Source organism: Marmota flaviventris, chromosome 5 (genome assembly GCF_047511675.1).
Source record: "Marmota flaviventris isolate mMarFla1 chromosome 5, mMarFla1.hap1, whole genome shotgun sequence".
Classification (NCBI taxonomy): Eukaryota; Metazoa; Chordata; class Mammalia; order Rodentia; family Sciuridae; genus Marmota; species Marmota flaviventris.
The window spans coordinates 1801848-1860034 of record NC_092502.1 but is presented as its reverse complement, the minus strand read 5'-3'; the positions used below and the strand labels follow the sequence as shown (position 1 = coordinate 1860034).

General features: G+C 56.7%; 1 protein-coding gene across 1 annotated transcript; it reads left to right on the top strand.

Moving 5' to 3' along the window:
• Nucleotides 1-26353: 26353 nt before the first annotated feature.
• Nucleotides 26354-52408, top strand: Wnt9a (Wnt family member 9A). The gene is made up of 4 exons (XM_027922457.2): nt 26354-26510; nt 46345-46601; nt 47323-47585; nt 49613-52408. The coding sequence occupies exons 1-4, from the start codon at nt 26416-26418 to the stop codon at nt 50093-50095; spliced, it is 1098 nt and encodes a 365-aa protein (XP_027778258.1). The 5' UTR covers nt 26354-26415; the 3' UTR covers nt 50096-52408.
• Nucleotides 52409-58187: the final 5779 nt, after the last annotated feature.

Below are 58187 nucleotides of genomic sequence, written 5' to 3'. Positions count from 1 at the left end.
TGACGCTTCCACTTTCTCACACAGAGCAGACTCTGGGATAGAGTGGGGTGAGGTACAGCCTGTTGCTCCCTCCTCCTGCCTGCTCAGAGCTGTAACCTCTCCAGCAGAGGGACTTCTTGACAATTTAGGTAGTTTTGCTGATGGAAAGGGAACGTGAAGTGCCCTAGGTCACACACAGACCCGACTGCTCCTCAGTGCCAAGTTTGTTTGCTGGCTCAGAGTAGCCCAGGAAGGGCCTGGGGAGTTTGGTGATTTGGGAAGGGGTAAATCCAAGTCTTGATGTGTCCTCAGCTTCCCATGGGGCACCTGAAAGCATGACGGTTAAGCGAGGCCTCTCTACCAGCACTGGTCCTCATCATAGCAACGTTGTGACTCAACTTGGCAGAATTCTTATCAGCATTTTGAACTGAGAGAGAGAAGCTCAAGGGTTTGCCATCAAGGGCAGAACCGCAGCCAGAGAGGACAGTTTCTGGCTCCTTAGTGCTGTGGTTGCTCCCCAGAACCCTGGGCCTTGAGCCTTTCCTCACTGTGTTGTTTGCAGAATGTTGTATGGGGGTCCCCAGAAGGTCGTGGCCTGGCACATGACTGGTTCTCAGGGCAGCAGTGGGCTTGGTAGTCCCTCTAGATTTAGCACAGGATGGAGAACCAAGGCAGGTCCCACCTAACAGGGTGCCACTCCCCCCCATTCTCTATCTTGGTTTCCTACCTGCATGGGAGCCAGTGGGTTTGAAAATGCCATGGTCCTACGGATTTTGGCCCCAGGGGTCACTTGGTGACCATCAAGAGCCCCTTCCTGAATTCAAAGTGAGAGCTATCTCTTAACAAAAGTTCCTTTTCCTCCATACCACTGTTGAGATCCAGTTCAGTCTAAGCATGCCCGGCCCATCCACCCCCCTCCTCTGAGTCACTGCATGCCCCCCACCCTCACAGGGAAGAATTCCAGAATGAGGCAGGGAGGGGAGCTGGCTCTCCGTACTCTGGACTTTCCCTCTCTCTTAGCGAAAATCCCACCCAATTATCGCATTACTGGGGGAACCTGGCTGTGGGGTGGGGTGGAGGCCTGAGCCCAGGCAGGAAGACTCCCACTGCCTCTGCCTCCCCAGTGCTGGGGCCTGGGGATTAGAGCCCTGGTGGGGCACCACAGCTGCTGTGGCTCTTCACACACAAAGGAGAGTGGCCATGCCCACCAGCAGGAGGCATAGCAGTGACCCTGTGTGCAGGCAGGTGGCACTGCCTTCTCAGGCCTCCCCCCACCCTGCCCCTGGCCTTCCAAAGCCCTCTGTGCACCTTCTCGTAGCTTCCATCTCCTCCCCAGCTGCCAGCTCTGTGCCTGTGGGTAGAGGCACCAAGAGCTGGTAGCCGCCTCCTCAGCACTGGCCAGTAAGAGGGGTTGCTGAGAGCCAGGTAAGATCTCGTCCTCCTCAGCCAGGCTCCCTGCTTCTGAGTGTTTGCTGCAGGCTTGGATCATCTTGGGATGAACGAGCCAGGACAGGTGGAGGAGGTGCTGGGTGGGGGGTTCCAGCCTGCTCCTTTCTTTCTTGCACAGGGCACCATGCTAGGAAGGGCTTTTCGTTCCCCTCATTTTCTGTGAGCACTGGCCCCTGGGCAGCCTGACTTTAGGTACCCTCCAACCTGAGCAGTCTTACTACGCAGCACCACGGTGCGGCTGTGGGGGGCGGGTATCCTCCCTGGGAGCGCCCTCTGCTGTTCCTTGCCTGTCAGGCAGGGTCAGAATCCTCAGGGACCATGCACTTAGGGGTGGCATGGCACCTGTGCCCGGGTCACAAGGCAGCTGCTGGTGAGTTTGGGGTAGATGCTGAAAGACAAGCAGGACCTGGCTGCCCTGTCAGCCACCTGCAAATGGAGGGACCACTTCTGACTACAGGGAGGGGCGAGACCCAGAAGCCAGCAGGGAGGGGGTGGTGGTAACTGGAGAGAGGGCATTTGAGAAGCCCTCTTAAAGGGGTGGCTTTGGAACTGAACCTCAGGAGACCTGCCAAGGCTCTGTGAAACAGGAGACCCCACCATTGAGGCTGGATGCTGGGACTCCCGGGGGAAAGGAGGCGCTTCTTCCCACCCCCAGAGCTCTGGGGGCTGGGCAGAGACACGACACTGGGGAGGGAAGCGCCTCTTATGAGCCGTTAGCTTTGTGACATAGTGAATTCCCCATCGACGCTGAGGTCGGAATCCTTGTTCCCAGCGGGGCAAGCTGCAGATACAAATGGCTTCATCTTTTGCCTGGGAGCTCCAAGGACGAGGGACCCAGGGGAAGGGGCAGCCAGCAGTGGTGGTGGATCCAGGTATGAGAAGCAGCAGCCCCACCCCGCCCATGGCCTGTTGGGTGCTCAGGTACTCCCAGCACTGCCCTGAACAGCCTGTAGGGTGCCTCTGCCTTCCTTCTCTGTGACAGTGCTCTTTGAGCTCAAAGGCAGGGGATGGCAGCTTCTGTGCTCAGACTACAAGAAGTACCTAATGACTGTATATATAAACAACCTAGTCATCACAAGATAAAAAAGAATCCACACAAGATAAAAAAAGAAATGCACATTGTTATGTGTGTGTGGTGCTGAGTGGAACCTGGGGCTCCTGCAGGCAGGTGCCTGCCATGGAGCTGTTTCCTGGCCAGTGAATGCTACCTTAGCCTCCATCTCAAACAACCGCAGTTACCTGCCCACCAGAAGTGAGAAGCAGCACCCTCATGTTGCAGCAGCGCTCCCCCCGCCCAGCCAGCTTCAACCAGGGGTGGCTTTGAGAGGAACACAGCCAGTGGAACTGATTGTAGTTTGCAGGTGTCCGGCTTGCAGATGACGGTACTGCTGGGCCTCCCTGGGCAACCGAAACTATCCCACAGTGTGCTGGAATCTTCTGTGGCGCAGGCTGCCTGGTGCGCGCTTTGGCAGTCCCACTCCAAGCGAGAAGCCTGGCTGCTCATAGAACTGACCCAGAGAGAGGACTGGACCCACATCTCCTGGAGCAGGTCTCCTGCCCCTGCTGCCCTCCGTCCAGTCTCTATGATCTCCATGTCCCTGCTGCTTCCTGCGCAGCTGGATGGCTCTTTCTGTGTGCACCCTCCCTCCCCTCACCCCTTCCCACCAGCTCAGGACCCTGCATGACTTGTCACTTCCAGGTCCATCTCTGGCAATCGCTGACATGGGTACATACTGGTAGGGCCTTCGCCAGCAAGGCTTCAAGCTCAGGATGGTCCATCTGTGTTTGGAGCTCGCCAGGCCCTCAGTACCGGCTGTTGTGTGGTTATGTCCTAGCTGTTCTGCTCCTAGAATCTCGGCTCAGACTGGGCTCCCACTTGCAGTCTGGCTGTCATCCAGATAGGCACAGCCAGTTGGCCACTCTGCCTACCCTGTTGAGCATACCAGCCATCAGGACCCCTCTGCCGCCTGTTGCTCAGCTTGCAGCACCTCACCTGCTGGTATGCCCCCATGTGCCCTTCCCACCTACCCGTAGTAGGGATGTGCCTGGTCCTTACTTCCTCAGTCTACAGTCGCGTTTACAGTACCCCCTCATTATCTGACGTTTCTCTTCCTGCAGTTTCAGTTATCCTCGGTCAACCACAGTTCAAAACTATTAAATGGAAAATCCCAGAAATAAACAAATTATGAATTTCAAATTGTGCCATTTTGTGTATCCTGATGAAATCTTTCACTGTCTCCCTTTGTCCCACGTGAGACATGAATCACCTGTGTGCAGTATTTCCATGCTGGATACCTCGCTTGTCTGTTAGTCACCTCCACTGTGAGGCCAGCAGTCGCAGTGTCAGTGAGGTGTTCAAGCCCAGTTATTTCACTTTGTAGTGGCTCCCAAGAGGCATGATTCTGGCAATTTAGCTAGGCCAAAGAGGAGCCAAAGTGCTCCTTTCACTGAAAAGATGAAAATTCTTGAATTAATTAGGAAAGACAGAATCAGATGCTGGGGTGGCTAAGATCTATGGGAATGCATAACTTGTGCTTAGTTGCAAAGAAGGAAGAGTTCTTTTCATTATTAGTTATTGTTCTTTATCACAATTGCTGAGTTTATGAGCTGGACTTCATCGCAGGTGTATGACTGGGGGAAACAACCTGTGCAGGGGGTGGTCCAGTCTGCGGCTTCAGGCGGCATGGGGTCTGGGACGTGTTCCCTAAGGATGAGGCGCCGGTCAGCTTTCCCCCATGGTGACATGCATTTAAAGGAGGGGGAAAGGGAAGGGAAAGAGAGAGGAAGGAAGGGGAGGGAGACGGGTGCTGGGACCAGGGACCTGCGCCCTCCAACCAGGTCCCTTCCTGCACTTGCCAGCACCTCCCTGTAATGCCAGCAGCTACAAACCATCAGCGGATCACTCCACAGTGAGGTCGGAGCCCTCATGATCCCACCACTTCCCAGGAGCCCACCTCCGCACAAGCCGCAGTGGGGACCAGCCTTCAATGCGTGTACCTTGGGGGACATTCCAGGTCCACACCCTGACAGGGGCTACTGTGCATTCTCCAGGTCTCTCCTCAGGTCTCTCTTCAAAGTGCCTTGTGGAAACCCCACTTGGCCTTCTATCAGCTTAGACCCTGTCTCAGCCTGTGTCTCAGAACACACATCACAGGCTGAGGAAGTTGCCAGGGGCTTATTCAGCTCACGTTTATTTGGGCTGGTGTTTGGAGATCCAAGGAGGAGCGTCTACCTCTGGTGGGTGCCTTCTTGCTAATAGAGACCCAAGATGGTGCAGAAGGTTACACAAGATAATGTGTGTGGCTGTGTTGTCCCCTCTGATCTATCTCCCAGAGCCACCAGGCCTCCTCCTGGGGTGCCACTCTGATGACCTTGTCTGATCCTCTGGCCTCCCAAGGCTCCGCTTCTGAACACCACTGTCATTCAGTTTTCACCCTCTGAATACCTCCCAGAGGGGACTGAACTTTAGCCCAGGAGCCTTGGGGGACATGCAGTCCATGTCTGAGACGCAGCAGAGCCTGCGAAGCAGCCAGGACCCTTGGGCAGCCCTCTCCTTGTTCAGGGTGAGTGGCACAGAATGAGGGGAGGAGGGCTGACCTTGGCCTCCACCTGCCCCCAGGTCCTTCCTGCTGGCTCTGAGATTCCTCTGTCCCTGGTCTGCACCTTGGATGCCATCCAGGGTCTGCCAACAAAGCCCTGCCATGTGGATGCCCCTTCGGACCAGGCGGCTGTGTGTCTCAGGTGGGCAGCCCTCGGTGCCACTGGAGGTCATGCCTGCTCCTCAGGTCTTCTGTGGTCACGCTCAGCTGCCTGGCTGCCCAGCCTGTCTCCACGGTGCTCAGCGCTTCCTCCAGGGCTCATCCCACAGGAGAAGCCTGCTCTCCTTCTGATTGCATGCAGGCTTAGCTGGAACCTGTTCTTCCTGGAGATGGGGACTGTGGAAGGAAAAGATGGAAAGCTGAGTCACGGCTCCCACAGAGCTGAGAGAGCAGAGCGGTGGGCTCTTGGGATCTTGTGATTCTCTAAGCCGTGGACGGAGAGTCTTAGGACTGCAAGAAATGGGTTAGGGGTTGAAATGCACACACGTGTCACGGAGTTCTGGAGCAGTAGCCGGGGTCAGTGCCATGAGAACCTCCAATCAGTGGTGTGGTGTGGTGCTCTGGTTCCCGGGTCAGTGTAAATGGGGTCCTTTGCTAGCCTGTCCTCGCAAAAAGGCTAAGTTTTGCTCTGACCACGGCTGGCTAGGGTCATGTGTTCTGAGTAGCTGCCTGCTACTGGGCCAACACTGCCACCCTGTGGAGATGCTGGGAATGAAGTGGCTTGGAAGGGACTCTATGTCCCTGTATCTGGAGGCAGTGTCCCTTTTGGGTACAATTGAGGACAGATTTGGTGACATCTCCTCCCCAGCCCTCAGCTTTGCTGTGGCCCAAGTGGGGTTTCACATGAGATGGGACAACTCATCTCCTGATAACGGTGGTGACCACCACAACTGCTTGCTGGATCCTGGGTTTCTTGTGACCCAGTGTAGGTCCCACCTGGGTGGTGGTACCACTACCCTTGAAGCATAAACTGGAGCTGGTACTCCACTCCTGGGCACGTATCCAAAGGAAACCAAATCAGCACATCACAGAGACACCAGAACTTCACGATCACTGCAGCACTGTTCACAATAGCCAAGACATGGACGCACCTGGGTGTTCATCTAACCATGAGGATAGAGCAAATTGGTGCATAGTGTCAACAGAATGTCGCTCAGCCATGACAAAGGATGTCATCGTGACAACCTGGTTGGACAAGGAGAGCATCATGGGTACTGTCAGCTTTCATCACTGTGACAAACACCTGAGTCGACATCAAGGAAGAAAAGTTTATGTGGGCTCCCAGATTCAGAGGTTTCTGTCCATGGTTGGCACAGCAGTTTGGGGCCCAAGGTGAGGTAAAATATCGTGGCGGGAGTGTGTGGCAGAGGAGGATGCTCACTGCATGGCTGCCAGGAAGCAGAACAAGAGCTCCCCAAACTCACTGAGCTCTGAATCCATACATGGTGGACCCACCTGGAGGCAGAGCCCTCATGACCCTGTTCCCTCCCAGAGTACTGCCGCACTGGACACCAGCCTTCAGCACGGGAGGCTCTGGGGGACGCTCCAGGTGTGAACCACATGCGTTAAACCATGTGAGCCAGACCTGGAAAGGCAGACATGGGACGTGCTCTCCCACACAGCAGCTGGGGGTGCTGAGCCCAGAGTGGAAGGGAACAGAGTGCCACCAGAGGCCGGCAGGGCTGGGCTGGGCACTGGAGGTGGCAATGGCAGGCCCAGGAGCACAGCCAGCAGGTAGATGATCTTGCATTCCAGGGGCTGCGGCTCAGAAGGGAGGGAGGAGCTCAGAGGTTCCAGGGAGTGTCGGACAGGGAGGAGCTGCTCTGCTGGCTTGACCCCTGCACTCGGCAGGCCTGGGTTGAAATACCACACCACAGCCACAGTCAGCACAGTCACTATGTGTTAATTATAAGAAAAAGAGCATGGCTCAGGGTGGCTGAGAGCGAGATGGTGGGGCTGCTGTCCAAGCATGGGCAGGGTGGCTCCAAGGCCACCCTCGGTCCAGGATCAGGATTCTTGGGCTCTCTCGGCACCGGACACCCTCTCCTCTACTCTGGACCCCCCAGCCTCACTCTTGGTGCCTCCCATTGCCCTGAACTGCCCCACCTAGTGCAGGCTCAACTCTAGGAACGTTTTGGGGTCCCCTGGGCCTGGGATAAATGCTCTTGTGCCAGTAGATTTTGTGGGAATGTGGCCCTAGGGAACAGCAGAATGGGGAGCTATGGCAAGGAGAAGGGGACCCAGGGACTGTCTATTGGCCGCCATCTTGCTTGGCCAAGGGGGACTGGGACATCACTCCCTCGGGCCTCTTTCCAGTCCTGTGGTCCAGCCATTCGCTGGCCAGGGGAGATGAGGTCTTGTGTGCAGGGCCAGGTCCCCATCCGTCCACCCCGTCACCCTGGTTCCCAGGAGAGGGAATGCTTTGTTTCCTACAAGGCCATGTGCTCTCCCAGTACCCCGCCTCCCTGCACACCCCCTACTACAGTAGCCCCTGCTATCCTGCTTACTGAGGGAAACTGAGGCTCCCAGCTTCTGTTGTAGCAACCTGCAGACAAGCCACCACCTCCCCAGCCTCAGAGGGTGAGAGTTCCCATTTGTCACCTGCCTGTCTGGCGGGTACAGAAGGTCTGGAAAGTCCTGCTCTCCCTGGGGCCCTCTGGTACCTGCTAAGAGCCTTCCTTGTCTCTCCTGAATCTTCTATCCAACTCTTGTGCCAGCAACTTCCCCTTGGTCCCAAAGTCCTTGGGCTGTTTTAAATGATGGTATTTCTTTCCATCTCTGTGTCTTGTTTCTAGTTCAGGTGGTCCCCAACAGCAGAGGCTTGACTTGGACTCCATGATGTATTTGTCAGGGTATTAAATGCATTTCCAGTTTATGAGACATCAACTTGTGGTGGGTTTGTTGGGAGGCAACCCCATTACAAGTTGAGAAGCAGCTGTACTGACTTTGGTATATCCATCTTCTATCCTCCACCCTTCCTGAGCCCACTCACTCACTCCAGTGGATTGTTCTTTTTCATAGATTAGGTAGGATCTTTGCACAAAAATATATGTCACCTGTAATCAAAGACAGGTTTTCCCTTCCCTTCCAGATCAGGAGAATTTTCTTTTTCATGTCTTATTGCACTGGTTAGGAACTCCAGAACAATGTGCAGTAAAATCTGTGAAGGTTGGATATCTTTGGCCTTGATGAAGCTTGGTGTTACATGCTTGCCCAGCACACTTGGAGTGGGTTCCATGCCCAGGAGAGAGAGAGAGAGAAAGAGAGAGAGAGAGAACAAAAAAGAATGGCCATTTCTTTGTTCTTGACATTAGAGCACCAAGCGTGCAGTGTGTCATGAAGACATCAAGCCCTTTATCAGGCTGAGGAAGGTCCCTGCTATTCCTAGCTTGCTGAGAGTTTGTAACCAAATGTCAGAAATTGTCAAATGACTTTTCTGCATCTATTGAGACAATTTCATGGCTTTTGTTTTTAGTTTATTTATTTACTGTATCTATAGTCTCTCCATCATTCACCAACATACCACCTATGGTTCTATCAGCTACTTAATCTGTCATCTGTCTTGATCATCTGTTTTTCCATCTGCCACATATCTATCCTATCTGAACTTTTATCTATCTACTCACCATCTTTTTGCATATCTATCTAATCATCCATCTGCCATTGATCATATCCATCTGATTTACTATATCCCTCCCTGTAGCAGAATCCAAGTTTGATGAGGGTAAACCTCTTGCCTAGCTTCCTGTGTGCCCAGTACCTAGAACAGGTTGGTCTGTGGTTTTCCCTGCGGTGTCTTTGTTCAGCCCTGGTGTTAGGGTAATGCTGGCCTCGTGGAATGAGCTGGGGGGTGTTCCCTCCCCTCGGTCTCCTGAAGGTCTGAGGGCGTGCTGCTGGCTCTCTTCAGAGTGTGTGGCAGTGCCCTCTGGTGAAGCCCTCCTGCCCTGGCTTCTTTGTGGGCAGGTTTGTGATGCCTGACTCAGCCTCCTACTGGCTACGCCCCTCACCCCTCGGGAGTCAGTGTCAGCGCTGGGTTTGTTTCTGGGAGCTTCTGTCTTGGCTGAGTTGTGCAATTTCTGGGGAGAACCACTGGGGGTGCTCAGCTGCAGGCGAGATGAGCTGGCTTAAGGCGCTGGCTGCGGCAATAAAGTGAGAAAATAGCGAAGAGACCATGCAAAACATGAACATGGGGGGCTGGGATTGTGGCTCAGCGGTAGAGCACTCACCTAGCACGGGCGAGACCCGGGTTCGATCCTCAGCACCACATAAAAAATAGACATTGTGTTGTGTCCATATACACCTAAATAAATAAATAAATATAAAGAAAGTTGTGAGCATTAAAAAAAAAAAACATGAATGTGGGTTTCGAGGGTGGGACTGCTTAGTGACCTCAAGGGTCAGCTCCATGTTGGATAGCTCTAGACAGAGCAAGAGAGCAAGAGTGCACCTGGAATGCCCCGCCCCCCATTTATTGGGGAAAAGACATTCGATAGAATATTCCACCCAAAAAGGCAAGGGGTAGGGTTTTGAAGGGTGGAGTCCTGTGGTCAGCAGATTGATTGACTTCTTGGCAGGCCCCGCCCATCTCAGGTGCTGTGTGGGATCACAGGCAGAGCTAGAGGAGAGGCGACTTGTGTCCACAGCCCAATCAGCACACAATGCCAGACCTGTCCCCTCGTAGGCTCAAATGTGCACAGCTCACACACACAGCCCACAGGTGGCTTGTGATGCTCAGCCTGGCAATTCTGCAGTGTGTCACCTGCCAAGCCCACTCCGGTCCCAGGGACCCGGGTCCTCTTTCTGGCTGCAGCTCGTCACTTTCCATATCCTCTGCTCTACCTGACTGTCGCCTTTCCTCTTCCAGGCTCCCTGTCTCTGGTCAGATCTTCACTTTGCACGCCGTGGCCAACTTGGGGTCCCTTGCTCTTCTTTCCCCGCACCCCAGGCTGCACGGGCAGCATGACTGGGCCCTCTGCCTTGCTTTGTGCTGGTGTCTGGAGCTGGGAGTTCTCTGCTGGTTTCCACTGGGCTGCTGCCTTTCCATGTGTTTTGCTTCTGGTTTTGTATGCTTCAAGATTTTTCCTGATTTCCCTCGTGATTTCTTCTTTGATCATTGGTTACCTGAGGGTGTTGATTAATTCCCGTATATTTGTAAATTTCCCCATTTTCCTTCTATCATGGACTTATACTTTCATTGCACTGTGATCAGAAAAGTTGCTTTGTATGATTTAAATCTGTTCAGATTGACCCAGAACTGTTCCGCGGTTGAAGGATGATCCACGCTGGCGACTGTTCTGCGTGCCCCGGGCCCCGGGGGTGCTGCGGCTCTGTGCGGGGCTGGGCGAGGCCGCTCTGCTTAGGCTGTGTTCCAGATTCTCTGCTTCCTTCCCGCTCTCCTCTCTTCGCTTTCTATCATCTTACAGTGGAGCACTGAAGTCTCTGGCTGTTACTGTAGAACTGTTTCTCCTTCAGTGCCGTCAACGTCTGCTTCACACACGTCGGGGCTCCACTGTTAGATGCATGTATTTTGCAATTGTTGCATTTCCTTACTGCTTAAGACTTTTATCAACATAGATTATTTTTGTCTGGCTCTTGTAAAGTCTATTTAGAGTCTGCAGCTCTTTTGGTTACTGTTTAGATGGACTACCATTTTCCATTCTTTGATTTTCAACCTTTCTGCATCCTTCTATCCAATGTGTGCCTTATAGACAGTACACAGGTGGATGCTGCTTTTTTTTTTTTTTTTTTTAATTAAATTCAGTTCACCAATCCCTACCTTTTCTTTTTGGTGCCAGGGATTGAACCCAGGATGCTTAATCACTGAGCCACATCCCAGTCCTTTTTTATATTTTATTTAGAGACAGGGTCTCTCTGAGTTCCTTAGTGCCTTGCTAATCTTCTGAGGCTGGCTTTGAACTCTCGTTCCTCCTGCCCCAGCCTCCTGAGTTGTCTTATAAGAAGACAGTTTCTGCACTTACAATGGATGTGATCAGTGATGGAAAGGATTTACTTCTGCCATCTGTCTATTGTTTTCTGTGTCTTCTGTGATTATTATTCCTTATCTACTGTATTTTTTTGTATTTAGCTCATTTTTTTAATACTGTATAATTTTTGGTCTGATCTTTCCTTTTCTGTGTATTTTTTTTCTTTATCGGGGAGTGGCTGGGTGGGGTGCAGGGGATCAACCCGGGCTTGTGCATGCTTGGCGAGTGCTCCAGGCTGAGCTGTCCCCAGCCCTGTCCTAGGTTTTCCTCTCAGTGGTTCCCTTGGGGCATTGGCTGGCAGCGAGCAGGCTCATGTGGAGGCGAGATCAGTCCAGGAGGGAGCCAGGCTCTGCCTAGGCTCTCCACACAGCTTCTGGTCCTTGTGGAGTTCTTGCTTCTTTCTGGGTGCTTGAGCCTAGGCTCTTCTGAAAACCCAACTTCCTAAGGATGCTTGCCAGCTCCTGTCCCCGAGCCTACTGTGCTCTGCGGGTCTCCATCACCACCTGGTGCCTGCGGCTCGTCTGCTCTGTGATAACAAAGCCTGCTGCTTGTCCAGCCTGTGTTCTGGACAGTGAGCACCTGCGTCCGTCCTCAGTGCCCCAGACGGGTCAGGACCAATGGGCACAGTTGTGTGCAGATGAGGGTGCTACTGGGTTGGTGGGGCCAAGCCCCTGCTGGCCACGTGGGGTCCCTCCTCTGGCTGCTGTGCCAGGGCGGGGGCAGCAGCAGGCAGGCTGACTTCCCACGTCAGGTGCTCTTTCCCCACCTCGGCCTCCCTGGCTGCTGCAAACCTGCCACGGTCTGACCGCCTTTGCCTGATTCTGAGGTTTCTGTGAGATACCAGGACTGCTGGCCCCTCTGTTTCCCTCTCAGGTTGGTCTTTCCTGTGTTTTTTCCTCTGGCAGTTTATTGGCCTTGAATATGTGGGTTTATATTTGTCATAAAATTTGGAAAAATTCAGCCATTCTTCCCCTTTAAACCTTCCCTGCTCCTCTCCTGTGGGGACACCAGCTCCTCATGTGTGAACTTGTTGCATGGCTCTCGGTGGCTCTCTGTGGTCTCTGCACTCTCTGTAGTCTCTGTGGCTCTCTGTGGTCTCTGTGGCTCTCTGAGCGCTCTGTGGCTCTCTGGGGTCTCTATGGTCTCTGTAATCTCTGTAGCTCTCTGGGGTCTCTGTGGTCTCAGTGGCTCTCTGCACTCTCCAAGGTTCTCTGCAGTCTCTGTGGCTCTCTGAGCTCTCTATGGCTCTCTGCACTGTTTGTGGCTCTCTGTGGTCAGTGTGGCTCTCCGTGGCCTGTGTGGCTCTCTGCACTCTGGGGGGCTCTCTGTGCTCTTGGGGGCTCTCTGGCTCTCTGTGGTCCCTGAGGCTCCCTCCTACTCTCACTCTTCTCAAAGTGTTGTCTGGAGAGTTCCCATTGCTCTGCCCTCCAATCACTGGTTCTTTCTTCTTCAGTGTCTTAATTTACGGTTGATCTCATCCAGGGATCTTCTTTATCTCTATGATTTTCCAATTGAGCCTTTAAAGGTATTTCCTAAGTCTGTCCTCAACGAGCTCTCGCTTTCCTCTGCTCTCTGGAGCCCATGGGGTATATTAAGAAAGTCAAGCTGATTAAGTCCACTGCCTCTGTGTTTCTGGGCCGGGACTTTGGAATTGTGGTTCTTGCATTCCTGGTCATATTTGATTGGATGTCAGATATTGGGCTTTTTATTTTGTGGGTGTTGAATTTTGTTGTCTGTTTACAAGGCTTCAAGCTCTGAAACTGGCCACACATTGATCCTTTCAAAGGCTGCTTTTCACTGTTGTCCCACAGGAGTGGTGGCACACATAAAAATTTAGAGACTGACAACTCTGTGCCCTGGGGACCTGTCCCCAGACTCCCAGTGTGACCATCTCCCACCTGGGTGTTGGTGGTTGGTCCCAGGCCCTCTGTGCCCTGGGTGCCCTCCCCCAGACTCCCTGTGTGGTGGGGTCCCTCCTGGGTGTTGGTAGCTGGTCCCAGGCCATGAGCTCCGTGGGCTTTCCTCCTGTCCCCTCCCAGTGTTTCTTACGAGGGGACACAGGGAGGTCCTTGCTGATCCCCAGAGTGCTCTCCATGGGCAGCTTGGCCCCAGAGGAGTTGGCTCCGGCTGTCATAACAACATGCACAGCAGGGTAAAGGAGAGTCCGTGGTCCTTTTCAGGGTCCCCGGGTGCAGGTGTTGGGGGCAGTCCTCCCAGGCCTCTCCTTTTTGCCTGCGGTCTTGCTGTGTCCGCCAGCCCCCCCCCCCCCACCCCCCGCGGCCCGCCTCTGTGTGTGTCCCTGGCATCTCCGGGTGTCCACATCTGATATTGTTAGGACAGCAGTCCTATTCGATTAGGACCCGTCCTACTCTCCTGAGGTGCCTTGGTCACCTCTTCAGCGGCCCCATCTCCAAATGCAGCCCCATCCCGAGTCCTGGGGTAGAGCCCAGCATGTGAGTCAGGGAACAACAGGACCCAAAGCAACCCCTTGTACCCCAGAAATGCCTGACTCCCGCTGTGGCTGGAGGAGCCTGGGCCCACCCACCCTCCCTTCTCTGGGCTGGCCATCCTGGCTTCCCATCGCACGGGTCCAGTCTAGTTTCTTGGGTTCTGGGGAAGGAGGTGAGTCTGCTCCTATCATTTTGTCTTGGCTGGATGTGGTCTCCCCAGTGTGGACGTTTGTCCCTGATTCCTGCCCCATCTTGCCCCAGCCCTGGCCAGTCCTGGCACTTCCCTCGACGTGGCCCAGAGAGCCCTCCTGTTCTTAGGTTGTAGCTGTCCCTGCCAACCAGCCACCCACGTCCCCTGCTTTGTCTATGCACATGGGCTTCTCCTGTCCCTCCGCCCTCATGGGCCTTCTTTATTTTTATAAATTCATCTTGATGAGCTCTTGGGAGGAAGAAGGGAGTCACGTGTGGGATCCCCAGCAGCTTTAGCTGAATGCGTCCACCAGCCTCGCAGCATCGAGTTTTGCTCGGACACACTGTTGGAAAGCAGGTGTCCTCCGGGAACGCTCTGGCGGTGGCCTGGCCTGGCATGCTCTTCGCATCTGTTACTTTTCTTTTCTTCTTTTTTAAAAAAATTGTTTTTAAAGTTGGTGACAGACCTTTATTTTATTCATTTCTATGTGGTGCTGAGAATCAAACCCAGTGCCCCACCCGTGCCAGGCAAGTGCACCACCACTGAGCCCCAGCCCCAGGCCCAGCGCACCTTTTACTTCCCCAACATAAACACTTGGAGCCTCGGGGAACATGTCGGGGTACGTGGCCTAAGAGATGGCGCCATCTTACTCTTCCTGTGCTTACAAAGGGCTTTCTTGCCCAGAGGTCAACTCAACAATTCTAGATTTTAGCCCCCTTAATGCACCCGAGAACTGTGTGCAGCGTAGGCTGGGAGCCTGCACTGAGGAATCAGGAGAGCACCCGCTCTCTCCAGAACAGCTCAAGGGCACATCCGTGCTGAGTGTCCAAAGGTTTTTACTTGGCACATAATAGTGGCATGTGCTTTCCGGGTGCAGTGTGAGGCGTCAACGCGTGTGTGCAGAGTGCACTGATGGAATCAGGGAGGTTTGCACATGTGTCCCTTCTCTGTGCTGGGAGCACATGAATCCTGCTTTCCTCAACAGGCTACAGTCACCCCGCTGTGCCACAGGCTGGGCTTGTGCCCGCCTAACTGCCTTCAAGCCTGGCAAGGGTGCCTCTAACCCCTTCCCAGCCTCTGCTCACCTCTCTTCCTCCCTGTTGCCGTTGTTGTTTTAGACAGTCTCACCTTGTTGCCCTCGGCCTCCCACCTGCTGGGCTTGGGCTGGCCTCCCTGTTCCACTCTCCACCTCCCCAAGCTCATCATGCGAGCTGAGCGCATCTGCCTCCTTCCGCTCCTCAAATTGGGCCAAGGGCTGGATCCAAGTCCCTGGGAGAAGGCTCAGGTCTGGCTGGTGGGTTGGGGTCCTATCTGTCCTGGGAGGTGTCCCCCAGGACCTTGTTTCTCAGAGCCCGGGGCTCTGCCCTGCGCATGCTGGCAGCTCTGCTATGGTATGTGGATGCCAGCACCCCCGCACTGAGGCCGTCCTGTGGTCACTGCCCAGGCTCTCGGCTGGGGCTGGATGGGAGATGTGAATGCAGACATGTGTGAACACTGATTGTGAGATGGCCTCACACTGCTTGGGGCTCGCTACGCATCTCTAGTGAGCTGCAGTCTTTGAGGCTGTGGCTCTGGAGGTTGGCAGCCCAGGAGCTCGGCGCTGACATCTGGAGATGGCATATTGGAGACTGCAGTGTGCAGCTCCTCTTACGCGACTCCGCTCACCTCACCCTGAGCCTGAGCTTGATGCACTCAGAGGGCGCAGCCTGCAAGGCTTGGTCACCTCCCGCAGGACCCTACAGATACCTGAACACATGACCTTGGGGATTAAGCTCCCAACACACAGATTCCCAGGGACACTCCCGAACCACAAAGACGACTGTGTGGTAGATAGGACCGAGGTGGACGTGAGGTGGCTGTGAAGTCCCTTGGGGTGGATCTGGAGCCCAAGTGTTCTCTTACACTTTCCAGCCTCTGCCATGATGAGGGGCCTGGGAAGGAGAGGTGACTGTCCTCGGCTCTGTGTGGCACATACCCTGGCCAGCCGGGAGCAAGGAGCCCTGGCAGGAGTCTCAGAGCCTCACCACTACCCCCCGGCGTGGACGCTGGGGGCACCACACCTTTCCTGCCCTGGCCATGATGTAGGTAGTGTCCAGCCAAGGTCCACGGCTGAAGGTTGGCCCCAGAGAGCTGTGGGACCTTTAGATAGCAGGGCTGGGGGGAGGTCCTGAGGTCACTGTAGATGTGCCCTTGAAGATTTCAGAGGCCCAGCCCTCTCCTGTCTCTCCTTTACTCCCGGCTTATGATATGAGCAGCTTTGCTCTTTCTGCCTCACCCTCCTGCCAAGACGTCGTGCCTTTGCCAGAGTCCCAGAGCCACCTGATCTTCACCTGGAAACTCCAAAACTGTGAGCCAAATACACCTTTCTCTTTGTGGGCTCGTGACCTCAGGCATTTCACTGTAGTATGGGAAGCTGGCTGGCACAAGGGGCTCTGAGATGCACAGAGGTGCAGGGTTTCCTCTATCCACACAGGAGGCAAAACCCACCTGGGCTCCCGACACATGCGATTCAAGTTCAGCAAGCTGGTGTAATCCAACAGAGGGGTTAGAGAGGTGGAGAGGCTGCTTACAGTCCCTTGGCTCAAGCCCCTGGCCTTCTCTTCCCCAGGCCTTCGAGGATGAGCCTGCCAAACTCTGTGGGGAGCTGTAAGGCCAGGCCAGTCCTTCCCAGAGACATGCTGGTGACCTTAGCCAGGAGTTCGGCATCCATGCCAGCTGCCTTGGATTGGCAAACCTGTGGATATGGGCTGCCTCTGGGACCTGGAGGGACAGGGACTCAGGGCAGGGAGACCCTGGGGCAAGAATCTGAGCTCTGGAGGTCCACCAGGGAGCCTGCAGTCCAGGGGCATCAGGGCAGAAAGGTCCTCTTGGTTAGATGCTGGTCAGAGCTCCTTTGGGACAGAGGAGGGGCACACAGAGGTGCATCTCTTGGGTCTGTGACCAGCGAGGGCAGGAAGGGCTGAAAACCCTGTGGGAAAGCCAGCAGCAGGCCCTGCACTCCCCAGCCTGGTGCCTAGCCCCTACACCTGGCCCTGCCAGGAGAGGCCCTTCTTCCAGGCCCTGAGGATGTTCTGAGCACAGGTGTGGTGTCCTCCAGAGGAAGCGTCTACCCTCTGCTGCCCTGTGGTTCCCACGCTTCCAGGGTGCCCCTGAGAACAGCACCAGTTGTCAGTAGTGGGTAGACATAGGGAGGAAAAGAAGCTAGTTTAAAAACTATCTGGGAAGAAAATAAAAATAACAACCTTTTTCAAATCAGGCATTAATGTCCAATTACAGGGTGGAATCTTTCTGCTTCAATAGTCTAAAGCCAATTGGGTCTAAGTTCCCAATTCAAGAAACTAGAAACATAGGAGAGGGAAACAGAGAGAGAAAGCAAGGAGAGGGAAGGAAATAAGAAGAGCAGAAATAGGTGAAAATAGGAAAATGATGGAGAAAAGTAATAGAAGAAAACCTGATGCTTCTAAAAATCAATATGTGCAAACCTCTAGCAAGACCAGAAAGGGTGAAAAAGAGAAAAGACACAAGTTTCCAATGTCAGATGAAATAGAGAATATCTCTAAATTCCTTGAAGCCTCAAAAGAAAAATGAGATAGGAATACAAGCACCCTCACACTTGTAGATTCAATGACTTGGAAGAAATGAACCAGTCCTCACAAACCACAGATGACGAAAACTCACCCAAGATGTGAGCAGTCCCATCTCTTAAAAAAAAAAAAAAAAAATGCTGATGTAAGTGAAAAGCTCTCAAGAAAGAAATATCCATGCTCAAACAGTTTCACTGGAGACTTCTAACAACCATTTAAAGAAGAAATACCACCAATTTAATACATGGACTCAAATAGCAAAGATGCCAATTTAATACAATTTCTTCTAGAAAATAGAAAATAGAAGAGATGAGAATAGATCCCAACTCATTCCATGAAACTGTTATTACCCAGATACCCAAAACAAAGACAACACAAATACAATACAAATACAGAATGACAAAACTGTAGACTAACATCTCATAGGAAATTAGAAGCAAGATATGCTAAACAAAATATTAGCAAATTGAATCCAACAGTAGATAAAAAGAATTACATACCACAGCTGAGTAGGACTCACTTTGGTTAGGCAAGGATGGGCCCACATTTGAAAATCAATCAATGTCATCTATCATATCAACAGGCTAAGCAAGAAAGAGATATGGTAATATCAATTGATGCATAAATAACATTTGGGAAAACCCATTCATGACAAAAATGCTCAGCAGACTATCAAAATAAGGGAATTTTCTCTAATGATAAGTACATCTGTGACCCCTAGCGTCATACTTAATGGTGGAAAAGAGGCACTTTCCCCAAAAGATCAGTAGGAAGACAAAGATATCAGCTCCTACCCACTCTGGAACCTCAACCTAGCACTGGAACTTCTAGCCAGTTAATAAGGCAAGAAAAGGGAATAGAAGGCACACAGAGAGGAAGAAATGCACACAGAGATAAGGAAGAAATAAAACTGTTCCTACTGCAGATGACTTGATTATCTGTAGGAAAATCCCAATGGATCTCCCAAAGAAACTAAAACCAGTGAGTGAGTTCCACAGGATTGCAGGTACAAGGTTAGCATACATGCCAGGTGTAGGATGTGCACCTGCAGGCCCAGCTGCTCAGAGGCTGAGGTGGGACGACCATTTGTGAATAGGAGTTTGAGGCCAGCCTGGGCAACACAGCAAGAGTCTAGAAAAAGAAAAAGAAAAGAAAATTCAATAACATTTCTAGTTTTAAGTCTCATCAAATATGTATAGGATCTGTATGTTGGAATTACAAATGATACTGAAATAAGTCAAAGAAATCCTAAACTTATAGGTATACCATGTTCATGGACTCAAGTAGCAAAGATGCCAATTCTCCCCAAATTGATATAGGTTAATGGAATTCCTATCAAAATCTCAGCAAGTTTTTTTTTTAAAGGTACAGACGAACTTATTCTAAAATGTATATGGGAAGGCATGATCCTAAACTACCCAAAATAATCTGGAACAAAGAATAATTAAGCAGGAGAAATCAGGCTTACCATAAGGCTATAGAAAACAAGACAGTATGCTGTTGACTAAGGATAGACCCACATACAGACCCCAGAAAAAGCCCCACTCAGTTATGCACAACTGGTTTTTAAAAATGAAAATACAAACACAATTGGATGGACAAAAGACAGCCCTTTTGACAAAGGGATCAGGAGCAACTTGACATCCACATGATGGATGTCAAGAATAGATCTCAACTCACATCTCACACCTTCCAAAAATTCAACTCAAAACTGACCACAGACTTAAATTTAAACTGAGACTTATATAAAAGTAGGAGACAACCTTCAGAATTCATGGTTAGGTCAAGAGTTCTGTCTTGACACCAAGATCCATAAAAGGAAATACTGGTAAACTGGAATTAAATTAGGAAGTTTTGCTCTACAGAAGTCCAGACAAAGAGAAAGACATGTGAAGATGAGTTATGTGTTGAGAGAACATTTTTGCAAACTGTATTTGCAAGGGAACTTTATCTCCAATATAGAAATAACTTTCAAAACTCAACCTTGCAGAAAATCCAATTACAAGTAAAGAGGAGATATAGATTGCAAATAAAAATCGTTGTGGCCAATGCCACTAGCCATTCGGGAAACATAAATTGAAACCCCAGTGCACTCGCAGAATGGCAAAGGGCAACAATGACCTCAGCTGCTGCAAGAATGCAGAGAAACCCTTTGCTCCCAGGGACACAGCCACTCTGCAAGACAGCTTTCAGTTCCTTTCAAAACCAAAGTTGTTAGTGCCCTATGATTCAGCTGTTACTGTCCTGGGCATTTATCCCAGAGGAAAGAAACTACGTTCACATAAAACCTGTATGTCAGCGTTTACAGCCAATTTATGTGTAATAGCTGCAACCTGGAAACGATCCTGGTAGGCCTCAGTGATGCCCAGTTAGGCAGACAGTGAGCATCCAGAGTGGATGCTGTGGTTTGAAAGTGTCCCTGAAGATCTTGTGTTGGACACCAGATCCCCAGGGCATATGTTAATGGTAGTTGGAGTTGGAACCTTGGGAGGTGACTGGCTCTTCAGGGCTGTGCCTTAGTGAACTGAAGAGCTCACGCATGGATTAATGGATTGACAGGGTCTGGTGGGATGGTGGCTTTGTGACACAATGAAGCTCTCTTTAGCACACTTGCTCTGTCTTGCCATGTAATGTCCTGTGCCACCTCTGGCCTCTGCAGAGTCCCCACCAGCAAGAAGGCCTCATCAGATGCAGCCCCCAATCTTGGACCTCCCAGCCTCCAGAACTGTAAGAAATAAATGTCTTTTATTTACAAATTACCTAGTCCTAGGTACTCAGTTATAGTGACAGAAAACAGACTCAGGGAGTGGAATATTGTTGTCTGCTTATCTGTAGTTCTGTATCTTCAGGCTCAACCAACTGAGGATCCAAAGCACTAGAAAAATTGCATCCATATGACACATGTACAGCCTCGTTGCCTTATTGTTATGCCCTAAACAATGCACTACAGCAATCATTTACAGTGCATTAGGTATTTAAGTCATCTAGAGACTATTTAAAGGAAAACACTGAGTCATGCATATAATACTTAATATTATACCCTCGTATATAGATTATTTTTAAAAATATTTATTTTTTAGTTGTAGTTGGACACAATACCTTTACTTTATTTATTTATTTTTATGTGGTGCTAAAGATCTAATCCAGTGCCTTGCACGTGCTAGGTGAGCGCTCTACCATAGAGTCACAACCCCAGACCTCGAGTATAGATTATGTGAGAGGCTGTGGAGGCTGTGTGTGATCTAAAGGACTTGAGCATCTGAGGATTTGGGTGCCCATGGGGGATCCTGGGACCAATCTCTCTATAGATACCAAGGGATGACTGTACTGGGAAGAAATCAAAAGGAACAAACTATTGACATATGCAACAATTTGGGTAGATCTCAGGAGAACCATGCTGAATGAATAAGATCATTCAAAAGGCCACATACTGTATGATTCCATCTATATAGTGTCCTTGAAATGTCAAAATGGCAGGCGGAGAGCAAATCGGTGGTGGCCCATCTATCCAGCAATGGGGATGTTGACCACCTGTGCTGTGGGGTGGACACATGAACCACCATGCCTGGTGGAACTGTACCTCACATGAGTGTGTATAGGAAGGCACTCAATGGTCTCCACCCAACCTCCTGCTGCATGCTGCCCATCAATTTGCCTGGGGGAAAATGGGTGCAGGGTCCAAGGTCTCTCTGTGTTCTTTCTATTCAGATCTCTGACACATCTCACAGTGGACACAGTGTGTATGTGGTTTTCTCACTGTGAACAATAAGCTCCATGTCTATTGAGCATCTGCCCTAGGCCTTGAGCTAGGTGCTGCTCAGAGGGTGTGTGCATGCTAGACAAGACCCTGACTGGGCTGGTGGTCAGGACGGTCATTGGGATGGCAGCCAGGACAGTCACTGGGATGGTTGTCAGGATGGTGGTTGGGATAGTCATTGGGATGGTAGTTGGGATGGTCACTGGGTTGGTGGTCAGAATGATTATTGGTATGGTCATTGGGATGTGGTCAGGATGGTTGTCAGGATGATCATTGGGATGGTCACTGGTATGGTAGTTGGGGTGGTTGCTGGGATGGTGGTTGGGATGGTCACTGGGATGGTAGTTGGGATGGTCGCTGGGATGGTGGTTGGGATGGTCACTGGGATGGTAGTTAGGATGGTCGCTGGGATGGTGGTTAGGATGCTGGCTTTCTCCCTTGACCTGCAGGGGGCAGCCTGGCTGTGCAGGGACTTGGGTTGGCTGAGTTAGTTGGACAGGCTCAGCTGTCCAGGCCTGACCAGGTGGGCCCTGGGGTTCCTTCTCCCCACCTCTCTGCTGTCTCCCTTTCTCTCCTCCCCTGTCGGCTTTCCCTCCCCTTTTCTCTGGCGTCTGTCTCCTCTGCTCCCTTGTCCCCCCCCCCAACCCTGTCACAGCCCAAGCTCAGCCCACCCACGCTGGCAGTTTGGGTGGGATCATGTCTCCTTGGGCTCTCTGTCCAGCTCCATTTCAAATGACTCATGCACGGTTTCTGCGTCTCCCCCAGGGAGACCCCCTGCCTGGCCTCATAAACCCTCCCAGTTAGGCAGTGTTTCCTGGTAAGTGGTCCCAGGCCCCTGCTCCCGACCACCTGACTCTGCTTCCCCTCCCAGTCAGCAGCCCGCCCCTCTCCAGGCCTCCAGAAGCCCCAGCAGGGAGCGTAGAGCCCTGGAGCCCAGCCCTCTCTCACGCTTCCAGGTGTTTGGAGACCCAGGCCCAGAGGGTGCGCAGCTGGGGGACCTGTGCTGCCTCCTGGCTCACCTCTCTCTTCAGTCGGTCCTCTGCAGTCCGCACTCTCTTCCTCCCTTTCACCTGATGTGCCTCCTCCCCCTCCTCCCACACTTGGCCCCTTTTTGTCGGTCTCTCCGATGATGATGATGATGATGATGATGATAATTCTCTTTCATTCTTTTTCTTTCCTTCACTCTCTGAGCTTCTGTCCAACAGGGAATCCTGGCTTCGGAGAGGGGCCCATTGCTGGGGTCACAGGAGCCTCCTGGACCACGCTGCCTCCACGGTTGCCCTATGCTGTCCAGAATCCAGACAGGCCTGGAAGAGATGTGTGGTGGGCCTGACCAAGGGAGGCAGCGGCCCTCCCCTGCCTGGGGTCCTGGTGGGCCCAAATGCCGCGGGGCTCATGCAAAGTGTGAACTGACCAGGCCCCACAGCCTCCCCGAGATGCCCTGGCTGTCATCCTCAGATACTGAATCCAAACCCTCAGGGGCAGGGGTCTCCAAGGCTGGAAGTGTGGAGGACTCAGGTGGGGGTGTCCACTCCCACCGGTTTTCCTTTCAGGAGCAGGATTAACTGTGGGGGCTCCTCCCCCCCTTCAGCAAGCCTGGGGCTGTGCCCTCGGGGCCTTGCTCCCTTGCTCCCAATGCCAGGCATGGTGGGCAGGGACACACCAGCCTGGCCTTACCCATGCTCACTCTCCCTCACATCCTGGGGAGTCTGCCAGTTGCTGAGTGTCTATTCCTGCAATGACCACGAGACGGACTTGGGGACCCACGGTGAGGAGTCTCCGACTGCAGAGATCAGCCGCCCCCACAAGCCTGTGTTCTCACTGGAGGGCCCAGGGGATGTTGTGGGTCCTTGGAAGTAGGCCAGAGCCAGTGTCCCCTGGTCCCTGAAGGTCTGATGGCCTTCCAGCAGGTGGTCCCTTGGTAAGGGGCCCTGCGCAGCAGGAATAATGGTCATGGGGTTCTCCTCTCCTCAGGGGCTCTGGCCTGCAAGCTGGTTGAGTCAGGATCAGCTGAGCAGCTGTGGCTGCATATCTAGGATCTGAATGGAACTTTGCTCTTGACCGTGGACCCAGGGGATCTTGTCCAGCCCCCTGCCCCCTTATTTGGATGACTTCAGAGGCCTGGATGACTGAAGTGGGGGATGGCAGGCCTCCCATCCAAGGAAGGCCATGGCTCCAACAGAAATAAGGGGGGCACTTAGCCATCAGCCAGAGCATAGAACACTAGATGAGGAGAGTCTGTCTGCCTGGAGAAAAGCCCCTTCACACACTGCCCAGAGCCAGGGAAACCCCGGCACGTGGTGGAGCAGGGGCTGTTTTTCTCCCTAGCTTTCCAAGTGCCTTTGGTGAATTCTGCCAAACCTCTGGGGCTCAGTTTAGATCCCACGGAGGTAGCCTGGCAGGTGCCTGTCAATACCTCTCCCCTGAGAATTCACTTCTGCCTTCTCAGTGGCCCCCGATGGGTCCCCCATTCTGTCCAGCATCAGAAAAACCTAAAATTGCAACAGTTGTCTCCCCTGGTGCAGCCCCACGGCCCCTTCCCTCAGCTTTCTGCCCTCTGCACCTACCTTCAGGGACTGGAACTGGCTGTGCAGGTACGGCTACACCTCCAAGGAGCAGCTGCCTTCCACCCTGGTGTGGGCCACTGGCGACAGCTGGGCACATACCGAGGGCCCACAAGCCACAGTGTTCCCAGTGGACAAGGGTGCTCAGGGTAGGCTGGGTGAGGTAGAAGTGAGCAGGGGCATGCAGCACCCTGGGCCTATCTGAAGTCTGGGTTCCACAAGCACCTTAAGGGCCTGTGAGGGAGAGGGAACTGCTTCAAGCTTGTCCTGCTCTGAGGAAGGCCCACCTCTTCTGTGGGTAGGGTGGAGCGGGCAATTCCTGGGCAATGGTGGCCTGACGAGGTGTGAAGCCTGAGGCTCACAGGGCAAGGAGGGTCTACTGGGGCCCACTTAGGGTGAGGACAGTGGTGGCATCTCCCCAGGGATGGGCAGTTGAGAGCTGGGGTGGTCTCCCAGGCCCTCAGGTAGCTCTGGCATTACCCTACACTGGGCACAAGCCCTGCCACCCACGTACCCTGGGCCCAGTCACCCACATGCTCTGGTTCCGTGGGGTGTCTGATATGTTCTTGCTTGGAGCTGGGCCAGGGCTTCAAGTGGGAATTTGGTTAGGCAGCTCCCCTCACTCAGCTCTCTAACCCTATCCCACCACCACTAAAGAAAGCAAAGCTCTTCCTGAGTGCATGAATCCTTGCCAGAACCCCTCACATCCAGTGTGGCTCAGGGGTCCAGGGAGCTCTCTGCTCCTTGGCTGGCTAGCTGCCTCCTTCAGCAGGGACTCACTGGGTGGCCAATGTGACAGAGCTCCACTCTGGCTGGAAGGGAGCTTTGTAACACCCGCAGTGCCCTGTGACACACATTTACAATCTCACACGTCATTTTTCTTGGAAGCAATCTCATGCCTTTAAACATGTCATCGCTCTGGGTCTCCCATCCCCTGCTTCCTAGGGCTGCCCCTCCACTGCCTCTCTTCCCTGACTGCAGCCAGGCCTTCAGGTGGAAGGAAGTCCTGGGAGCCACACTGGGCACTGCAGCTGGGGTGAGCCGGGGCTGCTTTCTGTGCTTCTTTGCTGCAAGAGCCCTATTGGGGGGCCTGGCAAAGTGTGAGCAGAAGAGGGCAGGGGAGGGGTCCCGGGAATGGGAATGATGTGAAGCTGGTCACACCTAACAAAAAGGCAGACCCTGGGCTACAAGGTGACATCACAATTTGGAAAGAGCCACCATTCACTGGAGTTAGATGAGTCTCAGATGGGAGAAGGGGGCTCAGAGAGGAAGTGACCTGCCCAGGCGGCTGCTCTCTGCCCACCCCTACCCAGCCACACAGCCAGCGTGAGCTCCTCTGGCAGGATACAGCATGCTCACATGGCAGGCCAGCCTGCCAAGGCTTGGCTTGGACCATCGGATGAGTGCAGGTTCTGCTCCTGTCTCCTCCTTTGCTTTTGCCTTGCCACAGAAATCGAGTGGTAGGTTTTCACAGCTGAAGAGCTTAGGCCTCCAGAGGTGCTCCTACTCATACTGGGAGGTTGCAGGCCAGAATTAGCTCAAAGGGTGCTGGCCCACACTAGGGCCAGCAGCAGAACGCCCCCTGGTGGGCCCAGGGCTCTGAGACCCATACTCTGAGTCTCAGGCTCTGACAGTGGCTTCAGTATGGGGTGCTTCAGGCACTGAAGGTGTCCAGGTGAGGAAGCGGGCACTGCCAGGGCACCTACATGCCTGGACCAGGCAGCTTTGATCCCCAGTCCCTTGCTGTATGGTCACAAACATACACAATGCAGAGGCCTCCTCTCCAGGGGACTTTTTCTGAGCCTTCTCAATGCCAAGGTCCATCCATTGGTCAATCCAATAACTGTATCTGTTTTAATTTAGGCTTTGAATTCTCTGACACCATCTTGCTCTTGCTCCAGAAACGGATCTGAATGAGGCACTGGTAGTCCATGCTTCCATACTCCAGCACCTTGATCCCCAAGAGTCACCCTTCATTCACCATCCTCATGGATGGTGAGGACATGGGCTCTTGGGAACGGCTGCTTGATGGTCAGGGCTGGCGGTGACTTCAGGTGCTAGCTCTTCTTGCTCAACCTAACGATGGAGAGTCAGAAGCCCTAAGGGACCAGATCGCACCGGAGTGGACCCAGGCCCAAATCGTCCACGGTAACCACTATGGGGAACAGCCTCTTGGGTCTCCTTCCTTGGAAGTCCCATTTCCATTTCCTCTTCGTACTTGGTTGCCTGGGTGCCCCAACTCCGCGCAGGCAGCAGCGGCCCCAGACTCAACACCCTTCGAGAGTCCTGGACTCGCGCCCGCGTTTTTGCCTCGCGGCCAATGTCCACCCCCGCCCCCCCCCCCCCCCCCCCCGCCGCACAGCGGTCCAAGTTTCCTCGCAGTCGCACCCGGCTCTCCAGCCTTTCCCGTCCCCGCCCCTGGCCTTCTAGCCCCGGGCGGCCGACACTCATCCCGCCCCAAATTCTCCCTGAGCTCCAGTTTCTGCTCTGCTTCGGGCTGTCCCGCTGCGGATACACGATTCTGGCCCTCCGGGACCCGGCCCCCACACTACCTCCCGTCGCGGACCCTCTGCGGGTCCCACCGCTCTGGCAGGCCTGCCCCTCCCTTCCCGGCGGTCGCGCCCCAGACCCGCCCCGGGAGCGGCCAGGCCGAGCGGGCGGCAGGCGGGGCGCGCGGCTCGGGTTTCGGCCCGCCCCCGGCGCCGGCGTGACCCCTCCTCCCGGGCGCAGGGCGGGCCTGGCCAGCTGGCTGGCGCCCCGCCCCGCGGCCGCTGCTGCGGGCGCTATAAGAGGGCGGCGGCCGCGGCGCACCCTGCGCGGAGCCGGGAGCGCGATGGTCCGCCGCCGCGGCGCGGCAAGATGCTGGATGGGTCCCTGCTGGCGCGCTGGCTGGCCGCGGCCTTCGGGCTGACGCTGCTGCTCGCTGCGCTGCGCCCTTCGGCCGCCTACTTCGGGTAGGTGCCCTGGGCGGGCGGCCGCGCGCGCAGGCGGGCGGGGAAGGCGGGGCCGGGGCGGGGGTGCCCGGAGCCCCGGGGCTCGCGCGGTCTGGGTGCCCGGGCCAGCGCTCAGCGGGGCTCCCGGGTTGCTTGGAGCTGTTTGTTTGCGGCTCGCGCGTCGCTCGATCCGTGGGTCGGTGCCCCCCGCTGCGCACTGGGGGTAGAGAGGCCGGCATACCCGACGGGCTTGCGCAGGGTCGAGGTCTTCCGTGACCCCAGAGTCGTCGCCGTCGGCGCCTTAGGCCGCGGAGTTCCTGCCAAAAGGCTGGAGCCTCCCGGCCCTTGCCCACCCACCCCCCTTTCTCTCCTCGAGAAGTTAATTTAACAACAACAAAAAAATACGTACAAAATCCAGATGTTCCTTGCACTGAGCCCCAAAGGGGGAAAAGAAAACCCTCCAAGCCAGAGAAATTTATTTTTCTTGCGCGTTGCTTTTGACGCCCGCCCGGGCCCCAACCCTGGCCCTTGGGAGCGCGTCTGTGAGACCTGGCCAGGGCAGAGGACGCCGCTGTCCCGCGGGTCGCTACCCAGTTTTGAGTCTCTGACATAGCAGTTTGCGGCACTGTCGGCGCGTCAGCCCTCCACCCCCCTCTTTTCCCCCCTTTTCCCCATCTCCTCCCTTTCTCAGGTCTGGGATGTCTGAACCCAGCGACCTTTAGAAGGACCCACGCTGCGCTTTGGGCATGCGGAGGTCCAGAGTGTGAGGCAGCGCCCCAGCTCTCTCCCCCCTCCCCGGGCGCCGCCCCTGGGAGCCCTGGCTAGCTCCTTGGGTCCTCGTCGGCCTCCTGGGCGCCCTGGGCCGCTCCAGGGCCGCCGCCCTCCGCGGTCACCTGTTCCCTAGCCTCTGGCCCAGGCGCGGGCGCTTGCAGCAGCCTCGCCGGCAGAGGGCCCCGTTGGTCCAGGAATCTGGCACCCGCCAGGGCAGGGAGAGGCCGGCCTGGGCCGAAGAGCCCTGCAGGTGTATCCTGTTCTCAAAGAAAATAAAATATTTTCATGGGAAACTTTCCCTTTGTGTTTTTCTTTCTCCTCCTTTTCTGTCTGTTCCTTTCTCCAGGGTTGTCTTCCAGGGTCAGCTTCGTGTCTTGGTTCCCCTGGGGTCCCCACCCTGGCCCTCTCCTGGCTCGGACTGTGGGTATAGCCCCTGCCTGCCATCTGTGCAGCCCTGAGCCTCACCCCTGGGGCAGGAGGCAGGAGGGAGGGCCGGAGAATGGCCGTCTGGCCACAGGTCCACCGTGAGTCACACACAGCCTTATCCGCCAGCTGTGCCTTACTCTCCAGCTCGGCCAAGAGGCTCTGCTCACCAGGCTCTTGACACACCCTGGGCTTGTCTGGGCAGCAGGTTTGCTCTGCCTGGGATCTCTCAGACCCACGAAGATGGGGAGGATGGGATCCTGGGCCTCCATCCCAAGCTTTGCAGTTTTAGCTGTGCCTGTGTGTTACCGCTTCCTAATAATCCTGGCTGCTGGCCATGTGCAGGTAGTAATGGTTTCAGTGCCACTGTGTCTCTCCTGGTCAGCCCCTCTGCCCAGCTGTGTGGCCTCAAAGGACCCCTCAAGGGAGTCCCCTCTGAGTGCTGCTCAAGTATAGCTCTCCTGGTAGCTGTCCTGTAAGGGGGGCTGAGAGCAGATGTGCTCCGTAGGGGCACAAAGTAGGGGGACACTGGACTCTAGTGGACTGAGAGTAGGCTCCTCCCTGAGCCAGGGGACAGGCTGGGTGTCCTGAGCCTTCCCTTGAGTTGATTCCTAATAAGCTGTGGAGGAAGGCAGGCTGGGGGCTGAAGGTCTGCTCCTAGCCCAGCCAAGGGAGGAGATAGGTTCCCAAGTGCTGAGAGACTCCACAGGGCCTGAGCTGCGGGAGGAGCCTGGTGGAATCTCCCTGCGGGTGTGGGTGTTCTGGACATCCCTCCCCAGCTTGGAGTGGACAGGGAGCAGGGAGAAGAAACTGGAATCTAGGGCTCTTTTCTCCCTTCCCCCTCTCCAAAGCTCTGCCTGGCACGAGGCTCCCAGGCAGGAACGCAGCTCCAGTTACAGCCCAGGAACCCGGAGAGGAGAGGCTGGCCCCGGGGAGGGTCACGTGGCCAGCGGGAGCCCTCCCTGCCCCCTCCCTGAGCTGCAACCCAACCTTAGGCTGCCCTTCCCTTCTCCAGGCCTCTGGCCACCCCACTGCTGGACCCCTCCAGATTGGCCCCTGGCTGTGCGGAAGGGGCTCTCCTCTTCCCCCCTTGGCCCAGCTCTGCATCTCAGCCTGATCAGCAGGTGGCATTCCCATCTGGCTCTCCTAGGGCTGCCAACATGCCTGTGCTCCTGGGCCTGGCTGCCCAGCCCCAAGTCACAGACCCGGGTCCTCCCCTGGTGGCCATGGGGGTGGGTTTCAGACTTTGACTCCCTTGTCCCCTGCCCATCTCCCGGAATTCTCAGGTGAGGGGATGAATCTGAAGGGCCCAGTGGGTGAAAGTCTAGAACAGATTGGGGTGTCCCCCTGCTGGGATGTTTTGTATTTAGAAGGGTATAGAGTCCAGATCTCAAGGTCTTGGGGCTGTTCCTGGCAGGCCTGGGCAGCTTGCAGCCCTCCTCTTAGGGGTGCTGTGCAGGGGAGAGCCAGCCCCCTGCAGGAACCTCGGAGCATGGGACTTTCCACTTGATTTCTTAGAAGACACAGAAGGCATATCATACACCTGGGGCTAGGTTTGGGTTTGACCCCTTGCATTCTGTATCACTCAGGGAACATTTGCAGGCCACTTTGGGAGACAGAGGTGGGAAGCTGGGCCCTGATGGAGTTCTGCAAGCCAGGTCCTGCCTCTCTTGCCTGCTGCAGGTCTGGTGTCCCCAGCCGCATCCTCACAGCAGGCCAGACATCAGCGTGAGTTGATGGTCTTGGAACCAGCACAAGCAGCAAAGTTTGGGTGCTTCAGGCCAGGAGGGGCCGTAGGGGTCCAGTGGTGTAGGGCTGCTGAGGCTGGGCTGGATATAACCCCCATCCCGTCGAGTTCTTCAACTGGGAGCCTTTGGTCCACCCACAGCCATCACTAATTCCAGAACCTTGCCCTCAGGGTTGAAAACTCATCCTGTCCAACACTCAGCCCCCCTCTTCTTCCTCTGGCCCCATGGCCACTGCTCTGCTGTCCCTGTGGATTTTCCTGCTCTGGACACCTCCGATCAACAGAAGCACATGCTGCATGACCTTCCTGGTCTGGCTCCTCCCCGGTGTCATTTCCAGGGTCCTCCACCTCGAGCTTGGCTGGTGCTTGCCCCTTGTCTGACTTCCTCCGTGGGATGAACAGACAGGTGTTCCAAAGCGCTGTCAGCTGACACATAGTTGGGCTATTTCGGCTGTCTGGTTGTTTGGACAGTGTTGCTGTGAACAGGGGAGTGTGAGCATTTCTTTTCCTTGAGCAGACCTGGGTCTTCAGCTCTTTGGGGGTTTGCACCTAGAAGTGGGGCTACTGGGTCCTGTGGTCATCTGTGCCTCACTTTCTGAGGAGCTGCCAAACTGTCTTCCTAAGTGGCTGTGCTGTTTGGCATCCTGCAGCATGCACAACACTTGTTTTATATTTTCCTGGTTCTAGACACCCTCGTGGGTGTGAAGGGGCGTCTCTTTGTGGTATTGACATACACGTACAAGGTGGCTAATGGTGTTGAGCAACTTTCTGTGGCTTTTGGCCCTGTATATAATCTTTGGAGAAGCATCTATTGTGTTCCTTGCCTGTTTTAGTCAGGTTGTTTGTCTTTGTTGTTGAGTTGTAAGAGCTCTTTACTTATTCTGGCTTTCTTCTTGGGTAGAGAACCTTGTCTTTTGATCCCCGAGCAGGCAGACACTTGTCCCTACACATGGAGGTGGTGGCACCCCCAGGTGCTTCCACATCCTAGCATGTGGTGGGTGTCTGGGGGGGGGTCTCCCCCTGTTCACAAGAACCTTCTGTGAGGGCCTGTTCTCACAGAGGAGGCTGCTGTTATGGGGGTGGAGGATACTGATGAGGATACAGGCCCCTCAGGGTAAAGGGCAGGGGCTGCCCACTCCTCGTCCCGCCTGCCAGTGTGTTTATCCCGTTCCTGGCTGGGGATGCCTTGGGGCCATGCGCCCAGGTCTGACAGCTGCTTGGTCTGGGGGTACTCAGCTGGCCCCTGGAGAGGGCATAAGGCAGGAGGGGCCTGGATCACCAGGCTTCATGGTGCTTGAGAACCATGTGGTGGGAGCACAGCGGGTAGGGGGTGGGGGGCTGGCGGGCGGGGGTGTCTGGGCCTGGGCTCCTGCTGTGAGCAGAGTGGACAGAGCAGGGAAGTCGGAAGTGGGGGGTTGGGCTGACCTGATTAGGAGGGGCTACCATGCTGTGGACAGATGCTGTCCATGGAGACCCCAGGTTCCACCGCAGGAAAGCTTGGGAGCCGAGGGTGGGAGGGATCCAGGACAGGGCAGTGAGGGAGCTGTGGGGAAACTGGGCCAGCCTCTTTGAGGTGGCCCTGGAAGTGAGGCCGGCAGTGGTTGTGAGGGAGACCAGGGTCTGGCCAGAGGAGGAGTGCTCCCTCGACTGGGGAAGTGGGTGTGGAGATGGCATCCATCCTTGGCTCATGAGGGCCTGTGTGACCAGCAGAAGGAGTGAGGGGCCTGTGCAGGCAGGCGTGGGGTGCGGGTGGGCGGAGCCCCTGCATGGAGCACAGAGGACCGAGGGCCTCCGTGCAGCCTCAGCCTGCCCAGTGTCTCCATCCCTGGCAGGGGTCTTCCCGGGCCCCCAACGTAGGCCAAGGCCAGACCCCAGGGCGAGAGTTCTCAGGCTCCCTGGAGCTCTCTCTAGGAGAGGGGTGTAGGGCAGCCCCGAGGCAGATCTGAGGTGAGGCGGAAGTGTCGGCCACCTGGTGCCCTCAGCTGTGTGCACAGATGTCCTGCCCACAGCCGGCCGTCTGGACAGGGCGTCAGCTGCCTAATCCCATTCCCATCCTCACCCCACGTGCTTCCTCCTCCTGCGGCGGCTCGGATCTTGCCCTGGGCAGGGCCTGGTGGGTGCCAGTCAGCGTCCAGATGCCCCAAGGGCAGGGGCCACTCCTGTCAGTCCTGCCCCATCCCCACCCTGGAGCGTGGCCATCACAGGACAGCATGTGGGTAGTTTTTACCCCAGAAGAGAGTACACGTGTACAGATCCCTCCCGAGAGGCCCGGGCCCCAGGGAGGGCGAGGAGCGATAAGGGTGGGTGGCCGGGGAGTGGGACCGCCTGTTTCTCCTGCTGACTGCAGAAGAGCGGCACCTGGTGACAGGCCTCCTGCCCTTGCCCTCTTGATCCCAGCCTGCTGGGCACCCAGCCCCTTTGTGCACTGTGCTGGGCGACTGGGTAGTGCTGGCAGGTTGCAGCAGGCTTGGGACCAGGCCCAGACATCGGGGACCAGGCCCGTGCCTGGCATGAACTCTGGGGCAACCACGGGTGAAACCAGGCCCCTGAACCAATGGAGGTGGGCATTTGGGGACTCTCTTCTGACTGGTGTCCGACTCTGCAGAGTCAGGGTGAAGGGTGCCATGTGCCCCTGCAGCCCTCACCTGCTGCCCGAGGCCTCCCCTGTCCTGGAGGCTCTGCCTGGGTTGCCCTCTCTTCCAGAAACCCCTAACAGCCCCGCTGTGTTTAATTCTCCTGGGTAGCCAAACCCAGGGCAAGCAGGAGGGACTGTGAGTCTCCCCTAGTGGGCACTGTCCCCTGCCCAAAGGCTCTGAGGCCATGGGGTCCCTCTGCTACCTTATGGGGCTCATGGCACTCATTCCTCAGGTGGTCTGGCCTGGCCCACTGTCCTGGCTGGCCTTGACCAGCTGTGCTGTGTCCACACCTTCTGGTCGTGACCAGGGAGCGTCTATGCCCCTAGCTGCCAGGCTACTTGACCTTCTAGTGCATGGATCGTGGCCCAGGTACAGTGTGCCTACACCACTGTGAGGAGGGATCCCGGGTGTGGATGGCCACAGGGGCAGCCATCAGAGCCTGGCCCATTGGGGACTGGCAACCTGCTGGTTTTCCTGCGGAGGTTAATCTGGAAGTACATCTGTGGGCCAGGCCCAGCCCAGTGGCAAGTGTTGGGGGACAGCCTCACTGTACCCACTAGTCTGGGTGGCACCGGGCTGCCCCTGCTCTGGGCCCCATGGGCCTACCCCTCCTGCAAGGTCCCTGCTGGCCAAGTGCCGCTGCCCACAGGAGGAAACCCCGCCGCCCAGCTGGCAGCCCCAGCGCCTTGGGCCGGGCAGCCGGACGAGGTGAGGGAGAGGCAAGCCACAAGCCGCGTTCGCTTCCTCCACGATGCTGGGCCCGGAGCCACCAGGGCCAGTGGGTGGGAAGCCTGGCGACCATGAGGTGCTGCCAGAGGCGTCCAGGCCCTAGATCTCCAGGACATGCTCTGTCCCGGCAAATGGCAATGGTGGGGCTGAAGCCCCAGGCCACAGCCTGGGCACAGTGCTAGGCCCTGGGGGACAGCCATCTCTGGGAGGAAGTGATGTGGGGGTCCCATGCTGCCCCTGCCTTCCCTGTGGTCAGGCTGCTGGTGAGGACCACAGGGGCCAAGGTCACTAGCAGAGGTGGCTCCTCCAGGAAGCCGCCACTCCCCTCTTCTCCCCAGGGGTCCAGTGCACAGCCCTGGGGCCTGGGGCTGTGGGACTCAGCTGGCTGCACCGAGGGTGGACAGGACCGTTTCTGGTAGGTTTCAGGACATGGGCCTGCTGAGTGACAGCTGGGTCTTGGGCCCGTGCTCCCTCGCAGCTCCTGTCCCCAGCCTGGGCCTGGGCACATCTGGGCACCGGGTGTCTTTGTTGCCCTGCAGGATGCCCCTGGGCTTGGGTTGGAAGCTAGGCCGAGCAGGGCTGCGCTGCAGGCCTTGGGGCGGGTGGAGGGTAACCTCAGCCCCATGCTCTCAGTGCTGGAATTTGTTTTGATTTTGTTTCACATGGAAATTAAAGCTGTCTGGCCAGCGGAGGTTCACGGGGCGGGGCTCTGCGGCTCCTGGGGTGCAGCCTTGGCTCAACCGCCCTGGCTGGGGGAGCGCTGGGTCCCGGCAGGGTGGCCGTCAGGGTGGCCGGGCCTGCTGGCAGGAGGGGGCTGTCAGGGGCAGCAGTGGGGGCCTGGCCTCCCTCCCTCTGCCCTGAGGGGAAAGAGCTCACAGCTCAGGTGACCAGGCACGTTGCCAGCCTGGTCAGTCTGGGGAGGGACCTGCTCTCCAGCTCTCACCTGAGGACAGGGATCACCGGGCTTGTCAGATGGGCAGCCATGGCATGGCAGCCTCAGGCCCAGCCCCAGAAGCTGGGATGGGGTGGGGTTTGTCCTCAGAGTGCCTCTCACTGCCCTGGGCTACTGCCGGACAGGTCTGGGTGGTGGGCTGCCAGGCCCCTGCCTTTCAGCACTGGGTTCCCTGCTCTGGCCAGTCTCCAGGGCCCAGGGAAGCCATCCTATGACCCTTCCAAGGGTCACACCTCCCAGGCAGAGGCCTGGGCGCCCTGGAACTTTGTGTGTGCTGTCATAAGGCAGCCCCGTCCCCAGGACACCGACCCCCCCCCCGTGACCGTCTGTATGACCACTGCCCCCAGTGCCCTGCCCATCCCCACGACCACCCCGCCCCCTGCACACGACCACCACCCCGGTGCTGGTCTGCATGACCACTGCCCCCCCAGCCCTGTCCGCACGACCACCCCCGCCCTGTGCCCTGTTCGCATGACCACCCTCCCTGCTCCATCTGAAAGACCACCCCCCGTGCCCCGTCTGCAAGAACCACCCCTGTGCCCTGTCCACATGACCACTGCCCCTGTGCCCTGTCTTCATGACCACCCCCCCCACCCCGTCTGCACAACCACTACCTGCCTGTGCCCCATCTGCACTATCATCTTTCTAGCCCCAGAAGCTGGGATGGAGTGGGGTTTGTCCTCAGAGTACCTCTCACCACCCCCATGCCCCATCCATATGACCACCTCCCCCACCCCCCGCCCCATCTGCACGACCACCCCTGTTGCACCGTCCGCCTGACCACCACCCACCCCTGTGCCAGAGCAGCTTCCCTTCCTGGAAGGCAACACATCTTCCACAGCTGCAGCTTGAACCATGGGGACAGGATGATGGGGTGGGAGCTGGCTCAGGTTGCCTGGGGCCCAGGGCTGCGGGCACCCCCTGGAGACTGCAGGGACTCCTCCCTGGGAAGGCAGCATGAGTGGGTGCTGGCTGTGGCCCTGGGCCAGGGCTGCAGACTCTCACTGGGGAGTTGGTGGCAGTCTGGCCTCTCTCCTCTGGTGGCCGTGCAGCCCTGGCCACAGCACTTGAGCCTGACGCTCAATGTCCTGCCTCTGTGCAGCTGACAGCTCCCAGCAGGCCAGGCACTGAGGGTGGCCTGAAGGTGCACGGGGCACTTGTGCAGACACCTCTCCCAGTGAGGAAGTCCATCACCAGGAGTCACAGCTTCACCCTGTGTAGTGTGGAGTCTGTACATACGTGGGCGCGTTTGTACACGTGTGCTACGTGTGTGCATTTGTGTATGTTTATTGCATGTGCACATATATGAGTGTGTGTGTGTGTATTTCACAGCGTGGATTTGATGTGTGCCTGCAGGAGTGAGAGCATTGTGTATGTGTGTGAGCGTGTGGGGGTATGTGTGTGGGTATGTGAGTGTGTGGGGGTATGTGTGTGTGGGTAAGTCTGTGAGTGTATAAGAGTGTGTGGTTGTGGTATGGTAAGTGTGTGTGGGAATTGTGGTTATGTCTGTGTGTGTATCTGTGGGTGTGTGTATGGTATGTCTGTGTGTGCCTGTGGGTGTGTATATATTATGTCTGTGTGTTTGTGTGTGTATATGGTATGTCTGTATAAGTGTGTATGTATGGTATGTCTGTGTGTCTGATTTGTATATATGGTATGTTTGTGTGTCTGTGTAGGTGTGTGTGTATGGTATGTCTGTGTGTCTGTGTAGGTGTGTGCGTGTGGTATATCTGTGTGTATGTATGGCATGTCTGGGTGTGTGTGTGTGTATGATATGTCTGTGTGCGTGCAGGTGTGTGTGTATGGTATATCGTGTGTGTGTATGGTATGTCTGTGTGTGTCTGCAAGTGTGTGTGTATGGTATATGTGTGTGTGTATGGTATGTCTGTGTGTGTGGGTATGTGTATAGTATGTCTGAGCAAGTATGGGTATGTATGTGTGTCTGCAGGTGTGTGTGTGTGTGGTATATGTGTGTGTATGGTATGTCTGTGTGTGCCTGTGGGTGTGTATATATTATGTCTGTGTGTTTGTGTGTGTATATGGTATGTCTGTATAAGTGTGTATGTATGGTATGTCTGTGTGTCTGATTTGTATATATGGTATGTTTGTGTGTCTGTGTAGGTGTGTGTGTATGGTATGTCTGTGTGTCTGTGTAGGTGTGTGTGTGTGGTATATCTGTGTGTATGTATGGCATGTCTGGGTGTGTGTGTGTGTATGATATGTCTGTGTGTGCGTGCAGGTGTGTGTGTATGGTATATCGTGTGTGTGTATGGTATGTCTGTGTGTGTGTCTGTGCAAGTGTGTGTGTATGGTATATGTGTGTGTGTATGGTATGTCTGTGTGTGTGGGTATGTGTATAGTATGTCTGAGCAAGTATGGGTATGTATGTGTGTCTGCAGGTGTGTGTGTGTGTGGTATATGTGTGTGTATGGTATGTCTGTGTGTGTCTGTGTATGGTATGTCTGTGTGTGGGGATGTGTGTGGTATGTCTGTGTGAGCAAGTGTGGATATGTCTGTGTGTGCAGTGTGCTGGTGGGGAGGTGTGGTGCCCGTAGGGTGTTTGTGGGTGTGCATGAAGGTGTATCTGAGGCCATGTGCACACACAGTGCATTTCTCTTTGAGTCTGCCCAAGAGCTGACAAGCTGAAGGGAAGCTGAGAGCCATGGGAACAGTGCTGCCCTAAAGGTGGGGGCCGAGCAGACCCCAGGGCCTGCTGCAGGTTGGGGTACTTGGAGGACAGCCCTGGAGCCCGTGGGAACCCCAAGACCACCATCTTTGGGCCCCCAGGAGGCCAGGTGACGTGCAGGGTGCTGGCCTGAGTTAGGTGTGGCCCAGGCACAGCCTGGCCTTGGCCTTGGGTGTTCTGGGTGTGGGTCCTGTGTGGCTGGGGATCTGGCTGGTTCCCTCCCTGAGGAGGCTTCCTGAGACCAGCATCAGTATCTTGGGTCAGCTGTAGCAAGGCACCTCAAGCTGGGCCCCCTGGAGCAAGAGGATTTGCATTCCTGAGCCTGGAGGATGTCTGAAACAGACCTAGGCTCCCTCTGAAGGCCGCAGCCAGGGTCCCCTGCCCTCCAGCTGCTGTCCTGCTGGGGCCCGTGGTATCCTGGGCAGCATCTCCCCAACGCCTGCTCCTTTGCATGTAGCCTCCCTGTCCTGTGCTCACCTTTCCTTACAAGGACACTGGCTGTAGCCCTGTTGTGACCTTGCCTTGAGGGTCGCCCTTCCCTACTTCTGCAGGACCCCTGATACAAAGGAGGCTCCTCCAGAGGCCTGTGACCGGGCTCTCTGTGCGCTGTGGCCACGCAGTGTCTCGTCCTCTGCTTCAGACTCTACCTGCTCACATTTCTTAAATTTGGTGACCAGTGTGTGGTGAGGGATAAGGAGGCCTGTGGGTCTAGCAGACCCATCGCTAGACCCCAGGCAGAGTGGGACAGCCCCCCTCACATCCCAAGAAGGCCGATGACAACAGCAGGAGACCAAGAGTGAAGAAAAGAAAGGCAACCAAAGCAGTTAAGCTCAGAATGTCTGTGAGGAGCAAGCGCCACAGGAACTGGCCCAGCAGGTGGAAACGCCAGGCAGGACAGGGTCAGCAACAGACTGAGAGGCCATCAGAGACTGCGGAGAGAGGTCAGGAAGCTGGGAGCCTGGTCAGAAGAACCGCCAGTGCAGCCGGAGACGGGAAACTGGGGAGGGAACAGGCCTGGGCTGAGGCTGAAGGGAAAGGAGGCGAGGTCTCTGAAGCCCAGTAAAGCCATGAAGAAAACTCAAGGGGCCCAACGTCTTCCCAGGCGGGGAACAAAAATACATGTGCCCAGGAATGTGACATGCTAGGATTAAAGGACATCAGAGCCAAAGACTGTAAGAGCAGTTGAAAAAACCCAGTCCAGGTAGTGTTCCCCAGAGCCGCTGGGCGCCATGGGCTGACCCAGCTCTAAAGGCAGAAGGCCCTGCGGAGAGTGAGGTCCCTGTGAAGGGCCAGTGCAGACCCAGGAAACAGCCTTCTTGGGCCCGGGATGGAACCACTATGCCCAACAGCATGACCACGGGCGGGGCAGGGGGTGCCACCAGTGCCCCAGGGCAGCTGAGAACCAGGGAGCAGGTCAGACCCAGTGTTGAGGGCAGCCGAGGACCAGGGGGCAGGTCAGACCCAGTGTTGAGGGCAGCCGAGGACCAGGGGGCAGGTGAACAGACTTCTAATGAACAAAAGGAAAACTTCAGGCAGACAGAAAAGAAGGCAAAGTTCAGGGCAGCGTGGTCAGTGGCCCAGATGGACCCAGAGAGCACACCAGGACCCCAGACCTGAGAGTGCAGTGCACGAGGTAAGGTGTTGGGGTCTGTGCCTGCGTCTGTGGCCCTGTCTGCTGCCCGGGTCTGTGACTGGTCACCTGAGTGCCACCTGGGTCTGTGACTGGCCCCTGAGTGCTGCCCGGGTCTGTGACTGGGCCCTGTGTGCCTCCCTGTGCTGGGACTAGACTGCAGGTCAGGAGTCACTGGAAGGATGACAGTTTGTGCCTTCCGTTCCCATTTTGAGGAGGAGTGTGACTTGAAAGCACAGAGCTGATACCTGGGAGCCAGTGAAGCTCTTCTTGCAGACCCCAGGGCACGTGGCGGAGGACAGTGCAGACTGTTGCCCATCACGTACCTGGAGCAGCAGCAACGGCAGGTCACCTGATCCAGTAAAGGGGGAGTCCAGAGCACACGTCCCCTGCCTAAAGATGAACAGTGCGGTGCAGCCACTTGGGAGGATACGCTGACAGTTCTCCAAAGTCTAAGCGTGTAGCTCGGCATTGACTGGCATGCCCATTCCCAAGAATGTACCCAAGAGAAGTGAAGACACTTCCTCAAACGTGTGCCTTCCCAGAGGGTTCAGGCATAGTTGTTTGAAAGTGGGACCAACCCAAGGGTCCATCCCTAACAGACAGAGAAGCAGAATGTGGCTTGCACTGGTGGGAGGCCTTCCTCTTGAAGGCAGTTCTGACACGTGAAGCGATGGAGGCGACCTGGACAGTCCTGGGGCAAGTGAAGCACACTGGGCACAGGCACTGCTGCTTCTGACCTCCTCAGACTGTCCAGAGCAGCTGCGTCCACTGAGACGGGAGGCTGCCTTGTGACATGAGTGCAAGTGGATTCTTTTTGAGGTGATGAGAGGGTTCCAAGTTGGCTATGATGGTCCCACGTACTGTGAATACACAGCTGTGGACACATGGTCTGTGCCTTAAATCGCAACCATTCAGAGTGAAGGGAGAAAGGGGGTTGGAATGGAAATTATTCCACCAAGGGAAACTCAGGTGTAGGTGGCTTTATGGCAAGTTCTTCCAGATAGCGAAGAGGACGTGATTGTCCTAGCCCAGACCTTCAGGAGACTCAGAGCACCCGCCAGGCACCAGAACTTGACAGGAAGAGCAAAGGCGAAGAAAAGGGCCAACACTGGCGAGCAACCTCCGTCAAGTGCTGTCGGAGACCGTCCGTCAGGGTCCCAGTAGGATGGAACCCTCTGACCAGGTAGGTTGGTCTCTCCAGGTCACCACAGACATGCAGAGCTCTGTGTGACAGTGCCACGGCTAAGGATTTTTTTGTTACACTGGGGATTGAACCTAGAGGTGCTTTGCCACTGAGCTGTGTCCCCAGCCCTTTTATTTTTTGAGACAGGGTCTCACTGAGTTGCTTTTGGCATCACTAAATTGCTGACTGGCCTCAAACTTGCAATCCTCCTGCCTCAGCCTCCCAAGTAACTAGGATTCCAGGTGTGCACAAGCACACCCAGCCCACTTAAGGATTTTGAAAGGTTCTTTGCTAAGAACCACAGGGAACGGCAGCATGATCCGGGGTGACCAAGAGGCATCCTACAGAAGTTCAAGTGTAAGATGGGGGTGGCTGTGCTCACCCTTCATAAATAAGAGATTCTGGCTATTTTAACAGACCCCATTTCCCTCACAGAGCAGTCTGCAGTTGGGCTCTGTGGGCAGTGTCCCAGCCCTTGCTCCTCAGTTCTCACCATTGTTCAGGGCTGTCCTTGGGGCCCACTGGCTGTATCTGGGTGGCAGGAGCCATGCTGGGGCCCCTGAGGGAGACCGGCGTGAAGGGAAGCCCTCGACATGGAGCACGGGCTTGGCTGCACGCTCCACCTGCCTGCTAGGGGCACCTCTTTGGAAGGCCTGCAGTGCCGCATTCAGGACAGCCGGCCAACGCTGCCACATCGTACCCAAGACCCTTCTGGATCAAGGAAACAGGCACAGCAACAAAAACCAGGCTGTAAGGATTGAAAAGGGAGGGTGCGGAGGAAAAGAACACTTCCTTCCACTGTGGGGGGATGCAGATCAGTGTGCCACCAGAGGAGTTGAAGTCGGTGTGGGAAGAGACCCCTGCGCTCTGCGTGTGCTGCCATCTCAGGAAACAGGAGCCGAGCGCGTGAGCTGGTGAAGGGGAGGAGACCGTGGTGTGAGCACAGGGGACTGGGCCGACCGGCTGGTACCCATTAGAGCTTCCCCGGGCAGCCCACAGAGCTGCACATGGAGTGGTGGGCACCAGGGCTGGGCGGAGATGCCAGTTAGGTGTAGGGAGTGCTCCATCACACACAGAGCGAGCTAGTGGCGTGGCGGATGGGCTGCCCAGCTCAACCGGATCACCGTGCAGCAGACGTGTTTCAAAATACCATGTTGTGCACTTGTGTGTGCATTGACAGACATACAGTCACGTATGCAGTCGTCCAACTGTGAACCTTACAAAGAAGCCAAGCCCATCTCTGAACACGTGTGGTCATGTGCAGAGAACATGGAAGGGCTCCAGTGGTGGCAAGGGCATGCGGAGGCAGCAGAACCTGATCGGCACAGGAGCCCACTCACCATTTGTGTGTCAGCAGTGGGCCCAGTGAACCTTGTAAAGAAGGGCTGGAGTCCAGGACTGGAGTCTTCAGAGTGGACAGGAAGGGACCCCGAGTCCATGCCCGCAGACCCTAAAGCCCAATGTGGTGGTCAGCTGGCTCGCCACCGATGGCCCTGGCCTGCCTAGGGAGCTCCTGAGGAAGTCCTAACAAGAGTCGGGCTATGGGCAGGCGGGGATGGCTGTGGCGCTGCAGGCACGAGGCCGGCTTCTCAAACGTCATGCTGGGTCGGTCGTGTTCCCTATGAACATCGGGCCTCCCAGAGATGGTATGCTCCGGCTGGTGTGGCTCACTAGGGAGCTGCCTGAGGTTAGCAGGCGGAGGGCTTTTGGAAGGTCCTTCGTGATGTGAGAGCAGGTGGGCTCATTTTTAAAAAGTGTTTTCTACATTTCTACTTTGAAATGACAGGTCCCATCACCTGTGTCTGTCAGGCGCTGCATGGTCCACTGTGGAAGGGCTGCTGGGGCGAGTTCTCGCCTGCACAGCCTCACGGGGCTGCGTGCCTGGAGCGAGGAAGCATGGAGTCCGCTCTCTGCATCTTTCAGGAACACAGTAGTCGCCATGCTGTGTGACCCACATCCTGAGCCTATTCTTCTGCTTAGCAGAAACCATGCACCTTGACCAACCTCCGGCCCTGGTGACGAGCATTGACTGCTGCAGAGTTTGGCTTTCTCAGCTGCAGAGTGTGAGGGAGCACGCGTGGCCCTCGTCTCTCAGAGCCTGACTCACTCCCTGGACCTGACAATCCCCTGCTCCAGTGTGCGGCCTCTTGAACTCTGTAGCATGCACTGTCAACGGGGCCTCAGTGTCTTCATCTGCTATCAGTGGGTGGACGGGCTGTTCCTGTGTCTTGGCTGCTGGGCAGGGGGCTGTGGTGAGGGGCAGTTCTGGTGCCTCTTGGACACGCGGACCCATGTCCTCCATAGGTGCCCCATGTGTAGCACATGATTGGACGGGCAGTTTCCACACTGTCCTCCACAGTGGTGCACATGTCCCTCTCCTCTGCCCCCACCTGCTGTCCTTGCTATTTGTGACAGTAGCCATTCTTCCTGGAGTGAGCAGGTGTCTCCTTGTGATTCTGATGGACATTTCCCTGATGATTAGCTTTCTTTCATGTATCTGTTAGCTATTTCTTCATCCTCATTTGAGACATGTCTGTTTAGATCTATTGCTCATTTATTAAATGGTTTATCTCTTGCTACTGAGTTGAGTTCCTTCTATGTTTTGGATACTAACCTCTTATCAGAGGTATGATTCTGAGCCAGGTATGATGGCACACGCCTATAGTCCCGGCTACTTGGGAGGTTGAGGCAGGAGGACCACAAATTTGAGGCCAACCTCAGCAACCTGGAGAGACCTGTCTCCAGGCTGTGTGCATGTGGTTTGTGGGTGCCCTTTCCCACTCTCCATCCTGTGGCCTCTTCTCCCGTTGGCCGGCTCCTTTGCTGTGCAGCTCTTCAGCTCCATGCCACCCCATGTGCTCTCTTTGTTGATGTTGCTTGTACTTTTGGGTCACGTCCAAGAAATCTTGCCAAGACCAACGTCGTGTGCATTTCCTGTTTTCACCGGTGGTTTCATGGTTTCAGGCGTAGGTCTCAACTCACTGACCTACTCCAAGTGGATTTTCGTGTATGTCGTGACATGAGACTTCCAAAATTGGAAATAAGAACATCTAAACAAGGTGGAGCCCATTGTGCCATCGAGCTGCCAACTCTGAGCAGAAGACGGCACAGGGTGGGCAAAAGGGCCTGTGCCCCAGAGGAACTGCCGTCCCTGCCAGGAGGTGGCTGTGCTGGGTTCTGCAGCCGGCCTGTCTGCCCCCTCTCGGCAGGTTGCCTGCTGGGGACTGGGTGGCAGCTGCGTTAAGCCTGGCAGCAGGTGGTCCGTGTGAGGTGGGCAGCTGGTTCTGTTGGCGGGGACCTGTGCGGTACGTGCCAGCCTGCCTGGGACTCTGCAAGGCAGAAGCCTCGAGGTGGCAACCCCGTGGGCAGAGCCAGCCACCCAGGCTGGTGTGCAGGGTGGGCAGGCACAGGGATGGCTTTCAGCCACGTGGAGAGGACAGGCTTCCCCTGCCCCAGGTCACCTGTTGTGGGCCTTTCCCTGTCCTGTGCATCTGCAGATGGCTTCTGTCCTGTGCTGGGAGTCCTGCACACCTCTCAGTGCCCCTTGTCTGCTGAGCGGGGCTGGGGCTGGGTCGGGGGTGCACCGTGGCTGCCGCTACTTTAATGGCAACTCAACACCCATGGCCACGTGGGTCTGACGTACCGGCCACACTCCCGCCCCCTCCCCGAGTCCACTCAGCCATCCTGCGTTGCTGAGCGTGATCCGCAGGACCCGGTGTCCTCGGCCCACCATCAGGCCACCTGCCCGTTGGCCCACGAGATATCGTGACCAGAGCTGCTTTGAGCTCACTCCCCCTCTGGCACCTCGGAGCTCAGCCAGCCCAGCTCGCAGGCACCCAGGGCACCCAGGTGGCCTTTGGCGGGCAGAGCCGTCCAGTGTGAAGCCTGTTCTGTGGCACTGCTCCCACTCCTGGAGCCCCAGGGCACGGTGTGGAGCGTCTGGCCGCCCATCTTGCCGCGTCCTCACGTGGTGGAGGGGCAGAGTCTCCCTGGGGTCCTTTTGTCAGGACATTGATCCCATCATGAGGCTCCCACCTCGTGACCTCGTCATGTCCCAAAGGCCCCACCTCCTGACACTGTGGCCTGGGGTGAGGATGAACATTCAGACCAGGTCAGTGGATGAATCGTGGAATTTTATAGGCACACTGTTCTGGAGTTCCCTCCAGGGAGAGCCTGTCTTTCCCTGTCCTGGCGCAAGGTCTGCTCCCAGGTTTGATGCGTGTTCCTCTGATAGAGACAGAACAGTGCTGTTTGGTAGTGGAGTGTTCCACGTCCCAACAGCTGGCTGTTTCCTTCCTCTGAACTGCATGTTTGTCCTTTGTCCATTTCCGTTATTGTTTGTCTTTATTTTTGGTTTTTAAACTGATACGTAAAACGTACACGTGTGCATTGGTGTTCTGATGTGTAGACTGCGTGTTATGTAAATCGGGTGAAGCTATCTTATCTCCTCCGACACTTATCAGTTGTTCATGGTGGGAAGGTCTGAGGTCCTCTCCTAGCGTCAGGCACGCTGCGTGATCGCCACCTGTGGTCCCACTACTGTGCAACGGCACACAAGGTTCTTATTCCTGTCCATCCTGTCCGCTTCGATGGACTCCTGGGGTTCATTTATAGAAAACAGATGTTCACAGACACACACCCACACATGGCATGCATGCACAGTTAGTTCTCGCTCAGGGATGTAAGTTGCACACTGATATTTTCTCCAATATTTCCCCATATGTCACTTGTCTGCTGGTCTTTAAGTCTCTTCTTTTGCTCCCTCTGCAGAGATTTTTAAAAACACCTTAATCATTGCTTCTGTAACGCCCACTGAGTTCAGAGTCACAGAGACAGCGCTCCTATTCTAGGTTATTGTGTGACTTTGTCATCTTCCCTCAGTGCTTCCAAGGGTCATTCTTGGCTTTGAGGTTGGTATGGTGGGAGCCCTGACCTAGTAGACAGCATGCCACCTCCTCACCCTGGGCCTCCCTGTCGTGTGCCTCAGCCCCAGTCCTCTCCCCTGTGTACCCTCCTTGGTCCTCACATGGCACTGGCTTGGGACAGGAGCCTCTAGGACAGTTGTCCCTGAGGCTATGCATAGAGCTAAGGCAGGGTCAGCCATGGGCAGAGGGTGGGGAGCACAGGCTGGCCAGGTGGAGACCCGACCTCCTGGGTAGGCTGGCCCACTGGAGTGGAGGGAGTGTCCCCCAGGCACAGACACATGTGGAGTGTCATTGTCTTAATACCCCCGACTGGCTGTGTGTCAGGAAGTGTCCTTGGCCTGCAAGTCCCCTCCCCTGTCCCCACTTCCTCTCTGTCTCCCTTGATCCTCCTCTGCCTGCCCCTCGTGCCCCCTTCCACAACTCCACGTGCACTTTGTGCCCCCATGAGACCCCCATGAGGGTCTGGGCCACAGAGCTTCCCTGGACACGGGAGCGTCTTGGCAAGTCCAGGCCGTGGCACATGCAATGGACGCTGAGGCCTTTCTGGTGCTTCTGACCTGAACCTGGCTGTGACATTCTTATCTGGGGACAGAGGTCTCCGGTGAGAGCTGCCTTTGAGTTGGGCTGTGGCTCTGCCTGCCTTGGTTTTCTCTGGTGGGCAGCCACAAGGCTCTGCCCCAGCCTGCCTCCACCCCTGCCCCTGGTGGGCAGCTCTCCCGGGGCCTGGTCTGGAGCCATCATTGAGCTCAGCCACCTGGCAAGGCTGGAGTCCACCGCTGGCCTTTGGTCCTCCCGGAGGCCCTCTGCTCAGATGGAGCTTTGGAGGTGAAGCCCAGCCCTTGTGGGGCTCTGGCCCTGGCCCTCCAGTCAGCTTCCTCCCAACCCAGAGCCTCTCTTCAACCTGGGAGCTCCCAGGAGACCCTACCTCTGCCCCGCTGTGCCCTCCTGCACCCCTCTGCCCTCCTAGAGGCCCCATCCTACTCCATGCTCCCAGGGCCCTACCCCTGCTGTGGGGCTGACACATCCCCTCTGCAACCTCTTGGCCCTGCTCCCGCCCCAGCCCTCCTGTAGACCACCCTTAGGCAGGTGAGTCCACAGCCCCCTGCGAGGGATTCAGGTGAGGGCAGTGTTCCAAAGCCGCTACCCCCGATCATTCCCAGAGGAGCCTGGGCACAACAGCATTGCCCCTGCTGAGGGGCAAAGGGGACTGTCTCCTGTGGTGTTTGAGGCAGGGAACTTAGTCCGTCCTGCCCACGTGCAAACAGATGCCTCCTCGTCCAAGGATGAAGGCCTGGGCATGGCGGGAAGTGCGTGTGCCTGCGGGCTCCATGTGCAGTCTGCCCACATGGGGTGCTGAGGCCTGTGGGTGACGCACAGAGCTGGCAGGACTCGGGTGTCAGTCCTGGGATGGAGCAGGGTGCAGAGCTGCCGGGTCAGGGCTGAGGCATTGAGGCTGGGAGCCTCACTCAGTGTGCACAGCCTAGGCCTGCACAGATGTGTTCTGGACAGGGCCTGCTGGAGTGTCCAGGGGTTGCCATCCACTGTGGGGACATGGGGGTCTAGCAGGCTTGAATTCAGAGGAAGGAGGTGCAGGAGCCTGGGACAGGAGGGTACGTGACTAGAAGGCGAGGAGGGGAGGGCGAGCCTCTCCTTAGTTGGCCATTAGGCTGGGGGATGAGCTCTCCGGCCACTTGTGAAGAGCTGGGCCCTGGAGTGTCTTCACTGAGAACTGTCCTTTCACTCTGGTGGCCAGTCCTGCCCTTCCAAGACTGAAAGACCCTGCCCGGTCACCAGGCTACAGAGGGCAGGCAGGGAGGAACAAGCCAAGGCCTGCCCCTGAAGCCATAGACCCATGGGACACCCCCAGCTGGTGGCATCAGAGGGAAGTGGTCTCTAAGCTGGGGAGGGGAGCAGAGTGTGGTAGAGACACCAGGGAGCTGTAGTCCTGGATTTGGCCCTATCCCCTGCTGCAGCTTGAGCCTGGCTGTGCTCGTGGGGGTGGTATGTGTCAGGGAAGGGGCTCCATGGGTCTGGGCAGTGTGGCTGGTGTGGACTGGACTCCCTGAAATGGCTGGGCTCCTCCTGCTTGGCTCTGTGGGATGGTTCTTCTGTCCCCAGCTCCCGTGGCCCTGGCTGGAGCTGGGGCTCACTCTTGCCTCTCCATCCCCAGGCTGACTGGCAGCGAGCCCCTGACCATCCTCCCACTGACCCTGGAGCCTGAGGCAGCTGCCCAGGCTCACTTTAAGGCCTGTGATCGGCTGAAATTAGAGCGCAAGCAAAGGCGCATGTGCCGGCGGGACCCGGGCGTGGCGGAGACGCTGGTGGAGGCAGTGAGCATGAGTGCGCTCGAGTGCCAGTACCAGTTCCGCTTTGAGCGCTGGAACTGCACCCTGGAGGGCCGCTACCGCGCCAGCCTGCTCAAGAGAGGTGAGTGCCCAGGCCCTGCCCAGATCTGGCCAAAGAGCCCAGGTGGCAAAGATAGGACTGCAGGGCTGTGGGCATATCCCTCCTGCGTGCTCTCTTCCTCTGGGTCCCAGGTGACCTGAGGCCTGGCTTCTGGCAGTGGCTGGGGCCTGGACAGAGCAGCCCCTCACCTCCCTCCACCCATCCCCTCCATCACACACACTCATGGAGGGCCTGGTGGCATAGGACGTCTTGGCTCAGTCTTTGACAGGTCCCCGGGCTATCTGTGAGCGCTTGACTCATGCCAGGTATCTGAGTGCCCAGACACCTCCACCCAAGGAGAAGCCCTCCTCTCCTCCCTCCTGCACCTGGGGCACAGAGGTTGGGGCCCCTCCACAGCCTTGCCCCAGCTGAGGGCTGGGGTGCTGGGCGGATGATCAGTGGTAGATGCTTAGGGAGGTCCTCCACGGAGAAGGCCCTGGATTCCATCCCCAGCACTGCCAAAACAAAACCAAAGGAAACCAAGCATAGGGGACTTGAGGCCAGGGCAGGGCCACGCCCTGAGTTCCAGCACCCTGGACGTGCCCTGCACCCCAGGCAGGCAGCACCACACACCTGCTCACCTGAGGGGATGGTTCAGAGCCCCCAGCTGTGGTTTGGCTGCAACACGTGTGAAATGGGAACCTCCAGATGGGTGCAGGGTCCTGGGGCCCTGGCCTCACTGACCTGCCCCTGCTGACCCCAGGCTTCAAGGAGACCGCCTTCCTCTATGCTATCTCCTCGGCCGGCCTGACACACGCCCTGGCCAAGGCGTGCAGCGCCGGGCGCATGGAGCGCTGCACATGTGACGAGGCACCGGACCTGGAGAACAGAGAGGCCTGGCAGTGGGGCGGCTGCGGGGACAACCTCAAGTACAGCAGCAAGTTCGTTAAGGAGTTCCTGGGCAGGCGGTCAAGCAAGGACCTGAGAGCCCGCGTGGACTTCCACAACAACCTCGTGGGTGTGAAGGCAAGCAGAGCGGGGCGGGGCGCAGCGTGGGTCTGTTGAAGGCCCCGGAAGGGACAGGGGCAGGTGGGCGGGGTGCAGAGTGAGTAGGTGTGGCAAGACATGGGGGGTTGGGTACAGGATCTGTGGAGAGGCAAGGTGCAGGGTGGGTGGAGCTGGGCATGCAGTGGGCGGGGCCCAGGGTGAGGGGAAGGGGCTGGGCGCAGGCCTGGGGTTGAATGTGGATGAGTGGACATAGGAAGGGAGGGGCTTGCTGGACGGAGGCTACTTCCCATAGAGCTTGTTAACCATAGGACAGATGGGGGCACTAGCCATGGAGGGGTGCCCCGTCGTGCCCCAGTGAGACATCCCCTGCATCCCCTGTGGAGAAGAGGAACTGGAGGCCCCAGGATAGTCTGGGAGGGACAGCTGGATGGGCCCCTCTGGCCTGCCACTGCTGGTCTAGAGCCCAGAAGGGTTCCTGGGTTGTCGTGGAACCAGGGGTCGGCGGGATGTGCCCCTCCTGCTAGGGCAGCCCTCAGGCTTGTCACCAAGACTGTTGAGAGCAGTCATAGTGGGAATGTGTCACCTGGGGGTCCTGGGAAGAGTCTGGGAGTGCAGAACCCACTCACCCAACTCAGGGCTGTCCACGCCTCTTCTGCTGGTCCCTCTATAGCCAGACTCCGAGCAGAGCTAGCTACAAGAGACCCAACTAAAAAGACTCAAGTTTCAGAAAGAGAAATTTCCAAGCTCTCCAGTGGGCCCTTTGGGAGGCCTTGGGCTGTAGCCTGGGTGAACCTGGCTCTCTGGCTCTCTGGCTGTCCTTCCCGTCACCAGAGCTCCAGATGCTGGCTCCTGCAAGGGAGGGGCAGATCCCTAACTCTAAGACACCCGACCCCAGTCCCCGACCAGCCCTGACCACCAAAGGCTGACTCCAGGCCCAGCCTGGGTCTCAGGAGGGCAGGGCCAGCACGCCTCCTCAGGAGCCGATCTTTATGAGAAGGCAGAGTTCCGGCCACGCACTTGTTAAGCACTCAGTCTCCCTGTCCATCAGTGCTCTGCTGCCTCCTCCTGCCTTCCTGAGCCGGCTGGCAGGCGGGTGAAACTGGAGGGCAGATTAAATCCTCAGGCTAGGCCCTGGTTTTCCTTTGTGTTGACCCCTCCTTCCCCAGTCGCCCTTTTGTGAGCTATTAATGAAAAGTCAGAATGTGAAAAGCCCTGGACCTGGGGCAGCCACATTTTAATTAAACCCGTCTAGGTTTCTCAGCAAAGCATCACTAAGTGGAGTCTTCGTGGCCGTGGCCGCAGGAGGGGGCCGGTGGCTGCATTTCTTAACCCCCCACCCAGCCTGCCCTCCTGGGGCCATGGTGGGAACTCGTGGTCTGGCTCCGGGCCCACCTGGGAAAGGGCTAGTCCCCTCCCCACTTGCTTCTGCCCCAGGGAAGAGATCCCAGGCTGGAGATCCCAAGGGAAAGCCAGCCCCTCTTGGGACCCCAGCCTCCTCCCAATGTGGACCGTGGGTGCTCAGCTGGGGCTGCTCCTGGAGAGGCAGAGGAGCACCCCGCTCGGGAAGCTCTTCCAGCAGTAGAATTCTCTCGCTGTCAGGAGTGGGCTTCTGCCCTTCTGCAGCGACTGACCTACAACAGCAGCTGGGGCTCAGGGCTGTGCCTGTGGGTCCCCAGTACTTAGGTGGGGTCAGGGCACGGTTGTCCAGCTTGTCCAGTGAGTGACATAGCAGACTTCAGTGGGCCTAGGGTTGTTGAAGGGGAAGAGGGGTGGACATCCAGGCAGGAAGGGGTGTCTCAGCAGGGTGGGGGGTGTCTGCTCACAGAGGTTTGGGGAGGTGTCCTGGAAGGTAAGGTGCAGCCATAGGACCTCTGTCCTGGGTAGTCCCTGGCTTGGAGGGAGAGGGACCTGCACAGGGACCAGGGAGTGGAGCCTCCATGTCAGAGAGATGGTGATGACCCCTGCTGGCCAGGCTTGGGTCTGTCCAGCCCTGGGTGGGTAGTTGGGCTACCTGGCAGGTGCTCTCACATCCATGCCTTCTGCAGGTGATCAAGGCCGGGGTGGAGACCACGTGCAAGTGCCATGGTGTGTCAGGCTCCTGCACCGTACGGACTTGCTGGCGGCAGCTGGCGCCCTTCCACGAGGTGGGCAAGCACCTAAAGCACAAGTATGAGACGGCGCTCAAGGTGGGCAGCACCACCAACGAGGCCACGGGTGAGGCAGGTGCCATCTCCCCACCACGGGGCCGGGCCTCAGGGGTGGGCAGTGCTGACCCGCTGCCCCGCACACCCGAGCTCGTGCACCTGGACGACTCACCCAGTTTCTGCCTGGCCGGCCGCTTCTCCCCAGGCACAGCTGGCCGCAGGTGCCACCGTGAGAAGAACTGTGAGAGTATCTGCTGTGGCCGCGGCCACAACACGCAGAGCCGGGTGGTGACAAGGCCCTGCCAGTGCCAGGTACGCTGGTGCTGCTATGTGGAGTGCCGGCAGTGCACACAGCGCGAAGAGGTCTACACGTGCAAGGGCTGAGCCCAGGCCCTCCAGCCCTGCAGTGTGCACACAGTGAGAGGAGGTCTACACCCACAGGGGCTGAGCCCAGGCCCTCCAGCCCTGCCGTGTGGGGTGTAGGCAATGCACACAGTGAGAGGAGGTCTACACCCACAGGGGCTGAGCCCAGGCCCTCCAGCCCTGCCTGGGGTGTAGGAAATGCACGGAGTGCAGGGTTCACACCTGCAAGGACTGAACCCCGGCTGTGGCAGGCATTGTGCAGCAGGAGGCAGCTCCAGCTGCAAGGGCTGAGCCCAGGGCCCCAGGGTTGGTGTCTGGGTCAGCTGTGGAGGCCAGCTTCTGTCTGGCCTCCCCAACCCCTGTGCTCCTGCCCAAGGCCTGAGCTTTCTCCCATGACCCGAGAGCGTTGCAGCAATGCTTTCTCAGCTGTCTCCATCCCTGACACCAGTCCCCCATCTGGGCCCCAGTCTGTTGGCTGCCCCTCCCCGCCTCCGGGCTCCCTCTGAGGCTTGGAGGGCAGGTGCACCTTTGTGACCACAAGGCCGCCATGGGGCACGGGCCTGGCCCGGCACCCAGCACCAGCACTGTCTTCAGAGAGCCAAACCACTAGGAGAGTGCACAGCCCTCCATCTCCAGGGCCCTGCTGCCCAGGTGCCCGGGTGGGGAGGACTCTGCCTTCCCTCTCTGACATCGAGCACTTCTCTTTGGAGTGAGTATCAGTAACTTTAAGTTATTATATTATATTATATTATTATTATTATTATTATTATTATTTAACTAATATAATAATTATTATTTTCTCCATCCCCTTTGCCTCTTGGGCTGACTCTGTCTTGCCCTGAGCTGGGCAGGGAGGGCTCCTCTGTCCCTGTGCTCCAGTCTTCCTCCCGACCTGTTTGCCCTGTCGTTTGAAACCACTAAATTGAGATGATATTGTTAAATGAAGCAAGTGGCCTGCAGAGCTTCTTGGAAGCCGGCCCCCCACCCCATGCCAAGGAGACAGTGCCACTTGGTGGCTGTGCTCTGTACCTTATGGGCAGAAAGTCAACACCAGGGTCTCTTGCAGATTCTGGGCCTTGGGGTGGCAGAGGGGTGGGCTTGGTGAAAGAGGCAAGGCCATCCTTTGAAAGTTCATCCCATGGAGAGACCACACTTGCTCGTGTGTCACAGGGGTGGGGGCAGGCAGGGACAGACGCACTTGGAGAGTCTCTGGCTGGCCTCTGACAGTGGCACACCCTTCTTTGGGGCCATGCTGTTGTTTTATCAGGGGGAGGGGTGACCGACACTGACCTAGTTTGGTTTGAGCATGTGTGTGTGGGGTGTGTGTGTTGCGTGAGTGTAGGTCGTGTGTGCATACTGTGCTGGTGTGGTCAGCGGTCACTTGGGTTGTCCCACCTCCTTGGTGTACCACATAGTGGCCCTTTGGCTCACAGAGGTCTGGCCTGCAGTTTTTTTGGGTGGGTGGCCTCATGTGGGATGGGGTCTGGGAGGAGGCAGGTGTGGAACTACTGAGCAAGGAATGGGCTCCTCAGAGCCCGGTGTCCAGGAAGCAAAGGGGAAACTGTTTTTGAAAGGAAGCCTGTTTATGTGGCTGCAGGTCTCTGGTCCTTCTGAATGGTGTCAGTACCGTTTATTCTCCTGGGTTCAGATGGCAGCCCTTGGTCAAGGCCCCGTCCCAGCAAGTGAGTGTGGGTGGGCTGTGTGAGGGCTGCATCCCGGTGACCAGAGGGGCAGAGTGGCTGGCGGGCCCGGGGGGCCTGTCCTCCCAGGTGTCCACACCTGCCAGTGTCCCAAGCAGCAGGCCTGGCCACTCTGCCCCTGAGACTGGAGCTCAGTCGTGTGATTCGTGGAAGGACACCCAAGGGCCAGGGTCTTCTTACCCAATACCAGCTGAGCTGTGTCCTCAACATTCAGAACAGGCTCTTCACCCGGGGCGGCCTGCAGAGGTCTGTTGGTGGTTTTGTTTCTCTCTAAAGACACACAGAGCGTCCTGCTCAGTGAGGAGGCCACCGTGCCGGCTGCGGCCTCTGACCTTGTGGGACAGCGTGGAAGGAGCTGTTCTGTGGGGCGCGGAGCCAGTGGTCTCCCTCTGCCCCATCCACCTGCTCCCACCAGCCCAGCGGGGGCCTGACCTGAGCCTGCCTCTGGCCGGGTGGGTGGCCCAGGAGGGAGGGGCGTCCCTGTGCTGAGGCTCCCACGAGCCTGTTGATTTCTCTACCTCATCTGTAGCCCGTGGGTGTGAACCCGAGTGACTGTGGAGAATGTATTTATTTAACAGCTTTGTATAACAGAACCAGAAACAAATGGAGTACTAAATAAATGTATTTTAAGTTATGCCCACTTGAGTCTGCCACCTTCACAGGGGCCCTGGGGGTCGGGGTAGGCAAAGGAGGCGGCTGCAGGGAGTGGGGAATGTGAGGAGGACTGGGGAGGAAGCCTGGGCAGGCAGAGGGAGGACGGGAAGAGGAAGATGTGGGCCCAGGACGAGGAGCCGTTGCTTGTAGTGGGCCTGTGTCCCCATGCCATGTGGCTGCCCAGGCCCCACTGGTCTCTCTACCTCCTGTGTCCTCTGGGCAGGGGCTTACTCACCCACTCCCACCCAGTTCTCTCCCTCCCTCCCAGGCTGTGCAGGGGACGGCCCCCCACAGGCCAAGCCCTCCTACTCAAGTCCACCGTGGTCCCCACCCCTCTGACACATCCTGCTGGAACCCCTGATGGCTCCTGCTCGTGCCCTGACTCCCCTGAGTCGCTGCCCTCTCAGCCCTCCACCTGTTCCCTGGGCCTCCTTGGGGAGCATCTGGGAGAGGCCTCCATGGAAAAATTCAAATCTGCCTAATTTGAATTCCAAATTCTCTTTCCTGACCCTGGGACTCTCCTGGGAAGGGAGGATGGCCCCCAGTGCTGAGTCCTCGCCTCCAGCCTCTGGCCTCTACTGGGCTGAAGTCCCCCTCTCAGGATCTCCACAGACTACCTTTAGCTCCCAGGCCTCTGCCCAGCAGGCCAGGCCTGAGTGGGCCTGTTCTTGAATGTTGGAGGCAGAACTGTCCAGCCTGGGTGAGAATCTGGCCGGGTCAGTTTCCCATGGCCTGCCCCACTGAGGAACCCTGACTGGTCTTCTCCGGTGGGTCCTGGGTCCCAGCTGTGCAGCTAGGGTTCCCGTGTGGGTGGATCGTCCAGTGTTCAGGGTCTGTACCTGCAAGCCTGCATACAGGTGGCTTTGTGGCTGTGTACAGTTGCGTCTGCGTGTCCACATGTGTGTACGTGTGTGTTCAGAGGGGCTAGGTCCGTGCATCTGTTATGCATGCATGTCTGTGGCTGGGACCATGTTTGTTCACATGTGCCAAGTGTGTGTGTGCACACATACATGGCCCACATGTCTGTGTGCTCGCCCATGGCTGGCTCCACAGTCTGCATGCTGTGTGTGTGTGCATGTGTGTTGTTCACGTTTTTCTGCATGCATGTGCATGTGTGAGTGCTGTGGGGACTAGTGCTGGGCTGTAGCTTGCCGCCTTGCCCTGTGTAGTGTGGGGGGCCTGCCTCCAGAACCCCCTGCCCCTCTCTCTGGCCTCTTCAGCTCTGAGCTCCAACAGGTCCATTGCCTGAGGCAGGAAGGAAAACCTCTCCTGACCAACCGCTTCTGCCAGGTGGGTAGAGACACCCTGTAGGCGGCCAGGTGCTCCCCACCTATTAGGGCAGAGGAGAAGCTTCTAGGCAGTTCTGGAGCACAGGGCACCTGGAGCTGCCATCCTGGAGGTGGGACTGAGGGTCACAGCCCCTTCCTGGAAGCCCAGGGTTCTGGGCTGGGGTCTCTGTCCTGGCCAGTGTGGGGGGCTGGGAGGGTGGTGGCCTGACTGGCAGCTTTGCTGGACGCCTGTGGATGGGAGTGGAGGAGGAGCCAGCACGTTGCCAAGGAAACAAGACCCAACAAACACTCCCTCCCCCCCTCGGCCTGGTGGGGGGCCTGTGGCAATGACCTCATCTGCCCACCCAGCCCCTCTCCCAAGGCCAGGCTGAGGTGGGGGGTCCTGGGCTGTTTGTGTTGGGCCTAAGTCCATGGAAACGGCCGGCCAGCGGTTGTGAGCAGGCAACCAGTGGCCTGACCTCCCAGAGCTAGGGAGGGGAGGGGTCCTAGAAGGGAGGGGAGAGAAAGAGGAGGGAGGAGGAAGAAGGAATGGGGAAGTGGGGTACCCAAGAAGCGGGAGGAGGAAAGAGGAGAGAGGGTGGGGGATCCAAGAAAGAAAGGGAGGGAAATTAGGGGGGGAAGAGAGGGGGAAGGGAGGAGGGGGGGAGGGCGAGGTGGGAGGGGGAGGGGGAGAGGGACAGGGAGAGGGGAAGAGGAAGGCAGAGGAGGGAGAAGGGAGAGAAGGGAGGAGGAGGACAGAGGGGAAGGAGAGTGGGAAGAAGAGGGGGAGGGGACTGAGGAGGAAGGCTGGAGAGGCACCTGCCCTTGGCAGTGAGGGGCCAGGGCAGCTCCTGGGGGAGGTGCCCTAAAGGACTAGAAGGGCCTGAGTGAAGGGGCTCAGGACGTGGGGCAGGTAGGCCAGCCCTGCCAAGCCCTGGGGGTTCCGGGGCTGGGTAGGGTGAGAGCTCTGTGGAGCAGGGCCTCGGTGTGGATTTTACCCTGTGACCTCCCTCTCCTAGAGGATCTCCCTTGTCTTCCCCAGCCAATGTCTGTGGGCAGGTTGGATGCCACCCAGCCTGCAGTGAGCTCTGACGCTGGCCCTGGTGCTGCCCAGGTAGCCATGGTTAGAACGCCCACAGCGAAGGTCCAAGGGTTCCAGGGGTCGTGCGTCTCAAGGCAGGGGCCAGAGCCTGTCTCCCTCCCTCTCAAAACGTACGCATCTTTGTGTTGTTTTAAATAAGTTGGAAACATCTGATTCTGTGTCCCAAATGATATTCCTCCCAAGGTGACTGTTTCCACCCTGGCATGAGTGCACCCCACCCCTGCTCAGCCCCCTTCCTGCTGAGGTGTTCGAGGTGTTCGCTTTGGCGTTGTTTGCCCCCCTGACTAGGGATCCTGAAAAGATAAGCCTCTCCTCTGGGGCCCTGTGTTCAGCAGAAGGTGGTGGCCACACTTGGGAAATGGAGATGTTCTTCTCTCCTTCCTGTCTATTGAGAAACTTAGTGTTGTGTTTTTCTAGCAATGTCAAAGATAGGTAAGATGTTTTTCTTCTAAATTTGGTGTGTCATGCAGGCTGAATATCAATCATCTGAAATGCTTGGGGCCTGAGATGTGTTACAGATGTTAGGCTTTTTTTTTTTTGGGGGGGGGGGGATATTTGTAAAAGTTGAATACCCCTAATCTGAAAATCCAAAATCCTAAAATCCAAAGTCCAAAACTTTTTGAGGGTCACATAGGTACTTAAAGTTTAAAGTTTTGGATTTCAGATTTTTTGGATTAGGGATGCTCAACTGCAAAGCAGTGCCATTGTTACTGGATAATTGCATTTCTCTATCCATTCATCCAGCTGTCCACCCACTTATCTATCCATTAGTCTATCCTTTCACCCTACTATCCACCCATCCATCCATTTCCCCATCCATCAATCCACCCACCTATCCATCTATCCATCCATACATACATACATACGTCCCCCAGCCACCCACCTATACATCCATCTATCCGTTTCCCCATACATCCATGCATCTGTCCCCCCACCCATCCACCCACCTATATATCCACCTATCCATTGCTCCATCCATCCATCCATCCAACCCCCATCCATCCAACCACCTATCCATCCATACATACATACATACATACATACATCCCCCAACCACCCACCTATACATCCATCCATCCATTTCCCTGTCCATCCCCACCCACCCGTCCATCCACCCACTTCCCCGTCCATCCACTCAGGACAAGTATCCATCAAGTGCCTCATACATGCCAGGTAATGCCAATGCTAAAATCAAGGGTATTGGCATCAGCATTAAAACTGTATGTTCCATGGAGGAAAATCCATTGTGAACAACTAACTGTCCATGTAACTGTCCTACCATAAACTATCAGGGGGGACAAACCCTGCAAACTCTAAGTCTGTTATGGTGGTGACATGTATGAGAAGAGGTCCCCAGAGTCTGGCCACAAAGAAGCCCCTGCTGATGCTCACAGAAAACACACCTAGCCCACAGGGAAAGCTTTGAAGGAAATGGAGTGTAGGCTGCCCAGACTGGAGCAGAGGCCAGGCGTCCAGTCACTGCCTATGGGACGGGGTGTGAAGACGGCAGGTGCAGACTGTCAAAGGGCCATGCTCAGGCAGGAGTGGGGTGGCTGGAGCAGGGTGGGCAGCCAGCTTGGGACAGCTGAAAGCTGCCACCTCGGTCCACAGAGGCCACAGCATGGAGTTTGGGCAGTAGCTGAGGACAGCCTCCCACATTCTGCGGCTTCCCCCTGCGAGGTTCAGGCTGTAACCAACCCGATGGCCTGACTTCTGGACTTTTGCTTATCTCTGCACTGTCCACTTTTAGCAAGAGCTCTGCTTCAGCACCCTCGCTATCTGATGGGTTCCTCACCCCACCACCCCCAGATGATGTCTGGTCACTGGCCTGCCTGCAGCAAGAATCCTGGGTCCAGCCAGAGCCCCTGTCTGCTCCTGGCCACGTCCCAGCCATGGATCCCGCTTTCCACTTGCTCATGCTGTGTCTGGAGGGGAGCCCGGTTCTGTACCAAGACTTCTTTCTCCCCATTGAAATTGCCCTGAATAAAATCTGATTTTGCTGCTATAATTTCCATCCAGCTCTGGTTTCCTTGGATGCTGGTGTCTCTCCCAATATGACATGGGGGGCAGGTTTGCCTGGCCATTTGCTGCTACAGGTGTCCAAGGAGCTGTGCAGAATGGTCCTGCAAACAGAATCCCCAGGAAGGAGCAGGAGGGAGGACAGTGCCCACCACCCTGGGGCACATTCTGGTGAGCAGGAAACAGCAAGAGGAGCCGCGGGTGGTGTGGGAGCAAGGGCGTCCCTGTGGGAGAGCAGCCGGGACCAGAAGGGGGTGCTGGGAGGAGGGAACTCCTAAGGCAGGGCAGTGGGGGTCAGCCGGGAGAGTGCAGGCCAGGGGGCTGTGCTGGTGAGGTGTGCCCAGCCCCCCAGGTCAGGTAGGGGAAGTCAGGTTTGGCACAGGGAGGGCTAGGGCAGGGGTCCAGGGAGTCACGGGGTCTCCTGGAAGAATCTTGATAATGGGTATGGAGGGGTGAGGGGCTGGTGGACACTGAGGAAGAGGGTACCGTAGGGGATGGGCCAGCAGGCTCCAGCAGGGGCCTGGACACAGCTGTAGGGGAGCTGGCCAGCTGTGGAGGAGAGGGAGTCAGCTCCCCCCCCCACCCCATGCTGGAGCCCAGGGAGGAGCCAGGGCCGTCCCCTGCTCTAGATGCCAGCGCAACCTCAGTGGCATTTCTGCACCAGGTTCCGAGAGCGGGGGAGGTACGGGGGCGAGGAGGCCCATGCAGGCCGTGGACCCTGGACCCACTGGGAGTGAACTCTCCTGTTAGGACCCTGTCTGGGTGCAGGGCAGGTCTCCGGCACACCTGGAGCCAAGCTTGGGGCCTGTGGGTGCCACCAGCACGGGGCAGCCTGGGCACCTGTCCCAGGTGCCAGCAGAGCAACAGCTTCTCTGCCTGGCTGGCCTGCGGAGGTGACAAGGCACAGGGGAGCCTGGAGGGGAGCCAGAGGACGGAGGTGGAGCTGGCTCCATGTGGCTGTGCATGGTGACGGAGCCACGGGACAAGAGTGCCACTCAGCCAGTGCCCACTGAGGGACCCGCTGTGTGGAATCCCCGCTGTAGGCACCTGTGTGCAGAACGATGTCCCCTCTCACCTCCTGTCCACTCACGGTCTCCAGGCTGGGCCTGCGGGTCGCTCTGTGCAGGTGGAGTCTGCTCCTCAGGGAAGGGGTGTGTCCTGGGCGTGGACCCCTGTGGTGTGACAGGGACCCTAGTCACAGGCAGATGTCTCAGCAGAGGACACAGTTGGGCCCACCAGGGGGCCCAGAGAGGCTACAACTTTGTGAAGTAAGCACATCGAGCAGCAAGAAACGAGGGGCTGCACCACCCTGGCTTGGCCCACTGCACAGGGCTCAGGGCAGGTGGCCAGCTGTGGATCTTGGAAACTGT

What these genes read in the sequence shown, in the direction of transcription:
- Wnt9a (XM_027922457.2), top strand. Translation starts at nt 26,416, where the DNA reads ATGCTGGATGGGTCCCTGCTGGCGCGCTGGCTGGCCGCGGCCTTCGGG. An exon ending in CCTTCGGCCGCCTACTTCGG is followed by an intron (nt 26,511 to 46,344) that starts GTAGGTGCCCTG and finishes CTCCATCCCCAG; the next exon opens with GCTGACTGGCAGCGAGCCCC. An exon ending in CGCCAGCCTGCTCAAGAGAG is followed by an intron (nt 46,602 to 47,322) that starts GTGAGTGCCCAG and finishes TGCTGACCCCAG; the next exon opens with GCTTCAAGGAGACCGCCTTC.